The sequence below is a fragment of the Notamacropus eugenii genome, chromosome 6 (assembly GCF_028372415.1).
Source record: "Notamacropus eugenii isolate mMacEug1 chromosome 6, mMacEug1.pri_v2, whole genome shotgun sequence".
Taxonomy (NCBI): Eukaryota; Metazoa; Chordata; class Mammalia; order Diprotodontia; family Macropodidae; genus Notamacropus; species Notamacropus eugenii.
Window position 1 is genome coordinate 154,247,085 of NC_092877.1, and position 72,089 is coordinate 154,319,173.

The 72,089-nt window shown below is 37.7% G+C and overlaps 1 pseudogene; it reads right to left on the bottom strand.

Moving 5' to 3' along the window:
• Positions 1-11,100: 11,100 nt before the first annotated feature.
• Positions 11,101-23,386, bottom strand: LOC140512165 (riboflavin kinase pseudogene; annotated as a pseudogene).
• Between the last annotated feature and the right edge of the window lie 48,703 nt (positions 23,387-72,089).

Here is a 72,089-nt window from a genome sequence, read left to right on the forward strand (position 1 = left end):
GTGTTCATCCTTCATTGCCAAAGAAGACCATGCCATCAGAGAAATGATGACATGACTTGCACTTGACTTTGTTTTGAGGGAGGGAGGGCTGTGCAGGTCACCAGCCTCATTTCTCCTCCAGAGCCATCTGAATCCAGTGACCAGATATTCATCAAGATGGCTAGAGATGACCCAAGATGCACTAGGAGACCTTGGGCCCTTTAGACCAAGGTCTTACAGGTACTCACTTAGTGTGAGGTAACATCTATTTATATTCAATGAACAGACCTGTTTAAAAAAGCCTGTTTAAAAAGTTGCTAGGACATTTATCCCTTTAATTAGACCAACAAAAAGAAAGACATCAGGCTGGGAGGGAAACAATAACAGTTACTATTGATAATTACTCTAAAGCCAGGAGGGCCCAGAAAAGCCCTTAGGCAGGGGCCCATTGGCATCTCAGCTTCAGAGTGCAGTAGGTTTATATGTGTGTATATATGTGTTTATATATGTGTATGTATATGTGTATTGTGTGTATATATGTATTGTGTGTGTGTGTGTATACAAAGAGAGAGAGAAGGCATTGGGTAAGCTGAATGTGAAAGGAGGATACCTAAAAAATAAAAATAAGTGTTGAGAGGAATGTACTGGAAGAAAGAGAAAGGGAGAGGTAGAATGTAGTAAATCATCTCACATAAAAGAGCTTTATAATGGAGGGGAGGAAGGGGAAGTGAGGGGGCATAAATGAGCCTTACTCTCATGGGATTTGGCTAAAGGAGGGAAAAACACACATTCAATTGGGTATGGAAATCTATCCTACCCTGTAGGAAGACAGTGGGGAAGGGGATAGGAGAGGGTGGATAATAGAAGGGACAGCAGATTGGGAGAAAGGGTCATCAGAAGCAAACACTATTGTGGGGGGACAGGTCAAGGGAGAAATTAGAATAAATGGAGGGCAGGTCAAGATAGAGGGAAATATGGTTAGTCTTTCACAACATGATTATTTTGGTAGTGTTTTGCATGGCTACACATGTATGGCATATTGAATTGCTTGGCTTCTCAATAAGGGAGGGTGGGGAGGGAGGAAGGGAGAGAATGTGGAATTCAAACTTTAAAAATGAATGTTAAATATTGCTTTTGCATGCAACTGGGATATATCCCAGTTGTACAGGCAATGGGATATAGAAATGTATCTTTCCCTACAGGAAAATACAGGGGAAAAGATGGTAGAAGGAGGGTGATAGAAGGGAAGTCAGATTGTGGAAAGGGGTGGTTGGGATGCACACTGTCCTGGGGTGGGGGGAAGAAAGAGATGAGGAGAAAATTTGAATTCAGAATCTTGTGGAAGTGAATGTTCAAAACTGAAACTAAATTATACTTTAAAAAAAGAAAATCAAAAAAGGCTCCCCTCTAAGTCTATGTAGCCACGGTCAACTGAGTTATAGAAGGGTTGCCAATTTCCTTATTGGAGGGAGCTTCTGTACTAAGAACAGATCTAAATATATGTGTACATGCACATATGTGTGTATATATGTATACATATACACACACAAATATACATAAATTGTTCTTCATTCTCAAAGAGGACCAATGACATAATGGGCTAACGTCTTGACTCAAGCATCAGTTAGATTTAAGTGAGGCAGAGTTGTTCTGTCATCAGTCCCACTCTCTCTTTCAGAGTCATCAAAGTTCAGTGGTAAGATAATGTCAAGACAACTAATGAAGGCCTTGGACGTAGTGGATGACCTTGGCATTTCTGATGTCCGACTAAGCTTTAAGTAATCCCACATAGCACCTGCTTCAGCCACTTCATGGCCATTGAAATGGCTATTGTTCTCATCTGCCCATTCCCCCAGGGGAAACCCTTACGTGTAGATATCCCCCTAATTCATAGATGGGTTTGAGGCCTGTGGGTTACCCTCAACCTAGTTTATCCCATCTGCCAAGGTTTTACTGTGGTGTGACCCCTGCACATGCTACAACTTCCTGGAACCACAGATAAGAGTTTAGTGCTAGTTGGGTACCAAATGTGGATGAGCAGCCCTGCAAAGGACTCAGCAAGCCCTCCCATCAGAGGTACTAGTCCTCCTTGAATATCCTATACGCTCCACAAATTAAATATATGTAGATATAAATATGCATGTGTACACACACACACACTTCCCTTCAATTTCAATGAAAATCTTCCCATCATCACTGTTTTTCATCTTTCTTTGTTAGGTATTTTGGTAAAAATGAAGAGAAAAAACAGTTGTTCAACTAAATATAATTATTTCATTTGTTATCACTATAGGGTCACCTTGATCCTCCCAAAGTAAGTAATCAATTACAGTCAACTTAACACTATCATAATGTAATTGGACAATAAATACCTCCAAACTATCTGTGAGAGGGTCACTTTTGTGAAGATTAATATTACCTTTATCAGGTTAGCTTTATCTCTAAACTGTTTGCCTTATTTCAACTAAACTATCAGATTCTTGGGACTCATGAGTTCCTCCCAACCCACCACTGCCTTGGCAATGTGAGAATTACTCAGTGGAAAAAACATAACTAAGGAACTATAGGACATCAGTATGCTCTGGGTTAATGAGATTTAAAATCAATTTTGGTTCTTAGTATCAAAGAAGACCAATCTAAAACCGAGACAAACTCCTTTTTTGTAAGATTGTATCACTATGGGAATATGGAGTTTATTCATAGAGCATCCAGCTACAGGACATCCCAGCAAATTTTTTACGTTTAGGGACTCATCTTAAATGGATTCCTGAGTTGTGGTAGAAATACAAGGAGCAATTTTCAATATTCATACTATTCATAACACATAAAAACGTTGACAACAGGGCCAGTAGAACATTAACCATCAGTGCTTATAATTTCTGCAGATCAGAAATCTCTGAGTAGGATGTAGAGAGTTATGCCAATTGGTTTACAGACTTGAGGATGCTGATTGAATTTTTTTTTCAGTAAGGATGCCTCTAATAATGTATACTAAGATAAGTCACTGAGGAGGAAGCCTAGGAATAGTCATAATTGTCCATTCAACTGATATCAGGAAATTATCTTTAGTCATCTGTAGATAAGTTTCCAAGTTACTTCATATTCAAAAGGTCCATGACAAGATGCTTTAGAACACTTAAGGCCTCACAGCAATACTCGTAAACAGCTATGACATAGAACTGCAGTTGACTAAGGTATGATGTCAGTAGATATACCTTCCATACTATCTTATCACAAAACACAATGCCATAGTTGCTACAGTCACAAAGAATCCTTCACAGATTGAAAGAATCATCCCTTTGAGATCTGTGGGTTGTAGGATATTAGTGACTGTAGCATAACCAATTCATGGAGGAGCTTCCATACAAAGCAAGGGCACCAAACTATCTTTAGAAGCAGGGCAGCTGGTGGTGTAGCAAACAGAATGTCAGGCCTGGAGGCAGGAAGACCAGAGTACAAATCTGGCCTCGGACACTTACTAGCTGTGTGACGCTCGGCAAGCCTCTTACCTCTCTGTTTGCCTCAGTTTTCATCTTTAAAATGAGCTTGAGAAGAATATGGCAAACCATTCCAATGTCTTTGCTAAGAAAATCCTAAATTGGGTCACAAAGAGTCAGAGATGACTGAGAAAATGACTAAATAACAGCATCTTTAAAAGGAACCAGCCTGCACCCCTAGAAATCATCCTACAAGAGCCTGGCTTAGTCAGAAGATTTGAGTCCATAACATTTCTTAGACACATGAACTTGGGAATCTTTATTTACCAAAATAATTTCTTTCTTTCATTAGATCATAGAGTGGCTACCAGGACGATGAAAAGAAGTTGGCTGATTTATGCTCCCAGATATTTGTGTTGGGATACGGTGGAGTTCAGAATCAAGAAGCCTAGGTTATAATCCCCGCTTTGCCACTAAGTCACTCTAGACCTTAGACAAGTCATTTCCCTTCCCTGAACCACAGTTTCCTCATTTTTATTATTAAGGGGTTGGACAAGATTTGTCTATAAATGCCCTCCCACCCAAACACACATTCTCATTCATCTCTAACTTCTATGATTCCATCCTTTGAAGTCAACTACTATTTAGTACAGGTCAAGTTTGTGGACTGTAAGAACTTCCCTTTGAAATTCAGATGTTGACAAGTTTATTGGCAGAATGCGATTGAAAATACAAGGCAACATACAACAGTCAAATTAGGAAACCAATGATTTTGTCGAAGGAAAGTGTGGTGACTTTTGCCCTTGCTGTCTCTAGATGATGACATTTCACTTTTGCCCATCTTTCTTAACAGCCTCTCTTGGGAGATAGATAGCATGACACTGTCAGGTACACATTAATCTAATTTCTCTGCCAAAGTCATGTCATTTCTGAGGTGTGTTGTGAAGTGAGAACAAAAGCTGTGCAGTTTTACTGTCAAGTTTTTCTTTTCCTGGACTGGTAGCTCCTCCCTCCTTCTAGATCTTTTGTATTAATGACTAAGGTTTGCTTTATATAACTGTTCTAATACTGAACCAAGATGTTTTCCTCTTAAAGAAAGTTGATCTTTCATAGGATCACAGACCTAGAATTGAAACAAAGATGAGGCCATGCAGTCCAACCTCCTCCTCAAATGAGGGACCACGTCTATAAGATAAAATGACTAGACTAAATTCACATGTGGTTACAGTTGTGGGATTTGAACCCAGATCCTTTGTCTCTGGATTAAGCAGTCTTTTGATTCCTCTAGGTGCTAGAAATCCATACCAGAAACAAAAAACTATTTCTTTAAAGCAATATTACTTGGTTAATTCTTAGATGAAAGAAGAATTATAAAAGCACAGAAACTGGGACTAACTATATATAGCATTCTAATTATATTTGCATTACAATGATTTTAAAAAAAGAGCTTTTTCCTTGGAGAGCCATGGTACAGAGGAAAGAATGTTGAACTGAATCAGAATACTTGTGTTCAAATCTTGACTTTTCTATTTACTATTTCAGGTACTTGGTAAAGTCACATAACTTCCTTAACCTTCAATTTTAAAATGAGGGCATTGGAGTAGATGGCCTCTACAGTCCCTTCCAGCTCTGAATCTAAGATCCTAAAAACTCACCCAAACAAGACAATTGTTTATGACTCTAATTTCAAAACTGCTAGTATTTAGAAAGGAATTATAGAATAGCAGATTCACAAACTGACTATGGAGCATTCACCTCTCCGACTTCCTTTTTGGAATGCATTAAGACTCTTCCTATGCATGCATTTAACTTTTGCTTTAAATGGTATTTTATTTTTTCCAACAATTACATATCAAGAAAATTTTTAACGTTCACTTTTCCAAGATTTTGAGTTCCACATTTTTCTCACTCCCCTCTCTTCAGAAAGTGTAGGCAGTTTGATATACATATGCTATCATATAAAACATATTTCCATATTCATCAGAGTTGTGAAAGAAGAAACATATCAAAAGGAAAAAATGAGAAAGAATAAAGTTAGTGAAAAAATATGCTTTCATCTGCATTCAGAGTCCATCAATTCTTTGGCTGGATATGAACAGTATTTTTCTTTATGAGTCCTTTGTATTTGTCTTGGATCATTGTGTTGCTGAGAAAAACTGAGTTATTCATAGTTTATCATCAAACAATTTTACTGATACTGTTTATGGTTTTTCCTGGTTCTGCTCATTTCACCTTGTATCAGTCTGTACAAATCTTTCCAAGTTTTTCTGAAATCTGCTTGTTTGTTATTTCTTATTGCACAATAGTATTCTAGTACATTCATATACAACAGCTTGTTCAGTCATTCCTGAAATGATGGGCATTCCCACAATTTCCAATATTTTGCTGCCACAGAAAGTTGCTACAAATATTTTTGCACATGTAAGTCCTTTCCCCTTTTTATGATCTCTTTGGAATACAGTTCACAACTTCCAATTTTCCCACATCTTCTCCAATACTTGTCATTTTCCTTCTTTGTCATATTAACAAATCTGATTACTGTGATGTGGTACCTGAGTTGTTTTGATTTGCATTTCTCTAATTAAAAGTGATTTAGAGCACTTATTCATATGCCTATAGGTGCCTTTGATTTCTTCATCTGAAAACTTCCTGCTCATATCCTTTGACCATTTATCAATTGGGGAATGGCTTGTATTCTCATAAATTTGTCTTAGTCCTCTATATAGTTGAGTAATTAAGTCCTTTATCAGAGATAATTGCTGTAGAGATTGCTTCCCAGCTTTCTGCTTTCCTTCTAATCTTGATGGCATTAGTTTTTGTTTGTACAAAAGCTTTTCAGTTTCATATGATCAAAATTATGTATTCTACATTTCACAATGCTCTCTATCTCTTTTTTGGTCAAGAATTCTTCCCCTCCCCATATATCTGACAGGTTGACTATTCCTAGTTCTTCTAATTTGATTGCTTCATTGTCTATAGTATCTTTCAGAAAGATGTAGTTTCTTTCTTACCTCATTTCGTTAGGTTTATTTTGTTTTTACTTTGTCTGAGATCAGGATTGCTATCCCTGTCTTTTTTTTTTTTTGCTTCAGGTGAAGCATAATAGATTCTGCTACAGCTCTTACCTTTACTCTATATGTGTCTCTTTGCTTCAAGTGTGTTTCTTGAAAACAATATACTGTAGGATGCTGGGTTTTGATCTGCTCTGCTATCTGCTTCCATTTCATGGGAGTGTTCACCCCATTCACATTAACAGTTATGATTACTACCTTTGGATTTCCCTCCATCCTATTCTTCCTTCTGTTTGTCCTCTCTCTTCTTCCACCCTTTGCCACTTCACCAATGTTTTGCATCTGTCTACCACTTCCCTGATTAGCCCTCCCTTTTGTCAGTCCCAACTCTACCCCCTTTACTTAATTTTCTTTCCTACTTCCATGTTTGTCAGATAGATTTCTATATTCAATTGACTGTGCATATTATTCTATCTTATAGCCAGTACCCCATCTTCACTTTCATTGTAATAGGTCTTTCTTACCTCTTCATGTGAGATAACTTAGCCCATTCTACTTCTCCCTTCCTTCTACACCCTTTGTACTCCTCTTTCTCATCCCTTAATTTTTTATGTCATTCCCTCAAATTCACTTTATACCCATTCTCTCTGCTTATGTAAATTCCTCCCATCTGTACTGTTGGTGATACAATTTCTAAGAGTTACAAGTATCATCTTCCTATGTTGGGATGAAAATCGTTTAGTTTTATTGAATCCCTTATGTTTTCTTTTCCTTTTTAAATGTTCATGCTTCTTCTGGATCTTGATATTGGAGGACAAATTTTTTTGCTTAGTTCTAGTTTTTCCTTATGAAGGCTTGAAGTCCTAGTTTGTTGAATGGCCATTTTTTTCCCCTTAATGTATTATGCTTCATTTTGGTAGGTAAGTGATTCTTGGTTCTGGTCCTAGATCCTTTGCCCTACAGAACATCATGTTCCATGACCTCTGATCCTTTAGTGTTGCAGCTGCCAAATAATGTGTGATCCTGATTGTGATTCCCCTATATTGGAATTGTTTCTTTTTGGCCACTTATAGTATTTTTTCCTTGACCTGATAGTTCTGAAATTTAGCTATAATGTTACTTTTCCATTTGACTGATTATATTCTTTAAGAAGTTGTTTTCTTGGGGGCGGAGCCAAGATGGCGTAGTAGAAAGACGCACATACACATAGCTCCGAACCCACAACCCATAGAACAACTACAAAGAAGTAACTCACGGCGAATTCTGCACCCAGAGGCCACAGAACATTGGAGCGAGGGAGATTTCTGTTCCGGAGAGACCTGCAAACCTCTCGTAAAAGGTCCTTCATGCTGCGGACTGGGCGCCGGGACTGGGAACTGAGTACAGCCCTGCTGTGGCCGTGGCACCGAGAGGAACAGATCCGAGCGGGCTTCAGGGACGGGATCTCCAGCGGCCGCACAAGTACCTCCACCCACAGGTGACGGGGGTCTGTGAGAGAGTCCCTTTGGCGGGTCGAGGGGGGAGTGGGGTGCCCCCATGGCTCGGGCCCCCTCGGGAGACAGAAGCTGAGGGGCAGCGGCAGACCAGAGCTCCCCAAGCAGGCAGGAGCCTGGATCCATTGTTGAAGGTCTGTGCATAAACTCCCTGAGGGAACTGAGCCTGAGAGGCAGCCCTGCCCTCACCTGAGCATCTGAATATAATCTCACACTGAATAGCAGCCCTGCCCCCGCCCAAAGCCCTGAGGCTGGAAGCAGCATTTGAATCTCAGACCCCAAACACTGGCTGGGAGGATCAGGAGGTGAGGTGGGTGTGAGGAAAATATTCAGAGGTCAAGTCACTGGCTGGGAAAATGCCCAGAAAAGGGAAAAGAAATAAGACTATAGAAGGTTACTTTCTTGGTGAACAGGCATTTCCTCCCTTCCTTTCTGATGAGGAAGAACAATGCTTACCATCAGGCAAAGACACAGAAATCAAGGCTTCTGTGTCTCAGCCCACTCAATGGGCTCAGGCCATGGAAGAGCTCAAAAAGAATTTTGAAAATCAAGTTAGAGAGGTGGAGGAAAAGCTGGGAAGAGAAATGAGAGACATGAAGTCAAAGCATGAACAGCAAATCAGCTCCCTGCTAAAGGAGACCCAAAAAAATGTTGAAGAAAATAACACCTTGAAAACTAGCCTAACTCAATTGGCAAAAGAGGTTCAAAAAGCCAATGAGGAGAAGAATGCTTTCAAAAGCAGAATTAGCCAAATGGAAAAGGAGATTCAAAAGCTCACTGAAGAAAATAGTTCTTTCAAAATTAGAATGGCACAGATGGAGGCTAAGGACTGTATGAGAAAGCAAGAAATCACAGAACAAAGCCAGAGGAATGGAAAAATGGAAGATAATGTGAAATATCTCATTGGAAAAACAACTGACCTTGAAAATAGATCCAGGAGAGACAATTTAAAAATTATGGGACTACCTGAAAGCCATGATCAAAAGAAGAGCCTAGACATCATCTTTCATGAAATTATCAATGAAAACTGCCCTGAGATTCTAGAACCAGAGGGCAAAATAAATATTCAAGGAATCCACAGAACACCGCATGAAAGAGATCCAAAAAGAGAAACTCCTAGGAACATTGTGGCCAAATTCCAGAACTCCCAGGTGAAAGAGAAAATATTGCAAGCAGCTAGAAAGAAACAATTCAAGTATTGTGGAAATACAATCAGGATAACACAAGATCTAGCAGCTTCTACATTAAGGGATCAAAGGGCATGGAATAGGATATTCCAGAAGTCAAAGGAACTAGGACTAAAACCAAGAATCACCTACCCAGCAAAACTGAGTATAATACTTCAGGGGAAAAATTGGTCTTTCAATGAAATAGAGGATTTTCAAGCATTCTTGATGAAAAGACCAGAGCTGAAAAGAAAATTTGACTTCCAAACACAAGAATGAAGAGAACCATGAAAAGGTGAACAGCAAAGAGAAGTCATAAGGGACTTACTAAAGTTGAACTGTTTACATTCCTACATGGAAAGACAATATTTGTAACTCTTGAAACATTTCAGTATCTGGGTACTGGGTGGGATTACACACACACACATGCACACACGCACACACACATAGAGACAGAGTGCACAGAGTGAATTGAAGAGGATGGGATCATATCTTAAAAAAAATGAAATCAAGCAGTGAGAGAGAAAGATATTGGGAGGAGAAAGGGAGAATTGAATGGGGCAAATTATCTCTCATAAAAGAGGCAAGCAAAAGACTCATTAGTGGAGGGATAAAGAGGGGAGGTGAGAGAAAAACATGAAGTCTACTCTCATCACATTCCACTAAAGGAAAGAATAAAATGCACACTCATTTTGGTATGAAAACCTATCTTACAACACAGGAAAGTGGAGGATAAGGGGATAAGCAGAGTGGGGGGGGATGATAGAAGGGAGGGCATGGGGAGGAGAGTGCAATTTGAGGTCAACACTCATGGGGAGGGATAGGATCAAAAGAGAATAGAAGTAATGGGGGACAGGATAAGATGGAGGGAAATATAGTTAGTCCTATACAACACAACTATTATGGAAGTCATTTGCAAAACTACACAGATTTGGCCTGTATTGAATTGCTTGCCTTCCAAAGGGAAGGGGTGGAGAGGGAGGGAGCTAAAGAAGTGGGAACTCAAAGTGTTAGGATCAACTGTAATGTTCTTACCACTAGGAAATAAGAAATACAGGTAAAGGGGTATAGAAAGCTATCTGGCCCTACAGGACAAAAGAGAAGACAGAGACAAGGGCAGAGAGGGATGATAGAAGAGAGAGCAGATTGGTCATAGGGGCAATTAGAATGCTTGGCGTTTGGGGGGGGGAGGGGAGAAAAGGGGAGAAAATTTGTATCCCAAAATTTTGTGAAAATGAATGTTAAAAGCTAAATTAAAAAAAAATGTCAAAAAAAAAAAAAAAAGAAGTTGTTTTCTTCAGTGGATTTTTGTATCCCTCTGTAACAGCAAGCACCCTAGCATATCCAGGATAGCTGCTAGCACAAGTTCTTAGACCTGCTTTACTAGGAAAGATAGCTATTTAAGGGGTCAATGATTTCTTTAATCTACTTTAATTTAATTAAATTCCACAAAAAAGTCGTCTTTAACAAACAAAAACATGTTAAAACACACATATCAAATATAAATTATCCTATTGTTTTAGAGCATTATTAGACTGCCAAAGCTTTATACAATGGGCATTTTACTTCTCCATGGCATCCAGATCTAGTAGCATTAGTTGGAAGTCAGAAAGATTATACAGAATCCATAACCATGAGAATAATCTCTATTCTCATCTCCAGCAAATGACTTAGAGCTAAACCAGTCAGTTTTTGCTATTATACATATATTTCTATCACAAAAAACTTAAGATCTGGTTAAGCTTTCTTCTTACACTGTGGTGAATTTCATGAAGTTTCTGCATAGTTTAACATATTAAAAATAAATTTTAAATGAACCTTTTTGGTACTGCTGCATTATGGGTTCAATGAATCATTAATCTAAGCATAAAATGGCAACTACATTATATTGTGCAAACTAATTCACAACTATTATGTAAATTTTCTTAAACTAACCAAACATAAAGCTGCAGCAATGATAAAGAGAAGTTGAATACAAGGGGGAAAATGAATAAGTAAATAAAATAACTTTTGATCAGTGGCCATTCATTATTTTGCTTTCTGGTACATGGAATTTATCTTTTTTGAGTTTCAAATGTTCTGGTAAATCCATTTGCCTCTTAGCTTCTTCAGTATCATCTTGAATTGCTGAAATAAAGGCAGCAATTAAACTGAAGTTTTTTCTGGTCTAATACAGTCATTGATGACTATACTAAGGATAGAAGTCCTCTTGGAAAGTACATATAATGTGAGTTTCCACAAATTTTTTAAAATTCTTGTAGTATGGGTTCCACCCTGTGCTTAAAACCATTTTAAAAGACATCTCCATTTCCAACAGATGCCCAACCCATAATAAATTCCTGCAGATAAATCACATGGAAGATCGTCTACTGTGTGGTCAGGAAAGTTAGCTGTGGCAATGCCAAGATGTTTTGAGCCCCATTGGAAGCCCTCATCACTTTACTCTGGCAGAAATAAGGCAAGTGTTCAATCACACTACTAGCTTTAGGCTTGAGAGACTGCAAAGATTCTGGGGGAGCTACCTTTGAACTCAGGGCAATGGTTCACCTGGACCAACTGGGAGTGGGGATAGGGAGGAAAGAGGAGAGGGAGGGAGAGAGATTACTAAGGGCATGAGGTGGGAAGGAGATCAGGCTGGCATTTACTGTGTGAGACTCACACCAACAGACCCTACCTGAATACACACACACACACACACACACACACACACACACACACTTCAATTGGGTATAAAAATTTATCTTATCCAATAAGGAAATAAGGGAGGAAAGGGAAAAGGGAAATGTGGAGAGTGGTGAAAAAGGGAAGCTGGGTTAAGCGAGGCAATGGTTAGAAGCAAAACAGACTTTTGATCAGGGAAAGGATAAAAAGAGAGAGAGAAGAAACAGAAGAAAATACGATGGAAGGACATAACACAGTTAGTAATGATAATTGTGAATGTGAATTGAATGAGCTGACCCATAAAACAGAAGCAGACGAAACCAGAATCTAATGATATGTTATGTACAAGAGACAGATCTGATAGAGAAGGAGACACAGAGAGAGGTAAAATAAAGGGCTGGATCAGAATCTATTATGCTTCAGCTGAAGTGAAAAAGGCAGGGATAGCAATCATGATCTCAGATGAAGCAGAAGCAGAATTAGACTAATTAAAAATAATCAGGGAAACTACATTTTGCTATAAAGGTCTTATAGACCAGAGCTTCTTAAAATTTTTCTGCTCGTGACCCCTTCAGTCCTTGTGGATCATGACTCCATATAAGGTCATGATCAGACAATGAATACCAACAAATTTTAGAGGAAGTTTCTCTGATGAAGACCTCATTTCTCAAATATATTGGGAATTGAGTTAGATTCCTAAAAATAGGAGCCATTCCTCCAGTGATAAATGGTCAAAGGATATGAACAGGAAATTTTCAGGAGAAACCAAAACTATCTATAGTCATATGAAAAATGCCCTAAATCACTATAGATTAGAGAAAGGCAAATTAAAACTTCTATGATGTACCACCTCACGCCTAGCAGAAATGACAAATGCTGAAAGGGATAAGGGAAAATAGCAAATTAATGAATTGTTGGTGGAGTAGTAAACTGGTCCAACCATTCTGGAGAACAATCTGTAACTGTGCCCAAAGGCCTATAAAACAAACCCTTTGATTCAGCAATACCACTACTAGGTCTGTACCCCAGGGAAATTTAAAAAGAGGGAAATGACCTATATCTACAAATATATTGATAGTAGCTCTATTTGTGGTGGAAAAGAATTGGAAATTGAGTGGATAATCATCAGCTGGGGAATGACTAAACAAGTTGTGACTTATGATTGTGATGGAGTACTATTATGCTGTATAAGAAATGGTGAGGCGAGTGATTTCAGAAAAACTTAACAAGATCTATATGAACTGATGCAAATTAAGTGAGAAGAACCAGGACATCATTGAGCATACTAACAACAATGCTGTAATGAGTGATCAACTGTGAAAGACTTGACTACTCAGACCAAAAAAATGATCCAAAATTCCGAGGAATTCATGATGAAAAAAATGCTATCCACCCCTACAGAAAGAACTAATGAACTCTAAGTATAAATTCAAGTATAATTTTCTTACTGTATTTTTTCATTTTGCTTTTTTTGGTGATGTGACTAATAAGCAAATATGTTTTACATGATTTCACATGTATAATTGATACAGTTTGCCTTCTTTGTGGGTGGAGGACAGATGGGAAGGAGGGAGAGAATGAGGAACCAAAAATTTAAAAAGAAAAGAATGTTTTAAAATAAATATTTTTTTTAAAAAAGGACTGGTTGAATAATAAGACCCAAAGAGTGATAATTAATTGATATGCGCCTATAGGAGAGGCTGTAGTAGAGTGAACCAGAATTTTGTTCTCGGCTCTGATCTGTTAAATGTTTTTACCTACAGCTTGGAGAAAGACATTTAGTCAAGTGACAGAATACTTGGATGGATAGACAACTTTGGATGACAGAAGAGCAATCCCAAACTACCAATAATTAGAATAGTTGATCAAATATAGTAAGATGAAATTTAATACAGATAAATTAGGCTGCACTTCAAGAAAAGCCATTGTAAAATGATTGCAAAGATTTGTACTGAAAACAGTTTGTGGAAAAAAGATACAACACAGCATCTAAGAATTTAAAAGTGACATTAGGCCACACTAATAGAAAAACAGTGTCCAGAATGAAGGGAATAGAAGCTGAAAGGGAGAGTTTCTTTAACCCTCTGCAGATGAGGAAATTGAGGCTAAAGGGACTGAGTATCTTGCACATTGTCAAAGGTATCAAACAGCAGAGACAAGATTCGAAAGTATGCCCTGTAACCTAAGATCTAGAGCTCCTTCCCATGTACTACATACATAGTTTAAGGAACTTGAATGATTATTACCACCACGACCACCATCATAACAACATTATCATAGCTCTTTAAAGTTTGCAAATACATATATTGTCCTGCTTGATCTTTACAACCATCCTGTGAGGTTAGTACTACTACTATCCTCATTTTGCAGATGGGGAAACTGAGGCAGAGATTAGTGGTTTGCTTAAGGTCACATAATCAATAAATGCCCATGACTGAGGCTGTTTTCAGATCTTATTGACTCAAGGTCATAATGGAACATAATGGAAATCATCAGGTAATTGAATTGCTACCATGAAGAAGGATTAGACTTATTTTATTTTGTTTCAGAAGGAAGGACTAGAAGGAATGGATAGAATTTGTAGAAATTCTATGAATTCTAGAATTAGAAATGCATAGAAATTTGTCAGTTCCATGCAAGGAAATCTTCACAATTAGAAATGCCCAGAAATGGAATGGGTTACCTTGATAGACAATGATTTTCTAACTTTTATAGGTCCTAACTTAGAGACTGAAAAAAATTTTGTATCAGAGATTTTGTAGAAGGGGTTCTTATTCAAGGAAAGATTGCACTTGATACCATCTGACATCACCTTAATTAAGGTTCTATGGGAATTTTTAATCATTCACTTGTTCAACAACAAAAAACTAAACAAACTCTAAAATATCATCTCGTATGTTTAAGCACTTTCTTCAAAACCAGTCTCTGAGCTCAGTACTTATAATTATCATCTCCAGTTTACAGATAAGGAAACTGAAGTTCAGAAAGCACAAATACTTTACACCCATGATTATGCAACTAACTAGTGTTAGAATTGAATCACAAAATCCAGTTGTTCTGACTTAAGATCTGGTATTCCTTTTATTCCCTACTGTATTCAGCAAGGGGCAGCTAGGTGGTGCAACAGATACAGCACCAGTGCAGGAGTCAGGAGGACCTGAGTTCAAGTCTCACTTCAGACACTTGACACTCACTAGCTGTTTGACCTTGGACAAGTCACTTAACACCAACTGTCTCATCCTGGGTCATCTCCAGTCATTCTGATGAATATCTGATCACTGGATTCAGATGACTCTGGAGGAGAAGTGAGGCTGGTGACCTGCACAGCCCTCGCTCACTCAAAACAAAGTCAAATGCAAGTCATGTCATCATTTCTCTGATGGCATGGTCTTCTTCGGCAACAAAGGAGGAACACACACTGTATTCAGCACTGTGATAGATACTATATTGTAAAAGAATAAGAAAACACGTTTCTTGCAATCATGGAGCTTCCAATCAAATCACAAAGTTGATACTGTTACAAGTAACAGGATTTATATAAGCAGTTAGAGACAGAAAAAAGCTATGAGAGATAAATGGAGGGAGAAAACCCTGAAAGTTGTCGTCAGTAAATTATTTGCAGAAGAGATGGGACACAAGAAGGAATCTGGACAAAGACTTGGATTTGGAAAAATGGAAAGGAAGGAAGGGTGCATTTTAAACAGAAGGAACAGTAATAAGCAAAAAGCACTAAAAAAGAAATTATCCAGTTGTGTTCAAGGGAAAGTGAATACGTAAGTCAAGTTAGGAAGACATTTATGTTGAAAATCAGGAGAGTTAATGTAGGGATAAATGTGTGGTCATCTTTCGTTGCCAAAGAAGACCATGCCATCAGAGAAATAATGACATGACTTGCACTTGACTTTGTTTTGAGTGAGGGAGAGCTGTGCAGATCACCAGCCTCACTTCTTCTCCAGAGTCATCTGAATCCAGTGACCAGATATTTGTCAGGATGACTGGAGATGGCCTAGGATTAGTGACTTGCCCAAGGTCACACAGCTAGTGAGTGTCAAGTGTCTGAGGTGAGATTTGAACTCAGGTCCTTCTGACTCCTGCACTGGTGCTCTATCCACTGCACTACTTAGCTGCCTGTAGGGATAAATAGTAAATGTTTGAAATGCCAATGATATGATTTGTGCCTTTATTCTACAGGTATGTAGGAGCTATTGAAAGTTTTCAAATAGGAGAATGACATGATGAATTTAACATTTTAAGATTTAGGTTATGTGACATAAAGTCTGTCATGTGTCAATGCCCTCTTGGCAATGACAGTGGAGAGGGAACACAGGAAATGCTATAAAAGAATCATCAAGTGGGATGAAATATTTTTTGTGGCTGCTTTTGTTCAGTCATTCTCAATTATATCTGACCCTTTGTGACTCCATTTGGGGTTTTCTTAAGATATTAAGTGGTTTTCCATTTCCTTCTCCAACTCACTTAATAGATAAGGAAACTGAGGCAAACAGGATTAAATGATTTTCCCAGGGTCACACAGATAGTGTCTGAGATCAGATTTGAACTCATGAAGATGAGTCTTCTTGACTGCAGAACAGGTATTCAATCCACTACGAAAATTACCTGCCCAATGAAATGTTACTTCTTTCCTATATACCACCTATCCTATCCACCAACCCCATCCTATCCACCTATCCACCAGTATAGCACTTAATACAAAGGCCAGGTTATTGAAGATTTATATGTGTAATTTTAATTTATTTCTAAATCCTCTGCCACAAGAACCATTCATTATAACAAAATAGGCTGTCTTGCTTTGCATTTCCAGTTTCTCTAATTGGGTTCACATAGCTCCCTCCACCTGAAGTTCCTGATACTTAAAGTCTACCTGTTCAAGGACTACTTCATGCCTCATCTCTTTTTTGTAGCTTTCTCTGCCTGTGCCCATTGGAAGTAGATGCTTATTTTTATGAACTTGCTCAGCATTTACTGGTTGCCTCCTTCAGAGGGCACTCATTTTCTGCCTTGTTTCGTAGCTCTGGGGTTCATGTCATTTCCACCTCCTCTTCACTACGCTATTATGTGCATGGAGGGTATGGTCAACCTTTTATAGCTATGTATCTCTCTCACTATAGTAATAGTGATAAGAAACTACGCAAATGTGTGTAAATTTGATCTGTGTAACAACCTGTTGAGTAAGAAAAAATATTATTGATCAAAGTGTATATTCCACAAAAAAATATTTAATAAATGAATAAGTGCTGGGAAGTAGGAGAGCAGACGGGTAAAATAAACTGGAAGGGGAAGCACCAGCTTCAAGTTTTAAAATCTTGGAAGTGGATCTTCCTTGTATGAGGATTGGCTTATAATAAAGAATCCCAGAGTGTGGCTGGGCTGATGGGTGACAGATGGAATGGAGATGGGCACTGGAATTTCGGAGAATGAGAAATAGTGAAAGTAGAACCATCAGCTGGGTCACAAATATTAACATAGAAGCTGCCAAAGTTGAATATTTTTTTACTTCTAAAATGAGAGGGTTAAACCCAATGACATTAAAGTTTCCTTCCAAATGGAGCATTCCATGATTTTCTCAGAACTTTAGATTTACCTTAAGTAGTGTTTTGTTAGACTTTGTTTTCCCTTTTACATGTTGATGAATGTTAGAAAATTATCCTTTATATATCTACAGCAGCAGCTGAGTCAGATAGATGGAAAAGCATGTTAGATATGGAGTCTGAAAAACCCTAGTTCACATCCTGCCTCAAACAATTATTCACTGTGTGATTGTAGGCAAGTCACTTGGCTTCTCTTACCCTATTTCCTCTTATGTAAAATAAGTATATCAATAAAACCTACCTCACAGGGTTGTTGTTAGAATCAAGCAAAAAGATAATATATGTAAAAACCTTGTAAACCTTAAAATGCTGTAGAAATAGCAGCTACTATTATCAAAAAAAAAAACAAAACAAAACCCCACTCCTTCACTGCCAGAGTCTCTTATAGAATGAGCACTGAATCTGGAATCTGTCCAAGAACTTGTATTCCAAACTTGAGTTGACTGAACTTTCAGAAAATTTAGAATTCTTTTCAAGGAAAAAAGGAGACAGTATAGTGTGAGCTACTCAGATGACCTTCAGTTCCAGTGGAAGCAAGGGTTTATTTTGATGAGAATCATATTTTTTTTTTGTAGACTATGGCCATACAGAGTAGAATACAGAAGGAACAGCATGCCTTGTAAATGTGGGCAAAGGGCCAAATGCTGCAATGAGATTTCCCATGTACTCAGAAGCAGGTCATCATTTGAAAACTTGCTTATACTTAGATGAAGGTCACTGATTTTCAGACCAGCCACTGATAAGATTATTCTTATTCTCAGTGGGTAAAAGGAGCAGCCTGAATTGTCCACAACCTTTTCCCAGGAAAAGAGGAGGATTTTTCTATGTACTACATTCTTTCTTCATTTTTACCAGGTTAACAGTGCTTTCCTCTTGCCTGGAGATAAAGAGCAATCAATGGCTGTCACCATAGCCATTCCATCTAGAAGCAATGAATTATGGCAGAAAGTCAGTGGTGTTGGCAATAGAGCTAGAGAGTAGTGAACTTTGGTTCAAATCCTTGCTTTGTCATGTATTGGCTGAATAAACTTATGGAAGTCATTGTACCTGCCTTAGTCTCAATTTTCTCATTAACAAAATGAGGAAGTTGGACAGAGGTTAAACTAGATTATTCCTAAGGTCTTTTTTAGTGCTAACATTCTATGATTCCCTAGTTATACCTGGGAGGTCACAGAGGGAATCTATTCACAGGTACTTGGATTCTCTCCTTGATTAATAATAATAATAGTCAACATTTACATACTGACTACAATGTGCCCAGCACTGTATATCACATTGGGTCATCACAACCCTGACATGTGGGTGCTATTATTATCCCCATTTTACAGATGAGGAAACTGGGGCAAATAATGGTATTCCTCTTTCTCATACTCCAGATTTGCATCTGACTGCCTATGAAACATCTCAAAGTAGATGTCTTGTACATATCTTAAACATGTATAAAACTATATTCATTATCATATTCCCAAAATTTCTCTCTTCTTCCTAACTTCCGTATTATTGTTGAGGGTACCACCATCCTCCCGGATTCACAATTTAGGTGTCATTCTCAACTTCTTTTTTTCATACCTCAAATCTAATCAGTTGCCAAGTCCTATTGATTCTAACTATCACATCTCTCCTATATTCCCCATTCTCTCCTCTGACACTGCCACGTCTTGTGCAGACCTCCAATACCTCATGACTGTAGTACAGTCATGTACTACAATATAGTATTGTAATAGCCTTTTGGTTGACTTCAAATCTCTCCTCAATTTGGTCACCCTGGATTCAGCTGTCAAATCAACCTTCCTAAAATACAGGTGTGACCATGGCATAAAGCCCTTCTCCCCAATTCAATAAACTTCAATGGCTCACTATCACCTCCTCCAGGATTAAATATAACATTATTGGTTGACATTTAAAACTCTTCACAACTGGTGCCTTTTGTACTTTTTCCACCAGAGAAGTGGTTTTCTCATTCCTCCATCTACCAGCTTTGCCTATTTTCACTTGTTCATTCATTTTAGTTGTGTATGGTCTTTGTGACACCATTTGGAGTTTTCTTGGCAGAGGTACTTACAGTGACTTGCCGTTTCTTTCTCCAGCTCATTTTACAGATGAGGCAAATAGGGTCAAGTGTCTTTCCCAGGTTTACCCAGCTACAAAGTGCCTGAGGTCAGATTTGAACTCAGGAAGATGAATCTTTCTGACTCCAGGTCAGGCTCTCTATCCACTGTACCACCTATTTGCCCCAGAGACCATATAGTGCCACACATATCTCTCTCTCCTCTTCATCCCCTGCCCTTCCTACCTTCTTTCAAGTCCCAAATAAAACCCTGTCTTCCATGAAAAGCCTTTCCCAATCCCTGTCAATGCTTATTACTTCCCTCCATTGATTATCTTCACCTTAGCTTGCATGTATCTTATTTTTATATGGCTTTTGCATAGTGTTTCCTCCTTCAGTCTGTGAGCTCCTTGAAAATAGTACCATCTTTTGTCTTGCTTTGAGTACTCAGTGCTTACCACAGTCCCCACATATAGAGGTTTTTTTTATTAAATTGTTGTTGCATATCTTTCAAAAGACAGTTAAAATTTAAGGATCAAACAAAACCACATTGGAGTCATGGAAACTGGATGACTCCGTGAAGCATTCCTTTATTAGAGACAGTGTTTTCCCCCCGAGAAGACTTATTCATGACAGAGGAAATAAAGCTAGTTAATTGTCTGGACAATCAGCTATCATGAAAGCCAAAACACAAGAATAGTCCTGACCCCATTCAAACATGAGCATCTTTGAAGTAACCCCAGGTTTAAGGAATATCTTCGAACATCCTTTATTTAAAACCATAGCTCATTAGCCCCTACTGACATTTCTTTCACCATAACAGAGAACATATTAGACTAAATTAAAAGGAACCTAATTAAATAGCAAAGCAAGATAAATAACATGAAAGATCCCCATTAATATACCCTATCTCAACTTCCCACAGTACTGGAAGGACAAGGAACACGGCTAGAGAAAATTAGGTGCAGACAACATGTCTTAGGGAACACTCGTGGTCAAGACAACTGAGTCTCCTAAGACTTCATACTGTCCGGTATTTATTTCTCCCCACAAGGTTGCCATTTGGTGCTTTCTTTATTGTATTGCAAGCTGCTGGTAGATATATACTACAATATATATATATATCATCTGCTACACTTCCATCTGCTTGTCCACTCTCCTCATTCTCCCCATGCTACCATCTGCTCATTCTCTCCTGTACTGCTCTCTACTATTACATGTAACTTGTCTGCTAAAATTACAACTTCTTGGTTTCTTTATTGTAGGTGGTTCAGTTCTTTTAGTCCGTTATCCTAGACATTATTTCAGCTTTTTTGTGATTCAGAGCCACAGCTTCACCTAGCCATACAGATTTTTTTTAAAAAAACTATTTTATACTTTGAACTCTACATGCTATTTGAATTAAGATAAGTACATTCCATTCAACTTCCATCATTCCCGTTGTTCCTAGCCTGGGTTCATGGAAATCATCTTAGGAATCTTTATTAGCAAGACTAGAAAGATAAGTGGATTTTGTCCTGTCTTTCTGTAGGAATGAAAATCTTTGCTCTACCTACAGAAGAGTAATTTGTAGGAATTAAAGAATACTTCATCAGATACTGATCAAAGCATCAAAAAATCTGGAAAGTAGGCCTGGAAACTGGCAGCAGTAGACATGTAAATATAGCTGATGCTGGCTAAATGGAATGCTGTGCTTTCAACTTTGGTAAAGGATTATAAAATGTGAAATGACCTTCTGAGCTTCAAAAGGTCAGAAGAGAGTTGAATGAACAGAAACATGGACCATAGGATAAAGCTCTGTGGCCCAGCCCAGAAGTGAATCAACCCAACAGATGAGACAATGTGTCCTGAAAGCAACAGAGTGACATCTACTCACCGTGCTACATTTATAAGTTGGTTTAGTGGGAAAATCTTTACAGCAGCCACTTTACATTTGAGTTCATTCTCCCTAGGAATTGAGGTTTGTAAAGAGAACTATGCATTCTAGGTTTAGAAGGATGGTTTTGTAATAAAGTTTTTGCTATTTATTCCAAATAAATGTCTCTTTGTAAAAGCTCATTGATGTTGATTGGTTAATTGATATTGAGGAGGAAGCAAGTGGTCAAAATTACATTGGGACAATAATCATGGTGATTCTGGGGGGAACATGTTAGAATGAGGGCTTGAATCAACATTAGTAGACCAATCACTCCAGCTCCTCAAGGTTACCTCTTAGGACTGTCAATGGGAGATACTGCCACTGGGAACTCAGCTGACTAGAATGAGAGGGAATTGTCTATATGGGTCTGTTTCTATTTTTTTATGCCCACAACCTAGTGTAATGCCTGATTGAGTTGAATAGAATACAATTGTAAACCAAGAATTTGTGAAAAAATGAGTACACATTTTGGAGGAAAAATTCAAATTGTGGAAATTTAGTTCATCTATCAATGGAATTAGACATAAGGAAGTAAAATGCAAATTGTATTAATGAAAATGAGTTTTACTGCAATGGCAAAGAGATCATCGATAGGAGATCATTCCCAAATTTACTTGCCTAGCTTTGATTTCCCTTCCAAACTCCAGACCTGAATTTCCAACTCTTTCCCAAGTATCTCCATCTGGATGACTGACTAACTCAAGTTTTACGTGTACAAGACTCATCATTTCCTCCACAAAACTGCTCTTCCTCATAATTTTTCTATTTCTGTTGATATTTTTCATTTCCCAGGAACCCAGATTTAAGACCTAGTTTCTATTTTGCCTTTTGTCTTTCCCTTGTTTCTCACTCCAGGTTAGTTACTAAGTTCTGTTACTGCATCTTGGCAATATCTCTCATATTTATCCTTTTATCCAATTTCCACTTCCATCAATCAATTTCAGGTTGCTATTTTACCCTATCTAGACTATTTCAGTAGCCTACTAAATTGTCTCTGTATCTTAAGTCTCTTTTCCCATCAGTCTATCTGGTATATTGCTATCAGGTTTATCTTCCTAAAACATAACTCTTTTCAGATCACCCCCAACACTTACCCACTCCATTCAAAAACTTTCATTAGTTCTATTAATGTAGAATTAATTCTAAATGTCTTACCTGTCATTCCCAGAACCCCTATACACCTTTAGCTGGCTGAACCCCTGTTACTCCATCATGGGCTGATTATTACACTTGGAATTTATTTGCCCCTAGTTGAGATGCTGCAATGAACTTCCATTCCCTCCTATAGGTGGGATATCTCTTCAGAAGACTCCAGGTCCCTTCCTGCCCCATATAAATGTCCTAAATCTCCTCCACCTTGAAATCATCAGCCTCTTCACTTTGCCACCTTCAAGCTCATTCTCCTGTAGATTTTTGACTGTCTTAGATAACCTTTAAGAATATGATTAACTTTAGGTCATGACAAATGAGAACTTAATTAATTAAAAAAAAACTGGCATCAAAAAATCATCGCTCTGGAATTAGACAGATTCTTAAAGGTCATCTAATCTAACTTTCTTCATTTTACAGATGATAAAAATAGACTCAATAAGATTAACTGACTTCTCCAAACACTTCTAACACAATAGGGTTAGAAATCAAATTTGAACGAAGGTCTTCCAATAACTCTTTCTATTGTTCAGTTCTATGGAAGTAGTAAATAAATCAAAGGCAATGTTTGGTTTTTATTTAAAAATATCTACAGTCAGAAATTTCACAAAACTACTTATAACATTAGAATCTTTTAAGATGAAAAAGGCTTTAGAAATTGACACAATGCACTCCCCATTCTTAAGAAATAATAGAAGCTATTCAACTTCAGGCTGAACATCATATTCTACTCTCCTATTTATAGTTCAACTTTTTCACTTTGCAATAATCTGCACAACTATTTCATTTGTTTATTCCAGTGATGTGATAGGTGTGGGTGTGGTTTTTTGTTACTTTTTCTGAATACTCTGATGACTTCTTCACATATATCATGCATTTCAATATATCACCTACCTTGAAGGATGCTATCCATCATGATCTAAAGCAAGTTGTCTGTTTTCTTAAGCTTCTCCAGTTATTACCTGAGGGATCTAGTGAAAGAACTTGGAATTATTTTAGTGACTATCATTTCCAGGTGAAAATGAGTTTTTTAGCTATTGAGTAGTTGAAAATTAGCTTCTTGTGAATCTGGAAAAGGCTTGAAATTAAGTTAAATGCAGTGCATGAAATCGTTGCTTTGAGTAATGAGCCGATGGAATATTTCCAAAGGAATTTTCTATCTACCTGAGGGAAGAATGCCAAAGAGAATAGATTAGTATGGGTATCATCTTGGGCTTTTCAATCTAAGTCAAAGTGATCTCAGAGTAATTCAATAGACCCATGAATTTCTCACCGTGGGTACTTTTCCCTTCCATGTCTTCTCATAAAGTAGTGGGATATGGTGGCTAGAATACGGACCTGGGAGTTGGGAAGAGAGAGACAATCACATTCTAACTCAGACACTTAGTAGTGTGACTTTCCATCTCATGCATCTGATCATTTTCTCCAGTCCCCTGTTCGTGGAATGCTCTGCCTCCTCAGTTTCCTCTCCTAGCTTCCCTGTCTTCTTTTAAGCCCCACTGAAATCTTATCTTTTATTGGAAGCCTTTCCCAACCCTTCTTAATTCTGGTGTCTTTTCTCTGTTAATTATTTCCCATTTCTCTTGTGTATAGTTTGCTTGGTATATATTTGTTTTCATGTTGTCTCCCACATTAAATCATAAATTTCTTGAGGGCAGGAACTATCCATCTTTTGCCTTTTTTGTATCTTCAGTGCTTTGCACTGTCCCTGACACATAGTAGGCACTTAATAAATGTTTATTTGTTGATTGATTGTTTGATATGATCATAGTTGAGCCACTTAATCTCTTATAGCTTTAGCTTTCATACCTATAAAGTGAATTTTTCAATCATGCCCAACTCGTTGTGACCCCAATTTGAGGTTTTGTTGGCACCGATACTAATGTAGTTTGCCATTTCCTTCTACCACTTGTTTTACAGATCCTGCCTATGAAATAAAGATAGTGATATTTTGCTACATTTATCCCACAGGGATGTTATGATGATCACTCACATGTAATTCTTGTCACTATTTTCCAAAAGATCACAAGTGAAATAGCTAAAATCTAGACACTTGCTGATTCCTGGTTTCATGGAGATAGAACTGAGGGGGATCATCTTAGGAATCATCTCATCCAATTGCCTCATTTTATAGATAAACTTCTCTTGTAAGCAAGAGAAGTTGTGGGACTTGCCTAAGGTCACAGGATATAGTGGCAGATTTGGGATCTGAGGTCAGATATTCCAACTGCAGAGCCAGTGTTCTTTCTACTCTATGACACTGACTACTTCTTGTTTTTTCACCCACAGTAGGAAGACTATCACTGGATTTGTTTTTATATTGTCTCATTCTCACTACGTCAATCAACATATCTACTATTTGTCAGACAATATTCTAGACACTGGGAAGACAAAAGACAAAAATCAAATATTTTCTGCCGTTGAGGAGCTTATGTTCTATTGGGAGGGGGGGGGGTGGGAAGCTTATACATAAATACACAAAACATCAACAAAATAATTGGTAGAAGGTGGGGGCCCTAGCAACAAAAGGAATTATCAGGTTATACATGTCCTCAATCATTCCTTTTATGACCCTTCTTGAATGCACACAATCATTGAAACATGTTGGTCTGCTTCCGTCACTGAGCACCATGCCAGAACATAACAGATTCTTAATAATGGCTTGTAGATTGAGTGATTATTTCCTGCAACCAGTTTAAATCCATCTGCCCCCTTCTATTACCCTTTGCATCACTTGTAAATTACTGAACTGATTTTGTTCCATTGTAACAAACACCTTTTGTGGCAACATTTTGGGAAAATTCAACATAGCTTGCCAAATGATCTATCCCAATCACTTTCTCCTTCTTATTCTTGGACTTACTTCTGAATCCCTTTTGACCATGACAAACCATGAAGTTAGTCCTGATGAAATCCAAGTTTTAGGAATTTATCTCAAGTCTATGGAATTCTTCTCAAATCAAAGGCTGATCTCATTTTGCATACTTGTAGAAGCTTGATGGAGCAATTCTAAAGTCTCATGACTATAACAGACTGAGGTTTTCTATAACCTTGGATACTGTGTCAATAAGTGAAAAAATTATTGGAGTTAGCTGATTTTGCTAGAAGTAGAAATTATAATAGCTCCAGTAAGACAATATATTGTCAGAAAAAGACTGTCAACATAGACCTAGTAATACACTGTGATAGAATTGTAACTGCAATGTTTTCACCTGGGGAAAGTAAGAAGGTAGAGAAGGGAGAGAGAAAGGACAGGCAGGGGATGAAGGAGCTGTTGGTACCCTCTAAATTTTCTGTTCTTGGGCAAAGCCTCAGCTGCTCTGTCCTAGTTACAACTCTGCTTTGAGAGGTCTTCCTGAAAACTTACATACTCCTGTTTCTTTTCCCTGGGGATATTAATATTAGTAAAAATCATCTTTCATTTGTTTTATGGAGAAAACTCAACAACAATGGGCAAAACCATTCTATGTTCAAAGTAGCCAAGTTGGTTGCATGGCATTCAATAAATAAGCAGACTCGGAGATAAAGGACACCCTAGACACCAGAGGCACACTGCCTAGCCACTTTCAAAGTATCTGGATTCAAAGACATCACACAGACTTTCTCTCCTGTGGCAAATCTTTCATCTTACATCTTCAACTGCACATCAAAAATGATTAGCAAGAAAGAAAATGCCTCCCCCATTGACATACAGTAAGTGGGCAGATAAAGGGAATTTCAACACATAAAAAGCTTTGGTGCATAAACATTAGCCTGCTTTCTTTCATTCACACCTTCTTGGAAAAATCACACATTTATTTTTCAGTTTGAGAAATATAATTTTTTTTACACTTCAGGCTCAAACATTTTGATTTTAGGCAGGAGAAAAACCAGACAAATAACAACATTGAAGTGTTATTGTGACAAATCCATTAGCAAAGCTGATGCCACAATGTGGGAAAAGGCTGGTTCACTCTCTTTGCCTACATGGACAACAAAATAATACACTTATCCTGGTTAAAAACATGTATTTCTGTCCTTGATAACTGTACCAACCCAATTACATACCAAAGCAATCTTGGGAAAGAATTTCCCTCTCAGTTTGTCTAACCAAACTAGTGGTCACTGAATTGTACAATGAGGGCTGTTAACTTTTTTTTTGTAATTTCTGAACTGTTTTGAACTGAAAGCTTCTTGAGGGCAGATGGTTTTCCTATTTGTTTGCATGTATCTTCAGTATTCATTGAAAAAAAATTTGTTCAGCACTGAATGCTGGACACATATCTTTCTCCCAAATTTGATTAATACTAGCTTGGGGGCAATTAGGTGGCACAATGGATAGAGCACTAGGCTTGAAATTGAGAAGACTTATCTTCCTGAGTTCCAATCTGGCCTCAGATGCTAGCCGTATGATCCTGGGTAAATCACTTAACCCTGTTTTCCTCAGTTTCCTCATCTCTAAAATGAGCTGGAGTAAGAAATGGCAAACCACTCCGGCATCTTTGCCAAGGAAACTCCAAATGGGGTCACGAAGATTGACTGAGGAACAACAAAATACTAGTCTAGCTTGAAACTGACAAGATGAGGAAACAACCAACCTGTTTTCTTAAACATCCCTCAGGGTCATGAAACTTTCATTGTACTTTTATTGTGCTTCTTAATAGCCTTCAGCAAACATTTGCCAAGTGCCTTGTAATGGTACTTGTCAGGTACTAGGGATACAAAGATGCAGAGGATTACACAGTTCCTGGTGCCCTCAGAGAACTTCTAGTCTACTTGAAAGCATCCTGCATGCCTACAGAGCAGATTCTTAAAAGATACTATAAATATTATGCCAGCTAGAGTGTGATAGAATCAAAAAAGAAAGAAAGAAAGGAAGGAAGGAAGGAAGGAAGGAAGGAAGGAAGGAAGGAAGAAAGAAAGAAAGAAAGAAAGAAAGAAAGAAAGAAAGAAAGAAAGAAAGAAAGAAAGAGAGAGAAAGAAAGAAGGAAAGGAAGGAAGAAAGAAAGAAAGAAAGAAAGAAAGAAAGAAAGAAAGAAAGAAAGAAAGAAAGAAAGAAAGAAAGAAAGAAAGAAAGAAAGAAGGAAAGGAAGGAAGGAAGAAAGAAAGAAAGGAAGGAAGGAAGGAAGGAAGGAAGGAAGGAAGGAAGGAAGGAAGGAAGAAAGAAAGAAAGAAAGAAAGAAAGAAAGAAAGAAAGAAAGAAAGAAAGAAAGAAAGAAAGAAAGAAAGAAAGAAAGAAAGAAAGAAAAAGAAAGAAAAAGAAAAGATTCCTGAAGACTTGGAAGTGCTAAGATGTGGAGACTGGTCAATGCAGGATACCATGTAAGGTGACCTCAAATTTCTCATTTTAGTAGGAGATCAAATTTGGGGGACAGTTTGGGAGTTCTGGGTAGTTCAGAGAGGTTTGGTTAGTAAAACAAATTAAGTACAGAAATGAATATACATATGTGTCTAATGTAGCCATCTTTAATGTTGGGGGTATAAAGAGAGGATAAAGAAGAAAAAATAAATTTATATGATCATTATATGTTTAAAAAGGTAGCAAATTGTACATGACAGATCTGCAGTTTCATGCACAATCATCTTTTTTATTATATTATGTTATGGAAATACTTGTTTTGTTCCATAAATTAAAAGTTAAATAAATAAAAAATTTTGAAAAAAATAAATGAATTAATGGAAGTAAAAAATGGAAGTAACAATTGACATTAAATTGGCTGTATGTGTTACACTCACAAGTCTCATGGAGTTGTATGGAAATGGAATATATGGAAATGGATAGTGGATTTGGTAAAGAGCTTGTTTTATGCCACTATTCCCACATTTACTTCTCTGCTCTGTGTAGTCACCAAGCAGAAGAAGAGGAGTACCCCAGCTCACTCTGATGCTCTGAAGGTCAAAGTCTCCACCCTCCACACATTGCTGTTGTGTGCGTTGGGATTGGTATCATCTTTCTTGCCTCCTTACTTTCCTGTCTCAGCCTTCCTTGCCAGTGTCTCCTGGTGCCATATATGTCAAGGAGTTGGTTGTGATGTACTGGGCTGTTCTTTTAAAGGTCAGGAGGCTATTTGCTTGTTTTGTCTCAAATATGTGGAGGATTAGGTGTCAGAGAGATATCTGAGATCCCAAAACTTTCTAGGAATATTTTGCTAAATTCCCAACCTAGTCATTATCAAGGTAGAAATTTTGGATGCGTTAAAATTAAAGTTGATTCAAATCCTTATTGGTAAAGTTGTTTTTGTTTTCATGTTTTGACCCAGGCATGTTTCATTGTTTAAAAAAAAACCCTGGAACCCAAACTATTGGATGAGTTTAGGTTAGGTCTGAGTCAGAATCTGAAGGGTGACTCTGGGGTGCAAAAGAACAAGGTGGAAGTAATACTCATCATAGCTGACATTTACATAATGCTTTTTAAAGTCTCCACATGCATTATCTTCATTTTGATCCTCATTATAACCCTTTGAGGTAGATATTAAAGGAATTACTATTTTTAATAAAGTGCATGAAACTCAGAGACAGTAACTGAGTTTTCCAGAAGTCTCTCTAGACTCTAAGCACAATTCTTTCTTTCCTACCATATTGTCGTCTTAAGTTCAAAGGTGAAAGGCATTGCCTTTTAACCAGGTCACTAGAAAGTAATTAATATGAATATGAGTATAAATTATCTTCACTTGTGTAAGTAGTAATCATTCCCATATTAGATTGCAATCTCCTGGGGAGCAGGGATGGTATGCATTGATATGATATGTGGTGCATATCAAGCAGCTTAATTGTGCAAAGTAGGTGCTCCATATATGTTGGAATTTGCAAAATTGAATTATTGGAGAAAATTCAATTGCCATTGGTGCCATTTATGCAACTGGAGTAACTGCCCCTGAAATCTCGGAAATCTTATGAAGTTGAGGGAAATGTGCTAAATGGCTCCTTGGCGTTTGGGGAAGGAAAGGGGGCAGATTCATGTTGTAATTTCATAAATGTCTTCTAAAACTCCTAGAATGTCAATACACACATATATTATATGTATATAATATATGTATATGTATATCATACACTTGGAAAATTTATTCCTCTACTTTCCCTCTATCCCTGTTACTAACTCTGTGTCTGACTACAGCCTCTGAAAAAGTGGATATCTTTGGAGTATGGGAAGTGTAGAAAGGAAAAAAAAATTACCCAATGAAACAAGAATGAGCATGTCATTTCAATACCATGCATGATAAGTGAGTGATATCAATTCAATGTATTATATTGAAATGATCCCTGAGTAGTAATGATAACAATAGAGGAATTCCAGGTGAAGAAACTCCCTTTACCAATTCAGATCTGAATCTTCTCTGCAACTTCTAACCTCAGAGTTACTTAAAGTATTGAGCAGCCAAATGACTTGTCCCAGGGTCAGTATATTCCAGAGATGAGATTTAAACCCACATCTTCCTGACTTCAAGTCCAGATTTCTATCCAGTAATGCCACACTGAGTTCACAATAATAATAAAGTGTATTTGCTATACTCTTTAAAGATTTATGAAGTGCTTACCCAATCAACAATAACAATCATCAAAAAACTCAAACAATAAAACCTGGGTATAAGTATACACATTATTTTCTCCATTGTATGAATGAGAAAAAAAATTGAGACTTAAAGGACTTAAGCATCTTGTCTCTGGTCACATAGGTTATTGTCAATGTCCAAGCAGGGAACTGAATGCAGGCCCAGAACTCTTTGCACTACACTCTTCTCCCTATATATTTGGAATATTTCTGTTGTTTCCAGTTCTTACACAAAGGACTGGGGGCAGATCATTTTCAGTCTTTCCTCTGGTTTAATCCCCTTCTCCACAATTCAAGTCTGTAGAGGATCACACTCAACTGACTAATGCCATTGTAATGTCTCCTTCACCATACAGTCATTTGGTTACAGAATACCAAACAGGGTTTATCTCTGGTCTGACTGGGGCTGGGGGAGGACGTTGCTGGCTTATCTTTGCTCTAGTACTGCTGGATCGTTTTCCCCAAAATACATCATGTTTTGGCCCCATCTTTGTTCATTTTCATCCTTTAAAGCTGAATCATTAGGGGAAAACATCTTCGCAACTATACCCAGGCAAGCCTGGAATTTTTCTAAAGTATACTGTCAAAAACCTTTTCTATGACCCCTCCTCTACTATCACTACTTGTTACAACCATACTCTGTCAACTGCTCCTGCCTACTTGGGGTGAAAGAGGTGCAGGCAATTACTAAACTGTTGAATGTACATACTAAAATCAATATGAGCTCCTTGAGGTCTTGTGTGTGTGTGTGTGTGTGTGTGTGTGTGTGTGTGTGTGCAGTACCCAGTACATAGTACCTGCTTAATAAATGTTTACTGAATTGAACTTCCCCTTCCCCTGTTGATCTCAGAAGAAAAATCTCCAAAAGAATAAATTTTCACATATACGTGGAATTTACCTAAATTTATTTTTAAGGGTACATTTCCAAAGCAAAAAATGAAAGTGAAGATTTAGCACTTAGTAAATGCTTTTTCAATTCATTCTTTCAAGAGAAAGGTAGGGGTAATTAAAAAGACATTAGTGGTAGGCAAGGTCTGAATTTGAATCCTGTGTCTGACACGTGTGTTGTGAGATCACAATCCAGTCACTTAACTTCCCCAAAAGCCAGTTTCTTCATCTGCAAATGGAGATGATTCTTATAGCTATATGCAAGAATTGCACAGGAAAAGGTAGTGATAGGTGACAATCACACATTTGGAAGGAAATGCCTCTATTGATGAGATCGCAGATCCATTGAAATAATGAAGCTACTTACTTCACAGAGCTTTGGTGAGGGCTAAGTGAAATAGCACATAAAAGGGCCAACTGAAATTTTGGCCCCCAAACTGATTTCCTTATTCTGAGTGATCAAACTGGACCAGGTGTATACATTTTATTTATAAAGATTCTAAAAACGCCACTCCATTTCTCCTAGCTACCTACAGAAAGCAACAAACAAAAAGTAACCTCCCACAAACTCAATCTTCCTCCCAAAAATAAAAAAAATCAATTGGACAGCTATTTAAATAATTTAGGCCACTTAGCGCTTAGGAAATACTTAAACATTTTAGGCAAAAGTAGATTTTTTCCCCTAGAATTATCTGGATAATTACTTCAATTTCCCACTTCAATTTGTATGTAGACTCTGTGCTTACTCAGTTAAGCAGTGCTATAATCGTATCTCAATTTATCTGCACTGATGTACTGGCAAATGTCACATGTTTTCTTAGCCATAATGATAAATCTGTCGTGTTAATCTGCCTACCTGTATCTCTAATTATAAGAAAGCTATGAGGCTAACAATGGTGTTGCTAAATAAGGTACTGTAATTTTACATCTAGGATAAAGCATTAAGGAAAATTACCTCCCTGTTCCAGAAAGTTTTTGAAATATAAGAGAAAGTTGATAGCACCTTATAATTATTTTTCCAAAGACTTTCTAAGGAAAAATCCCAATCTTTTGTTTTAAATAAAATGATGGAGCTAGGACAATACAAGAATTTTTAAAAAGCAATGAAAATTTATCATTGATCGTAGATGTCAAAGGGATTTCAGAGGTTGTCGAATTGAACCCTATCATTTTACAGATGAGGAAACTGGAGGTCAGAGATGCTAAGTTGTCTGAGGTCATCAAATTAGTAAATATCACAGGAGAATTTAAACCCAAGTCCTCTCACCCCTGAGGTAGGGTCTCTTCTTGTGCACCAAATGGCCTCTTACTCTGACAGTTTATTACCTGTTGCACTGCGTAACTTCGGTTACACATTTTGGAAGGTGATTGCCAAAAGTCAGCATGTGACATTTATTCAGTAGCAGTTTTAAAATTTTCACACTCCTTATTTTCCCATTTGTCATAATTTAATCTGTTTTTTCTTTTTCTATTATTTGTTTTGAGTTTTCTACAATCACTTCCATAAGTCTTAGATTTTTATCCCCCTTTTTCACCGAGTCAGCATGCAATCTAATATGGGTTCTGCACATACATTCTTATTGATCACATTTTCACATTAGTCATGTTGCATAGAAGAATTAAAATGAATAGGAGAAACTATGAGAAAAACTCAAACAAAACAAAACACAACGTAAGACAAAATATTCTGCTTCATTCTACGTTCCAATTCCACAGTTCTTTCTCTGGATATAGATGGTATTTTGCCTCAGGAGTCCTTTGGGAATGTTTTAGGTCTTTGCATTACTGTGAAGGGCTAAGTCTACCTGAAAAATTCTTTGCACACTGTGGTTGTTACTATGTACAATGATATCCTGGTTCTGCTCCTTTCCCTCAGCATCAGTTCATATAAGTCCTTCCAGGCCTCTCTGAAGTCTTCTTGTTCATCATTTCTTGTAGCACAATAGCATTCCATTACATTCATAAACTGCAATGTGTTCAGGCATTCCCCAATTGATGGGCATCCCTTGATTTCCAGTTGTTGGCCACCACATAGAGAGCATCTATAAATATTTTTGTACATATGGGGCCCTTTCTAATTTTTGTGATTTCTTTGGGATACAGTTCTAGAAGAGATATTACTGGGTCAAAGGGTATGAACATTTTGTAGCCCTTTAGACATAGTTCCAAATTGCTCTCCAGAATGGTTGAATCAACTCACAGCCTGACCAACAATGAATTAGTGTTCCAACTCTCTCCAACATATATCACCTTCCCGTTTTGTCATGTTAGCCAGTCTATCTGATAGGTATGATGATTGGTACCTCAGAGCTGTTTTGATTTGCATCTCTCTAATCAATAGTGATTTAGAGTGTTTTTTCATATGACTATAGATATTTTTAAAGTCTTCCTCTGAAAACTGCCCGTTCATATCCTTTGACCACTTATCAATTGGAGAATGTCTTGTATTCTTGTACATTTGACTCAGTTCTCTATATATTTTAGAAATGAGGCATTTATCACAGATACTGGTTGCAAAAATTCTTTCCAAGTTTATTTAATCTGTGTTTTGCTGGTAATATTAAATAACTAGAGCCACTATTTGGCTTAAGATCCTTAAAAGACAAACCAGACAAATGAAAGTGGCATTTAAACAGTAAAAGTAGGGGACAGGGGGAGAGGAGGACATAGAGATCCAAAATGATACAGTACAAGCCAGGACACAGTTGAAGTCCCTCTAAACATTTCCTTCTAAACAACTTTAAAATAACACCACAAATCAATGTTTGGAGATATAGAACAAACCAAAGGTCAGAGGGAGGCATTTTTCCAGCCCAAGACAACGTAGGTGATCCATGGGGGAGATCTGTGCACCAGGGTGGGTGCAGTCCTAGATAGCAGTAGGAATACCAGCTATGAGCCTTGGAGGTGGCCAAGACAGCAGCAGCAGCCAGTTCAGGAGCTCTTGGCCTGAAGATGATGAAGGGATCAGATAATAGGTTAGAAACAAATTACAAGGGACTCTTTACTGGCATTGGGGGCAGCTGGTACTGACTGACAACTCTATTACCCATAGAAAGCAATTCCAGATGCAGGGCTAAGACTATCAATAGTACTTGCAGGTACAGGGAAACCTGGGCCCTTCCTAGATAAAAACTGCGCTACAAGGCAGGAGAGCAGTGATCACACCTCTGTCAGGATAACAACACCTTGAAAGCTCTGAAAACCTGCAGATCCCCACTTCTCAGAATTAACTCTGAAAAGAGCAGCACAAAAAAGCCTGAAGTTGGCACCGTGCTTTTTCACCCCCAGAAGAGCAGAACCCAACTTTACATGAAGTTCAAAGTAAATAAATAAGCTAGGAAAATGCACAAAGAACAAAATAAACAACAACAAAAAAACCCCCACCAAATTTGACCATAAAAAGCTACTTACAGTGGCAGGGAAGACCAAGACGCAAACTTAGGAAAAGACAGTAATGTTCAAGCAGTTATAAGCAAAGCCTCAAAGAAAAATGCTAATTAGACCCAAGAACCAAAAAACTTCCTAGATATTTAAAGACAGAGATAATAGCAGTAGAGCAAAATGGGTAAATAAAAGAGAGCAATATAAGAAAATTATGAAAAGCATATTAACAGGGAGTGAGGGGGTGGGGAGCCAAGGTGGCAGCAATTCACCTGAACTCTCCTAACCTTCCCCTCCAAAAAAACTTTAAAATAACACTTCAAATTTAATTCTGGAATGGCAGAGGAAACAAAAGGTCAAGCTGGAACAATTTTCCACCCCAAGACAACCTAGGAAATTGACAGGAGAGATCTGTAACATGGAGGTTGGGAGCTTGGGGAGGGGGGTGGTATTGATCCAGAGGGCATCACAGGCCATGCTATAGCAATGCCAGCAGCAGAATTTGGAGGCAGTGGTAACAGCAGCAGCAGCTTTGGAAGTTCTCAGCCCACAGGTAAAGGGATCAGACAACTGGCCAGAAAGATATTACAAGGAACTCTTTGCTGGTTCTGGGTTTAGGACCCTGTTGCATTGCTCATGCTTGTGGTTGTGGGGGAATTAGTGACCTTGGTCACATTTTCAGGACAGGGAAAAGTACTTGTGCTTGCTTACAAAGGAGTAGGGACTCTAGTCTCAGTTCTAAGGCAGAAAGGTACACCAGCACTTGAAGTCACAGGAGAGCAGGGGACCTGATCATAGTTCTGTGGCTAAGATGAACAGTAACATTTGTGGCTACAGGGGAACAAGGTCTCTTCCTGGGTAAAGGACAGAATACAGGCCAAGAAAGCAGTGATCATACCTCTCCTCAGATCATGGTGCCTTGGAAGCAATGAAAAATTACAGAACTGACTCTGAAAACAGTAGGACAAAAAACCTGAAGTTTGGGACAGCAACCCCTCTGCCTCAAGAACAGAACTCAACTTTAACATAAAGTAAAAAGTCAAGGAATAGGATGGAAAAATGAGCAAACAACAAACAAGAATCCGATGATTAAAATCTACTATGATGATAGAAATGACCAAGACACAAACTCAGAAGAAGACAATGATGTTAAAATAAGTAAAGCAAAGCTTCAAAGGGGGCAAATGTGAATCAGACACCAGCCCAACAAGAATTCTTGGAAGATGTCAAAAAGGATTTTAAAAATCAAACAAGAGAGGTAGAAGAAAAATTGGGAAAAGAAATGAGAGTAATGCAAGAAAGTAATGGAGAGTTAACAGCTTGGTAGAAGAGATAAAAAAATACTGAAGAAAATAACACCTCAAAAACCAGAATTGGCATAATGGCAAAAGGGAACAAAAAAAATCACTGAAGAAAAGAACTTTAAAAACAGAATAGACCAAATGGAAAAGGGGGTACAAAAGCACGATGAAGAAAATAGTTCCTTAAAAATTATAATTGGTCAGGTAGAAGCTAATGACTTCATGACACATCAAGAAACAACAAAACAAAGTCAAAGGAACAAAAAAATATTAAAAATGTGAAATATCTCATTGGAAAAACAACTGACCAAGAAAACAGATCAAGAAGAAATTACTAGATTACCTGAAAGCCTTGATTTAAAAAAAAAAGAGCCTACCATATTTCAATAAACTATCGAAGAAAACTGCCCTGATATCCTAGAACAGTAGGGAAAAGATTTGGAAGCTTCTATGTTAAGGGTACAGAGAGCTCAAAGATGATATTCCATAAGGCAAAGGAGTTAGGATTACAACAAAAAACAAGCTAGCCTAAAAAACTAAGTTGAAATGGATATTTATTGAAATAGAGAGCTTTTAAGCATTCCTGAAGAAAAGACCAGAACTGAATAGAAAATTTGATTTTCAAATATAAGACTCAAGAAGTATGCAAAGGTAAATATGAAAGAGTAATCATAAGGGACTCAATAAGTTTAAACTATTTATATTCCTACATGGGAAGACAATACTTGTAACTACTAATTAATTAGTAATTAATAAGACAGTTAGAAAGAATATAAATAGAAAGAAGGAAAAGATATGTCAATTATGTTGGGATGATCTCAAAAAAAAAGTAGGGGTGAGAAAGAGGGATGCCCTGGGAGAAGGAGAGAGAGGAAAAATGGGGAACTCTTTCTTACATAAAAAAGATACACAACAAAGAACTTTCATAGTGGAGAGTGAAATGGGTGAGTGGGAGTGGAAAAGGTTTGAACCTCTCTTTCATTGGAATTGGTTCAAAGAGGGAAGAACACACACACACACACACACACACACACACACACACAAAGAATTGGGTATAGAAATCTATCTTACCAAATAAGGAAATAGAAGAGGAAGGGGATAAGAGATATGGGGGAGGAAAGTGCAAAAAGGGAGAGAGGGTGAAGGGAAGCAGTGGTCAGAAGCAAAACAGACTTTTGAGGAAAGACAGAAAAAAAAGAAAGAGAAGGATAAACAAAATAAACAGGGTGGAGGGAGATAGTTATCATAACTGAATGTGAATGGGATGAGCTAAACCATAAAACTAAAGCAGACAGAACAGAATAAAAACCATAATCCAACACTATGTTGTGTACAGACACACACTTGAAACAGCAAGACAGAGAGTTAAAATTAAGGGCTGGAGCAGAATCTATTTTGCTTTAGCTGAAGTAAAAAGGCAAGGGTAACAATCATGATCTCAGACAAACCAAAAAGAAAAGCAGATATAACTAAAGAAATAATTAGGGAAACTACATTTAGCTAAAAGGTCCCAGGCAATGAAGTAATATAAAAAAAAATTACAGGAAGTTTCTTGAATAAAGGCTTCATTTCTCAAATATATGAGGAACTGAGTCAAATTTATAAAAGAGCCATTCCCCAGCTGAGAAAGGTCAAGGAATATAAACAGTAAGTTTTTAAAAGATATCTGTAGTCAAATTTAAAAAATGCTCTAAATCACTATTGATTTGAGAAAGGCAAATTAAAACTACTCTGAGGCACCATCTCACATTTAGCAGAAATGACAAATGCTGAAAGGGATAAGGAAAATAGATACATTAAGGAACTGTTGGAGTAGTGAACCGGTCCAACCATTCTGGAGAACAATCTGGAACTATACCTAAAAAGTTATAGAATGTGTATACCCAGCAATACCATTTCTAGATCTATACCCCAAAGAGATCAAAGGAAGCAGACCTATATGTATAAAAATATTTACAGCAGCTCTTTTTGTGGTGGTAAAGAATTAGAAATTGTAGAAGATCAACTGAAGAATGACTGAAAAATTATGCCACATAACTGTTATGAAATACTATTGTGTTATGTAAGAAATAATGATGGAGGTGGTTTCAGAAAAAACATGGCAAGACTTATATGAACTGATGCAAAGTGAAGTGAGAAGAACCAGGAGATCATTGTGCACAGTAACAGTAGTGGTGTAAAAATGATTAGCTGTGAAAGACTTGACTACTTAGATCAATACAGTGATCCAAGACAATTCCAAAGTACTCATGTTGAAAAATGATATCCACTTCCATAAAGACAAATGATGAACTCTGAGTGTAAATTGAATTATAAATTTCTTTCTTTCTTTCTTTCTTTTGCTAAATGGCTAATATGAAAATATATTTGGCATGATGTAACATATATAAGTGATATCATACTTTTTGCCTTTTCAGTAGGTGAGGCTGTGGAAAAAAGAGACAGAATCTAGAACTCAAAATTTAAAAAGAAAAGAGTGGTAAAATAAATAATAAATTAAAAAGAAAGAATCAACTGTGTAACCTAGAAGTAATCACTTAACCTTTATTTGCCTAAGTTTTCTCATCTATAAAATGAGAAAAATAGTAGCACCTACCTCCTAGGCTTATATGATGCAAACGATATAATATTGTAAAATATTTTTGTAAACCTTAAAGCTTTGTACAAATGCTAACTATTAAACTATTACTATTAATTATTATTATTACCTGGTCTATTTTTTTTAAGTGAAGGCTACAGTACAGTTGCGTGGTTGTATCCTCACAGTCCTGGGGAAGGTATTTGCATTTTCCCAATAATGTTTCATTCTCCAATATTCTCATGCTCATGAAAGAGCTCCCCATCTTTAAGTTTAATGACATATGAAGAACAGGAATAAGGCAGATATCAGTTCACTGAGGTGCCTGATTCTCAATCCTAATTCAGGAAAATGTGAATTGAAGAGGAAGGATTGGTTGCCTCAAAACAACTTTTACTGCTGATCAGTTCAAACAAAATTTTTTCAAAGGAATACAGGAAACTCCAAAACAAATTTGGTCAAGAATCAAAGCGAAAAATGCTATGGGAAAAATTTTATACAGTATGGCATAAAACAGTCTCCTTGGGAAGAAAAATTGTATTTTATTTAACTTGAAAATGGTAGAATTGCTACTACTTATACAAACTCATAACATATAGTAGAGAATAAAGACATCTGTCTTTATCATGTGCAGCTTATTTTATTTTTAAATATATAATAAATTAAAAGGCTAACTTTCAAAACTGTCCTGCATGCCTATATACCTGGAATCCCAGAAGGTCATTCTGTTGATCAGTCTTAGGTCTTTCAAAGATGATTATTTTTCATAGTGTTATTCTTATTGTATAAATTACTCTGCTTTTTCTTATTATTCTTCATCAACTCATACAAATGTTCTAGGTTTCAATGAGACCATTCCTTCAATCACTTCTTATGACACAATAGTATTTCATTGCATTCACATACCATGATTTGTTTAGTCAAGTAATGAACATGCCCCTAGTTTTCAGTTCTTTGCCTGACAAAAAAACTGCAATAAATATTTTTCTATAGATGAGTCTTTTTTCTATTTCTTTGATCTTTTTGGAGAATAGGTCTAGCAATGGTTTGTAGGGCCAGAGGGTATGCACAACAGAAAACTATACCAATCCATGGCTCTGCCCATAGTATCAATGTGCCTGTTTGCCTAAAACCTTTTTGTTATTTTCTTTCTTTTCTTTTTTGGTCAACTTTGCTAATCTAATAGCAAGAGGTAGAACCTCTTCTCTAATTATTAGTGATTTGGAATATTTTTTCTCATGATTATTAATTGTTTGGGTTTCTCTTTTTGATTAGCTGCCTAGTGATATCTTTTGACCATTTACCAGTTGGGGAATGATTCTTATGTTTATACATTTGAATTAGTTCCTAATATATTTTGGAAGGCGATGTTCATCATAGAAACTTCCTATAAAGGTTTTTTTCCCCAGTTACCTTCCACTGTATTTTAGCTTGTGCAAACAGTTGTTAATTTTATGTAATCAGAATTATTCATTTTATTTTCTGTGATCCTCTCCATGTCTTGTTTGGTTGTGTTTGGTTACTTTTCCCTTATCCACAAATCAGAAAGATAATTTCTTCCTTGTTTCTCTAATATATTTATGATGTCACCCTTTATTTCTAAGACATATACCCATTCAGAATTTATATTGGTGTATGTAGTGATATGTTGATCTGTATCTTCCAGTTTTCCCAGACATTTTTATTGAATTATGAGTAGCTAGGATCTTTGTATTTATCAAATACTAGGCTATGTCATTGTTAACTTTTGTTTGTTGTACACCTAGCATATTCCATTGATAAACCTCTTTATTTCTTAACCAATCACTTTGACTACTCCTGCTTTGTTACAGGGTGTAAAAGTATTCAAAAAAGACTAGCCCCTCAGAGGGTTTACTAGCCCTTTTCAGGGATGCTCATCTACCTTTAGTGAATTTCAAGAATCTGTAAGCATGCAAAGAGCCTCCACTCCTGTAAAACCATCTTGGTAAACAGCTAACCCAGATTAAGGGTAACTCTCAGGCCACAAACCCATCAGTGATTTAGGAGGTGTTTATCCCAAGCATGTGAAGACTTCCCCTAGTGGAACCTAGTTCCAATGTCCAAAAAGGTGACTGATGCAGGCACTATGGAGTGCTTAGAGATTGGTCAGACATCAAAAATTCCAACATCATATCCTGCATCCTGGGCCATCACTAGTCATCCTGACTTTCATCTTGCTGTTGGACTTCTATGAGTCAGGAAGAGTGAATAGGGCTGATGACTTCATGCAACTCTACCTCATTTAAATCCAATTCATGTATTAATCAAGACATCACCCTGTGATGTCATTGGTCCTCTTTGAAAATGAAGAACAAATAATAACACCTTTGTTATAGTTTGAGATGTGGACTTCTAGGCTCTGCTCTTTCCTACAGTTTTCATTATTTCCTTTGAGATTCTTTAAATTTTGTACTTGAGATACTGTTATTTTTTTAGTTCTTTAAATGAATCATTTGATAGTTTGATTAGAATGCCATGAATAAATCAGTGATAGTGATAAGAAAGTTAGTCCCTGACCCCAACTAATTTAAAATCTAGTGGGGAAGACAACATGCAAACTAATACATAAAAACCAAGCTATACATGAGATAATAGGAGTAATTATTGGAGAGGAGACACTAACATAAAGAAGGGGTTAGGGAATCCTCCCAGTAAAAGATGGAATTTCAGTTGGGGCTTATAGGAAGCCATGGAAGTCAGTAGAGATTAGGAGGGAGATCATTTCAGGTACAAGGACAAGTAGAGAAAATGTCTGGAGTCAAGAGGAGGATCTTGTTCATGGAACAGCTAGAAGGCCAGTGTCACTAGATGGAAGAATATGTGTCAGGTAGTAAGGAGTAAGAAGACTGGAAAGATAGGAGGGAGCAATGTTATAAAGGGTTTTGAAATCCAAATAGAGCATTTTGTATTTGTTCCTGAGGAAATTGGGAGCACAGGGGCTTACTGAGGGATATATATGTGTGACATGCTCAGACCTACATTTTAGGGAAAGTACTTTAGTAAATAAATGAAAAATGGATTGAAGTGAGAAGAGATCCACAGCAGGCTCTTACAACAGTCCATGTGTGGGGTGATGACTATATGCCCTAGAGGGCTGGAAATGTCAGAGAAAAGAAGGTAGTGTAATCAAGAGATGTTGCAAGGATGAAATTAACTGGCCTTGGCAACAGGTTAGATATGGGGGTGGGGGTGGGGAAAAGAAACAGTGAAAAGTCCAGGATGATGTCTAGGCTGAGAGATTGAGAGGACAGTTTTACTCTCTACAGTAATCGAGAAGGTAGGAGGTGGGGCAGGGAAGGTTTAGAAAGATAATGAGTTTAGTTTTGGACATGCTGAATTTAAGATGTCTACTGGGCATCCAGTTTGAGATGTCTAAAGGACAGTTGGATATGTGACATTGGAGGTCAGCAGAGAATATGTGGTAGGATAGATAGGTAGATCTGAGAATCATCAGTATAGAGATGGTAATTAAAGCCTTGGAAAGTGGTATAGGAAAAAAGAGAAGAGGTCCCAGGACAGAGTCCTGAGGGACACCTAAAATTAGAAGAAATAATCTAGAAAAGGATCCAATAAAGAAGACAAAGAAAGAGCAGTCAGAGAAAATGAATGTCAGGAGAGAATGATGTCCTGATAATCTAAAGAGAATATCTAGGTTGGTAAGAGTGATCAATAGTGCCAAAACCTGGAAAGAGGTCAATAATAAGAATGAGAACTGAGAAAAGACCATTGAATTCTCCCACCCACTCTGAACAAATTGCATTTGTGGCTTTTCTGTGAGCTCAGGTCCTGAGCACATGAGCTTGACTTCTCTGGAAAAATACATGTTGATGCCTTGGGCCCTGGGCTGAGAATGATTCAGGGATATCATTTCCATAGTTCCTGCTCCAGTTGCTTATATATGGATCAAAACTGTGATTTGGTGATGGAAAGATGACTCAAAATAATTTTCCCTTCAATTTCCAATTAATAGTAAGTTTCTTACTCTTTATGTGATTGTTGTTGTAGGGGATTTGGGTTATACAAATTTCTCTACTTTGCCTATTTGTCTGATTCTTTCATCTTAAGATTTTAAAAATGTTTAAATTAGCCTTTTTCTCCCTTCCTTCCTTCCTTCCTTCCTTCCTTCCTTCCTTCCTTCCTTCCTTCCTTCCTTCCTTCCTCCCTCCCTTCCTTCCTTCCTTCCTTCCTTTATTTCTCTCTCTTCCTTCCCTCCTTCTCTCTCCTTCTTTCCATAAAGTCTAAGAAATAAAAATTGAAGTTCGCCCAATGAGCTATGGAGAGACTCCCTGTAGGTATAAGTAGGGTAGAGAATATTGCTAATGACTGATTATGTATAAGAAGTAGCTTAAAAGATATCCAAGAGATGTATTATCGGAAACTTTTGGTGTGGTCATATAGAAAGATGGACAAATCACATGGTACTTTGATCAAAAGATACAAAAGGAGACCCACAACATGTTGAATGGAACCCTTGTGGAGGATTTGTGGGAAAATATGAAAAAGAGTCACACAGGATGAAAAAACATAAGTATGTTATAATTCACATCACTGGAGGAAAGACCAATATGGAAGATATTACAGATCCACCATATTATTGTAGAAAAGTACTGATTCTCAAAAATGGAGAATATGAGAGAATAAGGATAAAGAATCTCCAAGTCTCTCAATAGTCCCCAAAGTGGCTTAGACAGCTATGCTAGGCGAGTAGTGAGACTCAGGTATACCAGATTAACACTTCAATGATTTCAATAAAGGAATTGATAGAATGCATATCAAATGCCACAGAATTATGCAGCACAGCTATTCTGTTGGTTAATAGAAAATGAAACTAGATAAACTAAAATGATGGACAGTATCTAAGATGAAATGTAATGGATAAATATCAAGTTCTATGCTTGAGTTAAAAAACCAATCACATAAATACAGAATAAGCTAAACCATAGTTTGTGTGAAAAAGATTTGAGAGTTCTAATTAACTGTAAACTCAATATGAGCTATTATGGTGATTTGGCACTCAAAGAAGCTTTGATCTTAAGTTGCATTAATTAAAACAGTGACAGAAGAAGGAGGAGGAGGGAAGTGTATTCTGGTTGGACCACATCTGATCATGTTCCATTCTGGGATCCACGTTTTAAAGAATGATAAGCTGTACTATGTTCAGATGCAACTAATACATTGAAGGAACTGGAGAGTGTGTTATCCAAAGCTTAGTTAGAAAAAAAAAAACTGGAATATTAATCCTGGAGAAGAAAAGGCTTCAGTGTGTCAAGATAGCTGTCTACCTTTTCTCTAGAGACTTCAACTGAGAGAGCTGAGGATACTCTTTAGAAGTTTTCAGTTTCTCTCCCTTTTGATAAGTAGCTCTGTGTATACATTTGTTTTTGTTATTCAGTAATTCAATCATATCTGACTCTTTATGATCCCATGAACGAGACTGTCTATGGGGTTTTCTTGGCAAAAGCACCAGAGTGGTTTGCCATTTCCTTCTCCAGTTGATTAAGACAAACAGATGTTAAGTGACTTGTCCAGGGTCACACAGCTAGCAAGTATCTGAGACTGGATTTGAACTCAAGTCTTTGTGACTCCAGGTCCAGTGCTCTGTCCCTTGAGTCACCTAGCTACTTCTCTCTATGTGCATACATATGCATGTGTGATGTGTGTGTGTGTGAATAAATACACACATACACACATATATATATATTATACATACACATCCTATATATAGATCTAAGTCTTTTCAACATGGCTTTCAGTCAAGGTATGTAGATTTAGATTTATAGGATTTAAGGCTATGAAGGTTGTTAAATCCAACCTTCTACTTTATAGGAGAATACTGAAGCCCAGAAAGATTAGTCATAAAGGTCAGACAGGTAATGGATAGCAGGGAATCTAGCCCAGATCCTCAGACTCCAAATTCAGCACTCTTTTCATTGTTCTACACAATAGCTTATACCTTATAAAGTTTTTCACCTTAGAGCTTGAGGGTATCTCAAGGACTCCTCCAATAGAATGGAAGTACTGTAAAGCTCAAAGAGATGTCAGTATGTCTCCTCCATCACCTTCACCATCCTGCCAACCTTAGGCAGCAGCAGTCTTTATGTGTGTCCTGGAGCAGCTCTAAATCATAATATACTCAGAACTGTTGGGTGGGTTAGTGGTCAGGCTTGGAGGACACACTGGACATCAAGCCTGGAAATAAAGATTCAGTTACAGATATACACATGACAGAAGAACAAAATTAAAGTGGATTAAAGAATAAGATAAGATAGAAAAGAGAAGTTTACAAGCTGATTGTACCTAGGGGAGTATAGGAAGAAACCTGGGCAACAGGCCAGATGAAATCATATGCAGAATAAATACCAAAGTGACTTATTAAGAAAAGAAAGTTAGGAAACTGAGGGAGCTGTAAGATAATACATTTATAGAATTATGCTTATCTAGAATTTCTTGGGGCCTGTGGGGGTTTGTAGGGAAGGGAGAAGAAACAGACTAGTCAAACAGGCAATCCCAAGAGGCCAAATTTGCGATATATAATTCAGCATGATAATTGAATCAAAGATTAGCAGGGGGAATTTTCTCCAGTCATTACTCACATAACATAATTTTCAGACTCTTCATCTTGGTTGCCTTCCCCTTGACATACTCCAGTTGTCAATTCCCCATTTAATGTGGTGAATGAAATACAGTATTCTTCATTTGGCCTGAGCCCTCCAGAGTTTGGAGAGAGTGCGATTTGATACAGTCTGGATACTACACTTTTTAAATTTGGTATTGGTAGTTTTAGTACCATATTTTACTGATGGCTCACATGCATGGTAACAAGAGCACTTGATTGGGAGTCAGAAGAACTGAATTCAAATCCTGCCCTGATACTTTCTGGGTATGTAATAAAGAACAAACCACTTAAATTATCTGAGCCTTAGTTTCCCTCTCTATAATGTGGAAATAATAACACCCATAATACCTACCTCACAGGATTTTTTTTGGTAACTTTTAATGGAGTCATTTAGGTAAAGCACATTGAAAATTGTAAAGTATTCATGTGACAGTTGGTCTTTGACCAACCTCTTAGCCCAGGAAGTCACAGATACAATCACAAAAAATAAGAGACAGATAATAAGGTGTTAAATTTATTGTAAAAATGTATATATTACCACTATCTCTTTAAAAAGTAAGGGAGAGGAGGAATATTTAATTGAATTATAAGAAGGCAGTGCCAATGTTTGGGAAAAGAATGACCACATCCTGGTAACAAAAGACAATTCAAGGAAGCATGTGTGTGTGTGTGTGTGTGTGTGTGTGTGTGTGTGTGTGTGTGTGTGTGTGTGTGTGTGTGTGTGTGTTGGGGGGGGGGTATAAAATTGAAGATGTAGAGATACATACACTCTAATAATACCCTAACACAGAAAGGCAGTGACTTTAAGGGAAGAAGCAATATCAAGGAGTTTGACTATTGACAGCAAAGAAAATGGCAAACTATGTTTTCAAAGAAGATTGCCTAAGCAATCAAGAGTCAAGTGACAGAGAGGAGCAAACCCTGGGAGCCCACTGAAAGTCAACCAAACAGAAAAACTGAACTCAACAGGGAGGTACATGAGAACTCCACAAGAAGTCCTCCAGTACTAGATTAGTGAGCTGCTTTGGGCAAACATGCTCTAGATCTCCAAGTCAGATACACAGAAAGGTCCCTGTTCTCAAGAAAAGGTCAGAGAACAGTCCCTGTTCTCAAGGAATATAATGGGAGAAAACAATTTGCAAACAACTGTGTATAAATAAGATAAATACAGAATACATTTGAAATAATCAGCAGAGGGAAAGAACTAGAATTAAGGGGAATCAGGAAAGGCCTCTTATAGAAGGTGGGATTTTAGGACTTGAAGTCAAACAATCAGTAGATGGAGATGAGAAGGTATAGGGGACAGCCAGTGACAGTGCCTGGAGCCTCCAGACTGAATGTCTTGTTCAGGAAAGAGTAGGAGACCAGTGTCACTAGATATTAGAGTACAGAATAAGGCTTAAGAAGATGAGAAGGATGAGGAGGTTATGACGGGTTTTGAACACCAAAGAGAAGGGTTTTTTTTTGGTCCATGGAGGTGATAGATAACCATTGGAGCTTATTGACATGGTCAGACTTGAACTGTAAGATCACTTTTAAAGCTGGGTGAAGGATGAACTGGAATAGAGAGAGACTTGTAGCAGCAAACCAACCAGAAGTCTACTTCAATAGCCCAGGTTTGAGGTTGAGGGCCTGAAATAAGGTGATAGCAGTGTCAGAAAAGAGAAGAGGGCATCTGAGAGTAAATGTTTTAAAGGTAAAATTCATAGGCCTTTGTACCACATTAGATTTAGAAACGAAATAGAAGATCAAGAATTAAACCTAGGACTGTATCCCCAAGAGATCATAAAAATGGGAAAGGGTCCCACATGTACAAAAATATTTATAGCAGCTCTTTGTGGTGGACAAGAACTGGAAATGAAGGGGATGCCCATCAACTGGGGAATGACTGAATAAATTGTACTATATGAATGTAATGGAATACTATCATTCTATAAGAAATGATGAACAGGAGGACTTCAGAGAGGCCTGGAAAGACTTATATGGACTGATGCTGAGTGAAAGGAGCAGAATCAGGAGAACTTTGTACACAGCAACAACTACAGTGTGCGAGGAATTTTTGTGGTAGACTTAGTACTTCATTACAATGCAAGGACTTAAAAAATTCCCGTGGTCTCTTAAGGCAAAATGACTTCCACATCCAGAGAAAGAACTATGGAATTTAACCACAGAATGAAGCAGACTATTTTCTTTTGTATTATGTTTTGGTTTGTTTTATTATTTCTCTCATCCATTGTAATTCTTTTATGCAACATGACTAATGTGAAAATGTATTTAATAGGAATGTATGTGTAGAACCTATATAAAACTGCATGCCTTCTCAGGGAAAGAGTGGGGAGGTAAGGGGAAAAGATGGGGAGGGAGGGGAAAATATTTAAGATATATGGAAGTGCATGTAGAACACTGTAAACAAACAAAATAATAAAAAAAAGAATTAAACCTAGGTTACAAGTCTGGATGACTGAGAGCACTGTGGTGCCCTCAAAGGTAATAGAGAAGTTAGGAAGAGGGGATGGTTTGGAAAAAAGGTAATGATTTTTGAGAATCATCAGCATACAGAAGACAATTAAGTACTTAGGAGCTGAAGAGATCAGCTAGTGAAATAGCATAGAGGGAGAAGTGAAGACTTCCAGGACAGAACTCTGTAAGGCACATGGATAACAAGAAAAATCAAAATAAAGAACCAGCAAAGGAGAATGAGAATGACTGGTCACATAGATAGGAGGAGAAGCAAGAATGTATCTTATTACAAAACCTACAGACTATAGCATGAAGGAAAAGATGGTGATAATGTCAAAGGCTGCAGAGAGGCTAAGGAAGATAAGGATTGAGAAATGGTTATTCAGTATGACAATTAAGGGATTATTGATAACTTTTGTGAGAGCAGATTTGATTGAATGATGAAGATGGAGACTAGAATATAGAGTTCAAAAAACAGCGAGAGGAAATGAACTGGAAGCATCTATTGTAGACAGCCTTAAGAATTTAGCCACAAAAAGTAAATGAGATATGGAATCAAGGCTAGCAGGAATGGATAGGTCAAGAGAGGGTCTTTTGAGAATGAGAGAGACATGGGCATAATGGTAGGCAGTAGGGAAGAAGCCATTAGACATTGAGTAATTGAAAATAAGTGAAAGGATGGGGATGATAGGGACAATCTGCTGGAGGAGGTGAGACGGAATTGGATCCCTTGCATGTTTAAAGAGAGTTGGCCTTGGCAAGGAAAAGGGCCACCTAATTATGTGAGGCAGGGGTAAGTGAAGTGCTGACATAAGCATCTGGGTATTGCAAGATGATGAGGAGGAGACAAGAGAAAGCTCTTGTCACATAGGCTCAATAGTTTTTTCCAGTAAAATACAAAATAAGTTTCTCAGGTAAGAAAGCTGGGGAGCCATGAAAAGGTTTGAGAAATGGTTTTGCATAGATTTTCATTGTCCATGGATATTTGATCTCAAAATGGAATCCTCTCTGGGACTTAGGAAGTATGGGCTAGGGGATGGATAGGTATTGGAAGCTGAAGGAATTATGAGACTCAGCTTACCCCAAGGCAGTAAATGGGCTGGAGACTTGAAGGAATGGTATTAATCCTTTTTCCTAGAAGGGGGGAGTCTGATGCTCAATGAAACGGAGTTTTTCCTCTTCCAGAGGAAGGCTGGACACCAAGAAGGAGACCTGAGCAATGTAATGGTATTTTCCCCCATCACCACAGGGTCAGGAGACGGTTGAGGAATGAATTGGCAGTTATTTTATTCTCATGGGAGTCGGGAGACATGTTTTTCTTTACCATAATACTATAGTTATCATCCACTCTTTCCATAACTGCTGGATATTTATTCATTTATTTATTTATATGAGAGGATACACTTGGGTTATGCTGGGGTGTAAGGAGGGAACATTTTGAAGCCGCTGTTATTACTATGCCACTATGGTAAATGCCTGCACTTTGAGATAATTGTGTACGTTGGCTGACTATTAAAGGTAAGGTCACTAGTGGGGAAGAAGGTGGCATGAATTATAGCTTTATAAGCACAGTCTCAGAGGCTATAGTCTATAAATGAGGCTCCCAAACGGTACCATGGCACCAGAGTGAACTCACAGGGGCATGCAGGATATTTTAATTTTCGACTTAATTAGCTAATAAACAGAAGAAGACTCTAACTTGAATTGAACCTTGTGAAAAACCTCCCAAGACACTGAGTGTGCCATGAGCTGAAAGAGTTTGGGAACTTCTGCCCCAGCACTTGTGAAAACCATAGTCACTCATTGGTGACCGAACCTGCCATGCTATGTAAATGTCACATGCCCTGTTTCTGGGCAAATCCCTTATCCACTCTATCTTTTGGGAGTAAGAACAGGATTCTTCCTACTTCTTAGCAGCTATGGATGCTCCACAGAGGATGAAATGGTACTTCTTTAGGACATCCAGAACCACCTTTACCCCTCACCCCCATGCTATCATGGGAAACAACTGTAATAGTAGAGTTCCTTCTCATTTTTTCTACCTTCCCCCACCCATCCAGTATCACATTTTTCCATCTCCCAACCTCTTTGCTCTCCTGAAATATTTTTCATTTTAATTTCCTTCCTTATAAGGCATTCCACCTTTTCTATAAAACCTTCATCCTCTGTTGGATGAATATGTTGGAATTTAGGGATACATCAACCTGGCAAGGAGACCACATTCTCTAGCAGAGTAGCAAGTTTACATTTGCAGTAGACATAACGAGGAACTATGTCAGGTAGGCACATAAGCAGAACAAATATGAAAACAGAAAATGGTTTCCAAGGGGTCTACTTGAAAAAAATTACAGTGAATCATAACTCATTTCCTTCCCCTGGAAAATTCCATGTTATTTCTGTTCCTCTTAAAGTATCATATCCCTCCTGGGAAGAATTGCTTTTATACTTATTTAGCTTAGCCCCTCACCCTAGCCATCATGTCATTAACCTGTGGTTGGTAGGATTTAGTCATTGGTCAAACATCCTCTCTCAGACACATTCCCATATCACAATGAAGAATCCTTCCTTCCTACTTCTTACAACCTTCAAACCATCCTGCCACAGGCAATGAAGGCTGTCTTCCCCACAATATTCTGCCCTCACCCTTTCTACCCCAATTCACACTTCTGCTAGGTCATGGGATACCTGGAGCTCCCATTAAGCAAAGTGAATTCTATATTACAGATTCAGTTGATTTACTTATCTGAAGGCAGAGAAAATAATGATTGCGATTATTACTTAGCAAAGAAGCATTTGAAATCTAACTGTGCAAAGTCACAGGATCTTAGATTTATATCTAGGAGAAAAGTGCGTGTTGCACAGATGAGGAAAATGAAGACCTCAGAAGGTAAGTGATTTACTCAAGCCTATATCAGTCTAGGTTCTTTGACTCTGAAGCCTGTGCCCTTTCTATTGTCATACATATTGTCAATCTAAAAGCTACCTCAGCCTTGGACCTTGGACCCCTTTAAATCTTCATTTTCTTACTTGTAACATGTAATAATCCATAGAGCTGTCCTCAGAGTAAAATGTAATAATGTGTATCTTTATAAGTGCTTTATAGTGCTTTATAATTCTTAAAGAACTACTGGAATAGGAACTATTGTTATTAATACCCTAAAGATCATCTTAATTTTTATATGCAGATGTTGAAATCACAGGCATCAATCTGCCAAATTATAATTTTGAAGACAGAAACTTTTTCTTTTAAGATATATGTACCTTGAAAAAAATGACAGAACATGATCCTGAAGGAATCTCAGAGTCTGTGAATAAATAAATAAAATAATATTTGTTAAGTATTTGCTATATGCAAATACTGTGCTCAGTCCTGAGGATAGCGATAGGAACTGGACCTTTGATTGCATTTCATAGAGTAAACTCCCTGTACTACATCATGTTGTCACCTTCTCTGCAGTTTATCATCTTAGCTGCCTAGACTTTAACCAATGAAGGATTAAATGACTTGGCCAAAGCCATATAGCCCTGTCAGAAGTGACACTCGAAAAGAGATATTCCCACATCTGATACCAGCTCTTTATTCTCGAGCCACACTTTCTAACTAGACATCATTCTTGTCTGTCTTCATGGCCTTGTGAGCAATGGGAACCTAGATACAACGTTGCCTTCACAAGGGTCATGTATGAACATGCAGGGAGGGTCACATAGTGTAACAGAGGATATGAATTAATCCCTTCAGAATCCGTTGTGTTTAATACAGTTTCATTCAGCAGAAACAACCAATTGGGAGACTGTCAGGCCCTCATTTCACACTTGCGGGTGTGGGATTACTATATGTACTTGTTTTGAACCAGACCGCATTTGGATCAGATGTGCGATTTTATTGGTGAAGGAAACTGGAGGTGAGGAAACTGCTTCTTCCTATGCCAGTATGAGTTTCTTCTTCAACTGCTAATGTTAGCTTGTTTCCTGGTGCACGGAGGTGTTAAATCACCTGTACGGTGTCACAGAGACAGGTTGAGTACATGGCTGTCCCTTACTCTAGGATGCAATGGGCCTCTCCTTTGACTTGTTATGCTCCCAAATTGCAGAACTTCACAATTAGAAGGAACCTCACAGTTCATCTATCTAATTTTCTAGCTAAGCAGGACCTTCCTCTATATCATCCTAGATAAATGGTCCTCCAGGACCCACTAACAATTTTCAATGATAGAATGTCTATTATTTTATGACACTGTTTTCATAAGAAAGAATAGTAAAAATCGACAGCATTTATATAGCACTTTAAGATTTGTAAGGCATTCAAAAATATTCTCATTTTACCCTCCCAAGAACCCAAGGAGTGATGAAGGAAGTGGAGGGAGAAGTACTGTTATGGAGCCATTTTATGGATGAGGAAACTGAGGCAGTCAGAAGTTAGTGACTTACTCAAGGTTGCAAGCCAGGCTGGATTTGAATTCAAGTCTTCCTGACTCCAGGTCCAGCACTGAATCCACTGTACCACCTAGATTGCCTCTTAATTCTCATTATTAGAATGTTGGTCATTACTTTGAATCAAAATCAGCCTCCCTCCAACTTCTACCAATCACTCTTCATTTTACCCTCCGTGCGTTCATCCTTCATTGCCAAAGAAGACCATGCCATCAGAGAAGTAATGACATGACTTGCCCTTGACTTTGTTTTGAGTGAGGGAGGGCTGGGGCAGCTAGGTGGTGCAGTGGATACAGCACCAGTGCAGGAGTCAGGAGGACTTGAGTTCAAATCTCACCTCAGACACTTGACACAAACTAGCACTGTGACCTTGGGCAAGTCACTTAACCCCAACTGCCTCATCCTGGGTCATCTCCAGTCATTCTGATGAATATCTGGTCACTGGATTCAGATGATTCTGGAGGAGAAGTGAGGCTGGTAACTTGCACAGCCCTTCCTCATTCAAAACAAAGTCAAATGCAAGTCATGTCATCATTTTACTCTCTGGGACCTAGCTGAATAAATCTAATCATCACTCTTCAAAGTGATACTTCAGATCAGACACTTGAAAATAGTTGTCATGTCTATCAAAAGTCTTTTCATTTCAGGTTAAAATTAAAAATATTCCCAGTTTTTTAAATTGATCCTTGTATGACCTGTAACTTAATGAGATCAGAATTGATTGAGCTAACATTACAAACAACTACTCTCCCATCTTGCATTTCTATATTTTCAAGATATTTTACCTCTGTCCTCATAATGGATATAAAGCCAGGCTCAAAGCCAGAAATACCTAGTTCCAAGTCTATCTTCTGACACATCCTGCGTGTGTAATTATAGGGAAAGTCTATTAGCTTCTTTGTATGGCAGTCATGATTCTAAAACTATAGATTTTCAGAGTAGGTGCCAATCAATATTTATAAAAGGAGATTTCTTACCTGGAGTTCCCTATACCAGTGAAGTTCCAGATCTAGTCATTATCCCAGTGACATATTACATTCACAGTATCATTGTGACATAGGAAGAATAATTAATATCTCCATTTTAGAAATGAGCACATTGAGATACAAAGTAGTGAATTTCATTATATAAAATCCCATCGCTAGTTATTGACAGGGGTGGCACACTAGAATGCAGGACTGGTAAATGTCAGTCTAGGATATGTCTTCTAAATCACATTAAATTTATGTTTTGAGGCTAAAAATTAAGTTTGAAGATAAAAGCTTCTAAAATATGTATAAGTTGAGAAAATGAATTAATATGTCATTATGATCAAGTTCTCACATACGCATTTCATTGGCAGCTCATAGGTAAAGCCCAGAGCTTCTAGAGTAAAAGAAAAATGTTGTACACAGCCAGAAAGAAAGTTCAAAGAGAAGTGAACCACAGAAAAGACTATACTACAACTACTATAAAATAGAGTAAATCTTGGAATATAGTATTCCAAAAGTCAAAAGAAAAAAAGGTATGTAGTCAGAAAAAACTCATCCTGAAAACTGCATATAATTCTGTAGGAAAACATGGATCTTTAATAGATTAGAGAACTTTAGAGCATTCCTGAGGAAGAGACAGGAACTGAGTGGAATCTTTGAAATAGAAATGTCAGAAACAAGCAAAATCTCAAAAGATACGTAGATTTGAGCAATTAGAAGGGGACTAAATAATGATGACGTGTTTACTTTCTAAGAGAAGAAAGAAAATACATAGTTTTGATCTTTTTATTGGCTTTAAATGAAGAAAGGAAATGGAGGAGAAGGAATAAACTAGGAAATAAATAAGAAGAGGTAAGGACTTACTGTTTTTTATACTTTAAGTGAATCCAAAGAAAAGTATATAAATATGGAGAAGGGGTGATAGAAACAGAAATCTCACGAACTTTGCCATTATTTGAAATACAAAAAGGTTGGACAGACATTTTGGTATAAAAATATATAAAATTCAAGGGTAAGACGAGAGAACATGGAGAATAAAGAGGGGATTTTAATAAAAAGAGAAGAATTAAGGAAGGACTAGTAAGAAGAAAAGCAATCTAAAATTTCTGTAACTACATCATAAAGGAAATTAATTGAAATGAAAGAAAGTATAAGAACCAATGATCAGGGTCTGAGTTGAGTTAAGAGAGCAAAGACAGAAGAGTTCTAAGAATATAATTTGATTATTGATTACTAGTGTTGATCACATACTTTTTCATTCTCTGTCATCTTCTTTGTAAATACAAGGTTGAGGGTCTAAAGAGTGGCAAATACAAGGGGGTATGATAGAGAGTAAAATACAATTAATGATCATAACAGCAAATTAGAATTAGATGAAGTCACTTGTGAAATGGAAAAGAGAAGAATGAATTAGAAAACAGAATCTAGTCATAAATTGTTTACAACAAACATACTTGAAGCAAAATGTTTACAGAGAGTTAAAATGAAGGAATTAAAGCAGGAGATAATATGCTTCAGCTGAATTTAAATTTTTTAAAAGCAGAGGTGTCAATCATGACCTCAGATAACACAAAAGGAAAAATGAACAAGATACACAGGGAAACTACATTTTGCTTAAATGTATCACAAGTAAATAAATATCAATAAAATGAAAGTTGTCAAAAAACTTTGAAAAAAATGTTCCAAAATGCTAAAAATAAGACAAACGTAAATTAAAATAACTCTAAGGCTCCATCTCAAAACCATAAGATTGGCAAAGGTTACAAAAAAAGGAAAATGACAATTTTTGCAGAGGCCGTTGAAGAATGAGCATGTCAATGTACTCTTGGCCAATATACGGATAAATTTCAGATGATCCTGAAAAGGAACTTGGAGCTATACTCAAAAAATCACTAACCTATGCATATCCTTTGAACAGGTGATAGTACTATTAATCATAAACCCTAAAAGCCAACAGAAAAAAAAATCTATGTACCAAGAAAAATGTACCAGCATTTTTAAGTAGAAGAACTGGGCCTGGGGATAGGTTAGTAGGTCTCCATCAGTTGGAGAATGGATAAACAAATTATAGATTATAAATACAATGGAATATCATGGAGATGCCAGAAAAGATGAAATGGTAGATTCAGAGAACACTGGGAAACCTGAAGCCAGTGAAATAAGCAGAACCAGGAAAACAAATATATAACTATCATAGTAACATAAAGGAAAACAACTTGGAAAGACTTTGGAGTTCTGATCAATGCAATAATCCAGGTCTCTTGATTGAAACCAATCCAGTGGATTGATGGCCAACTAGGATCCCTTCCTACTCTAAATTCATACACCTATGACAACTCCAGAAGACAACTCCAGAAGTGTATGTCAGACCTTTTAGCAGAGAGGTGATGGACTAGAAGTATAAAATAGACATATATTTTCAGAAAAGGGGGAAGAAAAAGTCAATAGGCATACAGCAAATCAAGTATGACAGATTATTCAAAAACTGTAATCTCATACTAGACTTCATTAAATATGTTGCTCTAGTCAGGCTTCATCTGCAATATTGTGTTCAGTTCTGAGTACCAAAGTGTAGGAAATCTAGGAGAAGCTAAGTGAAAGAACTGAAGAATATGACATATGAGGAGCATTTGAAGGAATTGTGGATGTTTAATAGGTAAAAAGATTTAAAGGGGATATTATAGTTATATTAAAATATTTATGTGAAGGTCTGTCCTTTATTCACTTGACCCTGAAGGGATAACCAGAAACAACAGACAAAAGATAAAGATAGGCAGACTCAGGCTTGATCAAAGGAAGAATTTCCCAAAAATGCCAGCTCTGCTTTTGACAGATAAAGACTTTCAGAAGATATCTTGCTAGGTGGTATCTTCTATCGCTATTCTATGAAGTTTCTGTGCCTAAAATAGCATGTCTCAATATGTAGTAGAATGTTTTCCCTTTATTGGAGGTCTTGTTGGATGGGAAACATTGGGACTCCAAAGCCTTTGAGATCCCTTTCAGATCTTAGATTCTATGATGCTGTTATCAGTGTAGCTCTAGCACTGATACCCTTCTGAGTTTCAGATCCTGATTTGCTACTACTGGGCATGTCTTCCTACATATTAATAATACTTTAAATTAAACTTAATCAAAATAAAAATGGTAATATTTAATAACAACAACCTTCTTTTTCTGACCTCCTTATTTCTGTTAATGGTGCCACCACGTTTTGAATTATTCATCTTCTGATTCAGTGTTAACTTGGATTCTCCCTTCTTTCTTTTTTTCACATCAAATCAATTACAAATCTCTATTGGTTCCTCTTCTGTAATATTATTCAAATCCATCCATGCTTCCATTTGAGTATAGGATTTCATAACCTGCTATACTACCATAGTTTTTCTACTGGTATTATTGTTTTTCTCTCTCCTCTATTCCAATCCATTTTTTAAACCAGATTTGCCCTCCTCATGAAAAGACCTAACTGCATCATTATTCCACTCAAAACCTTACAATAACTCACTCTTGACTGCTGAATAAAGCCTAGACTTCTTTGGGTAGCATTCAAAGTTCTCCACAATCTGCTGCCTTCTATATTTCCAATCTTATCTTACATAGCTCCCCTCTAGATGTGTTATTCCAACCAAACTGCATTCCTTGACATCCTTCATGCCTACATGGCATTCTCATATGCTTTTATCTATAATTGGACTATGTCCTCATGAGTCCTATCCTCTCTCACTTAGAAACAAATCTACTCCTCCTTTGAAAGTGAGTTCTTGGGGATAACATGGTCAGATTTTCATTTTAGGAAAATCATTGATAGCTGAGTGGAGGGAGGATGAACTGGAATGGGGAAAGACTGGAGGTAAGAAGACAAAACAGCAAGCCACTGAAAGACAATATCCAAGAAGAATCATGATTTCAGCTCACTATTATTGGCAGCCTTTGCTTCCTGCCATAGGAACACACATGTCAGGCATACTCAGAGAAAGAAAGAGCCTTGTTCACTCCAAACCTCATTGCACTATCTCCTTGCTCTGTATTTTTCCAGTAAATAGAATTCTAAAGGGTCTGTTTCACATACACCAGCAAGGATTCCACTGTTTCATCTAGATTAACCACACTGGCTGTCAAGATGCCTGCTGAGGGGCATAAATTTCAGAACACTTTCCTTCTCTAATATCACTGCACCTGCCCCCCTCCTGCTTCTATCATCCTGCTCTTTTGCCTTCCCCACTAGACTAAGAGATGTGCAGAAAGACCAGGTAGCAGAGATCTCTGTTAAATAAGAAGTCAAATGACAAAGAGGTTATTGTTTTTTTTTAAAGAGAAACCCCTGACTATTTGAAGCACAGGGTCCCTCTTGGGGTCCTCATATTTATCATATCTTTGGTTGACTCACAATAATTAGCATGGTACAGTTACCATTGTCTAAATTAATTTGAGATAGTACTGAGAATCTTGTGGTTGGTTTCATCATCTCAGTCATTGATTGGTGCCTTGAGTGGCAAAAATAAATCATTACTTTTTAGTCTAACTTGGACCAAGCTCCTGAGGGAAGGGACCTGGCCTCTAGGTTTTTGCATGCTAAATATACTACATTCCATAAACAGAGCCCAATAATAAAATGCACCAGGATGTTGAGCTTGGGGGAGTCAATTAACTATAAGTGGAAACTACTTTTCCATTTAGGAGAAAGGAATACTTGCTAGGCTGATTTTTCTCTGAACAAGGTATGTCTGAAGAAGAGTCAGTAAAGCACCCTCCCTGGAGGAAAATGCCCTTTCTTCAGAAATGTCTGTGTTTGTCCTTAATTCTCAAGCTACCTCTAGAGACTATCATTCACCACCAGCCTGGAATCTTGGCCAGCTTGTTGCTGTTTTGCTGCGTTACCAACAATGTAAGCAATTTTAGTAACCTCTGTAGTACAACTCACTCCCTTTCCTGTTTTTCTGGCGCTGTGAAAACCTTTTTCATTCCTACATTTTAGCTTTTTACATAACAGAGCAACTCTGAGTCCTCCCCTATCCTTACCCTCCAAGTAGACAGAAAGATGATAAAGAAATGTAGGTTTAGCATCATTTTTGCAGTAGGGTCCTTTAACTGGGTCAGACTCCTTCATTTATTATACTAAGATGTAAGAAAAGCTACTTTTCCTGCCAGTAAGAAGATGGGGAGAAGAGAAGCAGAAAGGAGTAAGGGAGATGGAAAAAATCAAAAGGAGCAAGAGGGCAGTAAAAAGAGGAAAAGGAGAAAGAGAAAAAAGAAAGATGGGGAGAGTGGGAAAGAAATGGAGGAGGAGAAAGAGAGAGAAAAGAGGGGAAAAACAAAAGATAGAGGGATGGGAGGAGTAAGTGAAAAGAGGGAGAAGGCAGAAAGAGTAGGGGAAGGAGAAAAAAACGGGGAGCAGTGAGAAGAAGGTGAAGACAGTAAGAGGAGGCAAAGGAGAAAGAAGGGGGAAAGAGAAGAGAAAGGGAAGGAGAGGAAACACTGAGGTAAGAGAAATATTAATTCCTCAAGGCTAGGCCAACCCAATATTATAAAAATGACAATTCTACCTATATTAATTTATTCAGTGCTATCTAATTAAACTATCAAAATGATTTGGGTGATATAAACAAATTAGGGGAGCATAGAATATTTCAACTGTCAGATCTATAGATAAAGGAAAAATTTACGACTAAACAAGAAATAGAGAGCTTCACGGGTAGTAAAATGGAAACTCTTGATTACATTACATTGAAAAGGTTTAGCACAAACAAAACCAAGGCAGCCAAGAGAGAAAGAAAGCAGGAAACTGGGAGGGGAAGTGGTGGTGAGAATGGGAGTGAACTTACAACACGTTTCTCTTTGAACAAAAAGCTGTAACAGCTTTTATTGTGGTAGTGACAAAGAATTGGAGATTGAAGGGGATGCCCAGCAATTGAAGAACATCTGCAAAAGTTAAAGTACATGATCTTGATGGAATACTATTGCATTATAAGAAATGACTAGCAAGATGGTTTCAGAAAAACCTGGGAAGAAATATATTAACTGATGTAAAGCCAAGTGAGCAGAACCAGGACAACATTGTACACAGCAACAGCAATATTGAATAATGATGAATAATGAATGACTTGAGTATTCTTTTTAAAAAATGGTTTCTTATTTATTTTTAGTTTTCAACATTTTATAATTTTTATAAGGCCCTGAGTTCTAAATTTTTCCTCCTCTTTCTACTCCTCCCTCCCCAAAATGGTCTGCAATCTGATATAGGTTATACATGTACGTTATGTTCATCCTTTGTTGCCAAAGAAGACCACGCCATCAGAGAAATGATGACATGACTTGCACTTGACTTTGTCTTGAGTGAGGGAGGGCTGTGCAAGTCACCAGCCTCACTTCTCCTCCAGAGCCATCTGAATCCAGTGACCAGATATTCATCAGGATGACTGGAGATGACCCAGGATGAACTGGGAGACCTTGGACTCTTTAGGCCAAGATCTTTGCAGATACTCAGTTAGGGTGAACTAACATCCATTCATTGAATAGGCCTGTTTAAGAAATAGCCAGGCTATGGCCCCTTTAGGGAGGCCCAGAAAAAGGAAGATATCAGGCTGGGAGGGAAAGAGCAACAGTTCCTATTGATAATGACTCTCAAGCTAGGAGGGTCCAGAAGAGCCCTTAGGCAGGGGCCCATTGGTGTCCCAACTTCAGAGTGCAGGAGATTAGAGGTTTTGGGAAAGGAAAGGAAAGGGAAGGGAAGGGAAGGGAAGGGAAAGGGAAAGGGAAAGGGAAAGGGAAAGGGAAAGGGAAAGGGAAAGGGAAAGGGAAAGGCAAGGGGAGGGGAGGGGAGGGGAGGGGAGGGGAGGGGAGGGGAGGGGAGGGGAGGGGAGGAAGGGAAACTAGCCAGTAAAACCCAAGTCAGCTGGGCATCTTTTGGCCATCCAAGTTTATCTTCCTTTGGAGAGGAGAAGGAAGGGGAGGGGGAGGCAGTCAGGAGAAGAGGAGCTGAAGTCTGCCTGCTCATCATTTCTTATGAAACAATAGTGTTCCATTACAGTCATATACCACTTGGTCTGCCATTTCCCAATTGATGGGCATCCCCTCAATCTCCAATTCTTTGCCACCAAAATCACTTGGGTAATCTAAGCAATAAATGATCCAGAACAATTCTGAAGAACTTATGGTGAAAAATGTTACCCATATCCAGAGGGGGAAAATCTGATGGAGTCTGAGTGAGCATCAAAGCATACTTTTTAGACTTTATTTTTCTTGGGTTTTTTTTTTTTTGGAGGGGGTATCTGTTTTCTTTAGCAACATAGCTAATGGAAATGTTTTGCATGATTTCACATGTATAATCTATATCAAATTGCTTATCTTTTCAAGGAGAGAGAATATTGAATTCAATATTTTTTAAAGGAATGACATTTTTACATGTATTTGAGAAAAAAGAAAATACTAAGGTAGGAATGAGTCCATGTCACCCCAAACCAGGAACACAGCACTCAATTTGATTGAAATGGAGGTCTAGACCTTTAGAATAGCTGAACCTGCCTCTTTTATTCTGTAATCAGCAAGATGACAAAAAGCTGCTACAAGCAATTTCCTTGGAGATAATGAAAGTTGGGTCTAGAGACCTCTGCTGATTAAAGTGCCACAGGAACAAGACAGAGAAATGCAGAGCGTAGAATTACTCTCTCTCTCTCATATACCCAGATCTCAGGATTCCTCTGTTTGCATAATCCTTTGAATTACTTTAATTCCCCTGATCTAACTTTTGTTTCTTATTTTTGGCAGCCTAAAAACATTAGAAATATTCCCCTTGTGCATAACTCAAGTCTCTTTTTCATCTACTTCCATTCTTTACATGTCTCTCTTTCCCTGACAGGTTGAATGTAATAATATATTGACTTTGGTTTAATAAAATTCTGATTACATGTTCTTTTTCATAAACCCCCAGAAACTGTGTGTTTAATTGTTCTCCCAGTGGTTTTGCCTGTGTTGGTTTTTATTTTTATTTTTTAACAGGACAGTTTATTGGTTAGAAAATTAAAACTCCAATAAGCAGGACTTAGCATAATGGATGCCAAAGGAAACTGAAAGCCTTTGTACTCTCTGACTGATTCTGAATCTTCTTTACCCTGTGGGCTTTGTAAACATTATCTGTAATGCTTTGAATTCCTCAATTAGGAACTTTTGATATAAAAAGGTTTTACTCTCACTATATACTCACACAAAAACATAATCGATGTCTCAAAAACACAAGTTTTGAACTGATTGTTAAATCTGATTTCTGCTTCAAAAAAGTCTCAAAATCTATGGGATTCATCCTCTTTTTTGCTGAAATGAATTGGTCTTTTTCATATAAATGCTCTATACATTGGAATTACTTTTTGATAGGTCCCTGAAAAGAAACTTAAAATTTGTTTTTAATAAATACAAAATCTATATTCCCCGCATGTCATACTTGCATGAGAAAAATATTTTTGCTTTCTCTAATAGACTCCAGCAAAAGTTTAATGTGCCAGAATAAACCTGAGATTGCTTTTTATGAACTGTTCATATTTCACAGTCATACCTAGGAAAAAGACACAAAAGGATTTACTTTGAAATGTATAAAAATACAAAAATAAAATGAAAATGTTCCATCTTAGGGGCAGAGTCAAGATGGCAGAGTAAAAACTGGGATTCATTTGAGCTCTCACCCAAACCCGTCCAAATACATATTAAATGACTCCAAATAAATTCTAGAGCAGTAAAATCCACAAAATGACAGAGTGAAACAAATTTCCAGATGAAGACAACCTGGAAGGTCAACAGGAAAGTTCTGTTGCACCAGTCTAAGAGAGGAGTACAGTCCAGTGCAAAATGCATCAGCACAGATCAGGCTCCAGCAAACTCAGAGCAAGACACAGGGGACTGAATCACTGGCAGCTGTGGCAGTTTCCAAACTTCTCAATCCACAAATGCCAAAGACAACTTAGAAGGTCAGAAGGAAAGGTCTGTTGGACCTGGGTGAGAGAGGAGCACAGTACAGTCCCAGCTCCAGGGTGGTGGCAGTGGAAGGGACAGCTTCTTCCAGAACTCTGGGCCCACAGAAGGTAGGGGATTAAGCAACTGATCAGAGGGGGAATTTCAGGGATCTCTTTAGTGGCACTGAAGCAGGATTCTCTTGCTCTGCCAGTGTGGGGATTTGAGTCATAGCCTGTAGTGGGAGGAGTTTTCTGAGTTGGTGGAATAGGAAGGGTGGAACAGAAAGAGGTGGAGAGGTGAGAGGGAATTGGTCAGAGTCTAGTCAGAGCTAGGAAGGATGCAGACTGCTGGCTAGTGCAACGAAAGAACTTGTTTGTGATTTTGTTTAATGGAACTGGTTTGTGGGAAGCCTAGCAGGGGGAAAGTTTGGAGACGGTGTTCTTTGCATTGTTGTTGTGTATAGATTTTTGTTACTATGATGGATTTGGCTTTCTGATGTCTGAATAAATGCTTTGGTTCTGTCTTCCATGTGGAGATTTTGTGGTATTTTTTGATTCAGAATTGTGCCAGGATATTCATGGCTACCGTAGGTGCTGTGAATATCACATTGGCACTACAGTCCTACCTCAAGAAAGAGTTAAAAAGTCAAGCAATTGACTGGGAAAATAAGGACACTGAAACAAAACTCAGACTATAGAATCTTACTTTGGTGACAAAGATCAAAACATACAGCCAGGGCTGAGGCTGGCAGAGGGAGACTCTGCCTCTGGTTCCCTCCCTCTTTCCTTCCTCCCACCCTCCCTCCCTCCCTTTTGCCTTTCTTCCTTCCCTCTCTCTCAGTGCCTGTTCCGGGTAGGTTTCCCCCCGCTGCCCCGAGCCTCCTGGGGCCATGGCCAGCAACTTGAAGAAGGGCACCAGGGCCAGGGGCAGCAGCGGCTCTGGGGGCTCAGGCTCGGCAGCCTGATCCGGCTCATGAAAGATGCCTTCCAGCCACACCACCACCACTACCATCTCAGCTCCCACCCCCCAGGAGCCATGGACAAGAAGATGGTGGAGAAGTGCTGGAAGCTCATGGACAAGGTGGTGCATTTCTGTCAGAATCCAAGGCTGGCTCTAAAGAATAGTCCTCCTTATATATTAGAACTGGTACCAGATACCTACCAGCATCTTCGCACAATCTTGTCAAGATACTAAGGGAGAATGGAGACACTTGGAGAAAATAAATATTTCAGGGTATTCATGGAAAATCTGATGAAGAAAACTAAGCAGACCATCAGCCTTTTTAAGGAAGGGAAAAAGAGGATGTATGAGGAGAATTCTCAGCCTAGGCAAAATTTAACCAAACTGTCCCTGATCTTCAGCCACAAGCTAGCAGAACTAAAGGGGATCTTTCCATGTGAACTCTTCCAAGGGGATATGTTCTGGATAACCAAGACAGATGCTGCAGAATTTTGGAGAAAAGCTTTTGGAGAAAAGACAATAGTCCCTTGAAAGAACTTTCAACAGGCTCTTCATGAAGTACATCCCATCAGCTCCGGACTAGAGGCCATGGTCCTGAAATCCACTATTGATTTGACCTGTAATGATTACATTTCAGTTTTTGAATCTGATATCTTCACAAAACTCTTTCAGCCTTGGTCGTCTTTGCTCAGGAATTGGAATAACCTTGCTGTGACTCATCTGGGTTATATGGCTTTCCTGTCATATGATGAAGTGAAAGCCTGGCTCCAGAAATTCATTCACAAGTCTGGCAGCTACATTTTCCAACTGAAAACACACAAAGATACAACATTAAAGAAAATAAGGTGCTTTAAAGTTAGTCAGGTTATTATGAAAAAGTCTACAATGTTATACAACAAGTTTAAGAACATGTTTTTAGTTAGTGAAGGAGATTCTGTTATTACACAAGTGCTGAATCAATCACTTGCTGAGCAAAGACAACATGAGGAGGCCAATAAAATGAAAGAACAGGGAAAGAAAGGTCCAAATAAAAAGCTACAAAAGGAACAAACAGATTCAAAAACTTTAAATGGTGGATCAGATGCTCAAGACAATAACCAGCCACAACACAATGGAGAAAGCAATGAGGAAAGTAAAGATAGGCATGAAGCCATCATGAAGAAAAAAACATCCAGTGAAGAGAGAGAGCCTGAAAAAAATCCAAAGGACTCAACAGCAGAAAAGTAATTTGCAAGAGAGGATTGTCAATTTTTTCATTTGACTGCTGAAAGTTTTAAATTGCCAGGCCTAGAGGCCTGAGGGCTACCCGAGTCTTACCTTACCTCTATCGCAGGTCTTCGGCTGGCCAAACCGGATAAACGTATGAGAGAAGAGACTTTCCGGAGTCGAACAAGGGTTAGGCTTTATTCAGGGTCCTGGTTACAAGTGCAGGGGGAATTCTTCCTTAGGAGGGAGCGAGGAATCTCCCAAGGAGGCAAAGATCTTATAATAAGAGATTGGAAGCAGAAGTGTAAGTGGGGAGGGAGGAGGAGGGGAGAGCGAAGAGAGGGAAAGGGAGGAGAGGCCTTCTGTCTGTCAGGGCCCCTCCGCGCTAAGAGAGCTTTCAGGCTTTCCTGACCCTAATTAAGCTCTCCGGCCGCATAGTTTGCATCTGAATACCGTGCCTGTTAGATAACAATAGGTGTGCCCAGATCCGGGACAGTCTCGAGGGGGATGCTCCTCCCATCACGTTTCTCACGGGAAGAGGCAGAAATACACGAGATTGCTCAGTCTCACTCCTCGATTCCCTGGTGTTTTATGGGGGGCCTCATGAGAACTCTAAGATTTAGAAGTTCCCACCTTTACCCGCCCGAGACTGTCCACATGGAATTGAGCTTCCATCCCCAGCATTAAATAATTTTTATAAGCATAGCTTTTGATGTTTAAGAACTTGTTTTAAGAGGAAACATTCCCTTTATATCTTCATTTTAAAAGTAAACATTCTTGCTGATTGTGTTTGTGCAGTATTAACCACTATATACACACAGTAAAAGTATGTGTCTTTGAGGGGAGAAAGATCCATTCAGGTAACGTTAAACTGCTTTAATTTTTTAAGAGTTATAGCTGTAGTATATTTTTGATTATTGTATGTTAATGTGTAGTTAATGGTGGTCAAGAGTCACTTTTTTTAACTGCCACCTGTATAAACCCTTCCCATGTTCCAAATACCTTGGTATTTTTTTATGCATAGTTTTTACAAATCTTGTATTTACTGTCTTTTCACTGTTTTGTGGTTTTTGTAGAGGTTAAGCATTTTCATAGTAGCTGAAGTGTTACTTCTGTATAAGAATACTCATTCACTCCCTTTTATAAAAATTAGTATTAATCTTGAAGATTCCATTTGCCAGGTTTTCCTGCTTTGAAACAATTGTAATGCCTTTTTTTTTAAAGTAATTGGGTAACCCAGATGGCAATTTGGGAAGTAGTAACTTTGTTTTTAACAGGCAAAAATCATGAGTATGTTTTCTTTTTTTGTTGTTGTAGTAGTAATAGTTGGCCACAGTTTTATGAATGAAGCTGGATAAATATAGTTACTAACTACTGTAAGTGGAAATCTGGAAAGTTAATGGTGGTTACTGGGAACAGTCAAATCTATAGAATTCTTGCCAGTAAAACTGGAGGCACTTAAAACAAAGGAGTACTACTTTATGAAACAAAAGGTGCTCTGATATGAGGTGTTCCAGATTTAACTAAATAATAGCAGTTTTGAAGAGAAAAATTGACTATAATTTTAGTTAACCTGTAAATATGCCTCCAAAATAGAAAATTTAAGGGTACTTCATGTTGTAAAAGTGTGAATGAGAAGGAATTACTGGTAAAGTATGAAACATAATATTAGCTCAGTAGTTTAAGCAAACAGCAATACTTACAGACACAATGTTTTAGGCTATACACTTTTGACTACATATGTATATTTCAGGATTTCTCAGTTACTTTAGGATGCATGTCAAAATTTCTTGTAGACATTTCTACAGTTAGGAGCTTGAATAAACTGGTTAACTTGATTTAGGAGATCTATGAAGTATTTTCAAAAGGCAAAAAGGTACAAATGAGAGTATTGCTTTGTTGGAATACTGCTATGTATGCCAGTGATATTAGCAGTTGGTTCCTAATTTAATTTTTTAAAGATCATATTTATTGTAGTTAATCCAGATTGTCAATGTAAACTTAATCAATTTTGATTAAAGAATTTTGTCAGTCTGAAAAAAAACATACAGTCTGAAGAAGACAACAAAGTCAAAGTTCCTACATCAAAACTCTCCAAGAAAAGTATGACTTGGTCACAGGCCATAGAAGAGATCAGAAAGGATTTTGAAAATCATGTAAGAGAAGTAGAAGAAAAATTGGGAAGAGAAATAAGAGTGAAATAGTGAAATGAGAGGAAACTAATTCCTTAAAAATTAGAATGAAGCAAATGGAAGCTAAAGATTTTATGAGAAATCAAGAAATTATAAAACAAAATAAAAAGAATGAAAAATAGAAGGCAATGTAAAATATCTTATTGGAAAAACAACTGATCTGAAAAACAGTTCCAGGTGAAATAATTGTAAAAATTATGGGACTACCTGAAAGACATGGAAAAAAAGAGCCTAGACATCATTTTTCATGAAATTATCCAGGAAAACTGCCCTGATATTCTAGAACCAGAGGGTTAAATAGAAATGAAATGAATCCACTGATTAGGGTAGAGTCAACCAAGATGGTGAAGAAGAAGCAAGGACCTGCCACACCACTTCCCCCAAACCCCTCAAAAAAGCTGTGAAAATGACTTTAAACAAATTCTGGAGCAGCAGAAGCCACACAATGATGCACTGAAGCAAATTTCCAGTCTAAGACAATCTGGAAGGTCAACAGAAATGTTCTATTGCACCAGGCTGGAAGCAAAGCACAGTTTAGCCTGGACCATTCTGGCACAGACTGAGTGGGAGCAGGTCTTAGGGGACTAAATTGCAGGTGTCTTCTGTGGATTTCAGACTTCTCAAACCAAAATGCTAAAGACAGCTTGAAAGGTCAGCAGGAAGGGTCTTTCATCTGACTGAGAGGGGAGCATGGTCCAGCCCATGATTTGGCCCCAGCTCTGGCCCCAGGGCAGTTGCAGTCACTGCTAAAGCTGAGGCAGGAGCCCTCCACTTAATATAGAGCTCAAAAGTCAAGTAGTTGACTGGAAAACTGAGCAAATAGGGGGGAGAGGAAACAGTCTATATAGATTTGTACTTTCTCAGTGAAGAGGTATTTTCTTACATCATTAGTGACAAGGAATATCAAAACATACAGCCAGAAAAAGACAACAAAGCCAAAGCTCCTTCATCCAAAGCCTTCTAAGAAAGCTATGAATTGATCTCAGGCCATGGAAGATCTCAGAAAGGATTTTGAAAATTAAAAGGAGAGGAAAAGTTGGGAAGAGAATGAGAGTGATGCAAGAAAATCATGAAAAATAAATCAACAGCTTGTTAAAGAAAACCCCCAAAAATGTAGAAAAAAAATAACACCTTTAAAATTAGACTAACCCAAATGGCAAAAGAGGTCCAAAAAGTCAATGAGTAGAAGAATGTCTTAAAAAGAAGAATGAGCCAAATGGAAAAAGGAGTCCACAAGCTCACTGAAGAAAGTAAATCTTTAAATATTTGAATGGAGCAAATGGAATCTAATGACTTTACAAAAATAAAAAAATTATAAAACAAAACCAAAAGAATGAAAAAATAGAAGATAATGTAAAGTATTTCATTTCATCTCAGTAGCATATAGGCCATGACAAGTTAAGCCTGACTTGGGATGTTTGACCTATTCTAGCATGACATGCCAGATGAAATAAATAAACATGGGCACAAGCTACTTTCAAGAGACCATTATCCACATTTAATTGTGACCTGCTCTCAAGTCTAAATAGACACCCAAAAAGTCACAGAATCTTAGAGCTAAGGAGACTCCAGAATCTGTCCATTCTAGCACCCTTATTTCACAGATACAGAAACAGACACCCAGAAAAGAAATCACATGTATAGATTTGATCATGACATTCTGTTAAGAAATCTTCAGTGGCTCCCTAATGACCAAAATTGAAATTCTTTATCCTGACATTCAAAGTTGTCCATTATTTGGGACCATCTCATATTTTTTAAGTTGGTGTATCCCCTGAAGCCTTAGTGCAGTTTAAAATCTTAAAAAAAACTTTATACTTTTAAAACTTTTTACTACAACTTTTGTGTTATTCTGTATTACTTCCCCTATGTATTTTATACATCAGTCAAACTAGATACTTTATTCCCCAAATACATGAAGCAGCTAAAAGAGAAAATGACTGAGGAAATAAGGGTTTGAGCTTCTGTATCAATTTATTAAGCAAAGAATGCAAAATGCCCAACAAATTGGGACCAGACCTCTTCCTGAGCTTAGGGCTCAACTCCAGAATACAGGAGGACACAGACTTTTATGCATTAAAAACAGTTAATCAAAAAAGGTTAATTAATTAAAGGGAAATAACACAATATTAAGTAATCTGTTTTCTAATTGGATGAAAGATTAGGGACTTTCCAAGTCAAGAAGGGAAAATGAACAGGTGTAATTCCTTGAACTCAGAAAAGAGGTGTCCCACTCTCCCCAGGTATTTGTAAACAGTCAAAGAAACATAGAAATAACAACTGATTGATTTGTATGGAGCCACTGTTAAGATAAGACATGTGGTTGCTTGAGATGTACAATTATGAGAAAATTCCTTTTATCAGTCTTTGAATCTGACCAGGTTTCTGATCTGCATAACCTAGGATCTCTAAATAGTAGGTAGGTAGAGGTGATCCAATTTCCTAGTCATGGGAGCTAGATTCAAAATATGCAACAAAGATTTCACTGGATTCCCACAATTGAAAAAAATTTCTTCACAACACACAAAAAAAGAATCCACCAATCACCTCGTGAAAAATATCCTAAAAGGAAAATTCATAGGAATATTGTAGCCAAATTCCAGAGTTCCCAGGTAAAGGAGAAAATATTGCAGCATCCAGAAAGAAACAATTCAAGTAGTGTGGAAACACAATCAGGATAACACAAGATTTAGCAGCTTCTACATTAAGGAATCAAAGAGCTGGAATATGATGTTTCAGAAGTCAAAGAAACTAGGATTAAAACCAAGAATCACCTACCTAGCAAAACTGAGTATAATACTTCAGGGGAAAAATGGTCATTCAATGAAATGGAGGATTTTCAAGTATTCTTGATGAAAAGATCAGAGTTGAATAGAAAATTTGACTTTAAAAGACAAGAATCAAGAAAACCATAAAAAGGTAAATAGGAAAGAGAAATCATAAGGGACTTATTAAAGCTGAACTGTTTACATTCCTATATTAAAAAATAATATTTGTAACTCTTGAGACCTTTCTCAGTATTAGAGTGGTTCGAGGGAATATGTATCTATAGACAGAGGGCACAAGGTGAGTTGAATACGAAGGGATGATATCTAAAAAATAAAATTAAGGGATGATAGAGGAACGTACTTGGAGAAGAACAAAAGAAGAGATAGAATGGAGAAAATTATCTCACAAAGAAGAGGCAAGAAAAAGTTTTTGCACTCAAGGAGAAGAGGGAGGAAGTAAGAGGGAATGAGTGAACCTTACTCTCTTAAGATTTGACTTAAGAAGGGAATAACATACACACTCACTTGGGTATGGAAAACTATCTTTCCCTACAGGAAAGTGTTGGGGTAGGAGGGAGAGAAGGGAATAGGAGAGGGAAGGTGATAGAAGGGAGGGCAGATTGGGGGAGGAGTGGTCAGAAACAAACACTTTTAAGGAGGGGACGGGTCAAAGGAGAGAACAGAATAAATGGGGAGTAGGATAGGATAGAGGGAAATATAGTTAGCCTTTCACAATTATGAAAGTGTTTTGCATAACTGCACATGTATAATCTGTATCAAATTGCTTGCCTTCTCAATGAGGGTGAATGGGGAGAAAAGAAGGGAGAGAATTTTGAACTCAAAGTTTTAAAAGTGAATGTTAAAAATTGTTTTTACATGCAATTGGGAAAAAAGATATACAGGCAATGAGATAAAGAAATCTATCTTGCCCTACAGGAAAACAGAAGGGAATGGGATAAAAGAAACAGGGGTGGTGATAGAAGGGAGGGCAGAGATAATCAGAATACACACTGTCTTGGGGAGGGGAGAGGAAAGAAATGAGGAGAAAATCTGGAACTCAAAGTCTCTTGTAAGTGGATGTTGAAAACTAAAAATTAATTAATAAAAATGTTTTTTAAAAGAAATAACAAAAGGTAGATGTTCTCAAAGCAGTTTAGTGTAGCAGTGGATAGAGCACCGGACCTGGAATCAGGAAGATCTGAATTCAAATTTGACCTAGGGCACTTGCTGTCTATGTGATCCAGGGCCCATCATCTAAATTCAGTTTATCTAACTTTCCTCAACAGTAAAATGGGAATAACAATAGCACTGACCTCACAAGGCTGTTGTATGGATCAAATGAGAGAATATTTGTAAAGCCCTTTACACAGTACCTGACACATAGCACGCATTTAATACATGCTTGTTTCCTTCCTAACCATGGTCCCTGACATAAGTATTGGCAATCAGATTTCTCTGGTCAAATCAGTTATTGAATCACCATAAAGCAGATGGCAAACACGTTATCTATCTTTTATGTTTACGATATTGTGGACATTTGATTGTAGAAATAAGCATTAAATAGTCTTCTTTATTTTTGAAAGAAAAAGATCAGAGTTGGTATGGACTTGAAATGTTTGTCTTAGCTTCCAGTTTTTTGAGGGGAAGGAATCAAGGAGTTTGGGTCTTTGGTTTCACATATGTAAGAGACTTGCAGAACAACAACTGGTCAGCAACTTAACTTTCAAAGCAACCACCTGGAAAACTGAGTTAGAAGATATGCCCCACAGCTACACAGATAGAATACACCAAGAAGTAGGTCTTCTTTGCACTCAGGTCTTCCTGATTCCCCTATATCTAACTTCCTAGGCTTGAAGCATGCAGTAGAAAAGACTGATGCAGTCTGTCACCTTCTCGGTAGAGAAGAAAGTTAATAATAACATTTTGCCCCCCTTCCTTGTGAAAACTATTTCTAGGTAATGGAATTTCATACTCAGAAATTAATTCAGTTCTGCTTTTAAATGTTAATTGACTTCAACACTTACTCTGCTGTATTGTTCTTGTGCTGTTGTTAAATTTCTGTCCTTCAAACTTTGTGGCAGTCTTCGAGTCAAAATTCTTCAAGGAATTCCAACCTCTGAAGCCACGGTCTGTTGGGCAGAGAAAGGGAAGACTTTCTCCACATCTGTATTCTGTAGAGGAAGAGGGAGATATCTCTTGGGCAATGGCTTTGGTTGAAATATTTTTACAGAGCAGTCTGTACAAACTCTCGTAATAACAGGCCACTAAGTGATGTCACTGATAGTTACTGAGCCTTTTTTCCACTTAAAAAAAATTCCACAGGTTAGTAACTAAACTATAGGGCAATCATCCTACTCCTACTGGCCCCAAATTATGAGTATGCCCTTCTCAGAGGGTTTTCCCCAAAGACAACTGTAGATATTGGGTAAGCAATTAAGAAATCACTCAATCTAGCAAGAAATCTGCAGTTTTGTTCTCTCCAAGTATAGAGACAGTATGGTAAAATGAACAAAGTGAATGAGCTCAGAGTCAGGAAGATCTGGGTTCAAATTTCACCATATCAATGGATATGTAGCATATGCCTTATATTCTAGCTGTATGACAATGAGTAAATCACTTAAACTCTTTGTGCCCAGAGTGGTCATTTGTGTTGTGAGTTTCCCTGTCAAGAATTCTCCAAGGTACGACATCAAAGGGTCCTCTATAAGTCATTTAACTTCAGTGCCTCAGTTTCCTTATTAATGAAGAGACTGAGATTAATGACCTAAAGAACTCATCAAGTTACAAATGTATGTGGGAAATGCTTCTGTCTAGATTGATAAAGTCTGGACCAAAAAAAAATTTTGAAACAAAAAGTAACTAAATCAGAGAGATATAAATCAAGGTGAATCACATAAGCTACATAGGCTCATGTGGGTGAACTGTACAGAAAGGAAGCACTCTTGTTCAAACCTGGTCTTCTTTGGTGGCTCTAAGCTTGGAAAACATGCAGGAAACTTGTCAGCTCCTAATTGCCTTTGTCATGGATGTTGATCCTGTCTCACCCAGGGCCAGGAAGGGGAAGGAAAGAAACTCAAACATTCAGTAAGTAGCAAAACATTTAGATTGTGAAACTACACAGAGAGGAAGAAGAGTGTGGGAAATATGAGGAGACCAGCTGTTGGAGATCTGATGGTCCACAGATGTGCAAGGCTTAAAAGTTACAGGAATATGTCAGGGAAAATGTGTGATGAAAGAATAAAAGACATAGGGTCACAAGAATGACTAGAGCATGGTTTCCTGGTAAACAATAAAGCAGAATATTGTTTGATCAACAGAGGCTTGGAGACCAGGGGAGAGAATGTCATCATAATGGAGGCATTTTGAGCAGAATTG